At 32.6% G+C, this 72,089-nt stretch overlaps 1 protein-coding gene and 1 long non-coding RNA gene across 2 annotated transcripts; one reads left to right on the top strand and one right to left on the bottom strand.

The window, feature by feature from the left end:
• Positions 1 to 20,931: 20,931 nt before the first annotated feature.
• Positions 20,932 to 61,687, bottom strand: LOC146540986 (nephrin-like). Its single transcript, XM_085189351.1, has 22 exons — positions 61,524 to 61,687; positions 54,065 to 54,292; positions 41,657 to 41,789; positions 40,077 to 40,190; positions 39,618 to 39,703; positions 39,031 to 39,144; positions 37,077 to 37,198; positions 35,745 to 35,802; positions 32,708 to 32,859; positions 31,895 to 32,042; positions 31,578 to 31,708; positions 30,447 to 30,600; positions 28,516 to 28,607; positions 26,946 to 27,021; positions 26,307 to 26,420; positions 25,742 to 25,854; positions 25,212 to 25,389; positions 24,760 to 24,885; positions 24,437 to 24,526; positions 23,753 to 23,982; positions 23,343 to 23,499; positions 20,932 to 22,947 (listed from the first exon to the last, which is right to left on the bottom strand). Exons 2-22 carry the CDS (start codon positions 54,150 to 54,152, stop codon positions 22,874 to 22,876), a joined length of 2,550 nt encoding a protein of 849 aa, XP_085045477.1. The 5' UTR covers positions 54,153 to 54,292; positions 61,524 to 61,687; the 3' UTR covers positions 20,932 to 22,873.
• On the top strand, positions 50,601 to 52,002 carry LOC146540987 (uncharacterized). Its single transcript, XR_014878201.1, has 2 exons — positions 50,601 to 50,718; positions 51,630 to 52,002. It is a non-coding gene; the product is annotated as an uncharacterized LOC146540987 (long non-coding RNA).
• Positions 61,688 to 72,089: the final 10,402 nt, after the last annotated feature.

Raw genomic sequence — 72,089 nt, 5'->3', positions numbered from 1 at the left:
CTCCGCGACCGCAGATTTCAGTAATGATTGCTTTAAGAGCCAATAACGGGTACTATGATAGAGCTATAAATACATTGTAAATTGTTTGTGATTTATCATTTCTATTAATATATTGTTTCATATAATCTATATATATAAAAGGACTTGTCCTCACTGACTGAGGTAAGACGCACGCACAGACGTAACCGCTGTCCGTAGAAAGTAGTTAAATTTGGACAGATGTTTACTTTCGTAATCTGGACATCCACTAAGAAGGGATTTTGAAAAATTTTAACCCTAAAGGGGTAAAATAGGGGCTCAAAATTTGTATGGAAAAAAAATTAAATCGGCACCGATTCTTATAAAATTTGAAATTTAGATTTTTAAAAGTATTTAATTGAATACGTGTTTCATAGTTTTCTAGAATTCTGCCCCTAAGGGTGCAAATAAGGGGTTGAAAGTTTGTATGGAAAAATTCTTAAATCGCCATCGATTTTTATAAAATTTGATATTTAGACTCTTAAAAATATTTAATTGAAATGTGTTTCATGGTTTTCTAGAATTCACCCCCTAAGGATGCAAATAAGGGGTTGAAAGTTTGTATGGAAAAATCTTTAAATCGCAACCGATTATTATAAAATTTGAAATTTAGACTCTTAAAAATATTTAATCGAATACATGTTTCATGGGTTATTAGAATTCACCCCTAAATACGCAAGCAAAGCTGCGCGCGTCCGCTAGTATAGTATATACGAGTATACATACCTACTTGAGGCCGTCGCGTTGCTGGATCCAATGTGTCTATAAACGTGACGGTTGTGGGTTCCATTCCCACACTGGTAAATATTTATATTTTTTTTTTCTTCTGGTAATGAACAGAGGTAAGGCGCCACTCAACACACAATACATCCAGAACACAGTGGAAAATGGAAGTGTCTTAATGGTAACAGAGCGATTTAACACTAGGTTCCCAAATTTTCTCTGCCTACCTTACGATGTGCGAGATACAGCGTGTAGCTTCAAGAAAATATTTACGTCGTTAAACATACGGACTATGCTCTGTCTGCGTACCCTGCTGTATATGGTATACAGAGTGAAGCTGGGAAAATAAAAAAAAAATGTTTTACTTAATATAGGTGTTTTCATAAAAGAAATATTCAGTTTGTCACAATGATTACATACCGTGATATCATTATGTATATTTAATGTTGAATTAAAATATTTTCTTTACACGCAAACGCTTTTAAGCACAGGTCACGCGAGACTGTTATGTACTAGTACTTATTTGTTTGGATGATATTTCGATTCTTTGTATAAATTTGGAATTATATTAGAAGTTACAAATTAAATGAAATAACATGATAATGAAATCCTTGAATATTAGGCGGAAGGTGTATAACAGAGTGTAAATATGTAAGGCTAAAAAAAATTATAATAGAAATAAGCTACAGCGTATAGAACTCGTATGTAACAACTGTATTAGTAAGGTTAACTCTAAACGAGTAACTCTAAGTAGCGAAGTAGTTCAAACTCTTATGGCACATAAAATAACTTGTCCAAAACTAAATATAATCTCGAGAATTTATCTAATTTTAATAAAATATTAGACATTTGCGTTTTTATATATTTTTAAATGAAACTCTTAAAATACAGAGCAAAAATGTAACTTATTCTTGTATTATTTCTAAAAAATGTGTATCCCGCACACAGCAGCGTGGGCAGAGGGAACCTTGTTAAGAGACTCCGTTCCCCAACTCTCCACCGAATTCTGGAGGCTATGTCTCGGTACCAAAATAAATAACCGAATAAATGAAGATATTAATAAATAATAATTCAATTCCTCGAGTGGGGATCAAACCCAAAATCCCAAAGCTCACGTCTCGACGGCCTATCATACCACAAATATAATTCTACTTTGTTTACAACTTTACATTATAAAAAAACAAAAAATATAAAACTTGTGTAACTCTTTCTTACCATATTTCAAACAAATAAATAAACTTTACAATAGAACAGTGGTTATAAAAAATATAACAAGAAAATAAAGTTATTTATCAATCTAATATATTACTTTAGATTCATTTTGTACTGACCAACGGTCCATACTCCAGACCACCCACTCGCTAGCGCCACTTATTTAAATTATGGTGTCATAATGAACTCACGCAAATTTACTTATATAAAGTATAATCCATACCTATATTATAAATTCGAAAGTAACTCTGTCTGTCTGTCTGTCCTTTAGTCTGTCGCAATCAGGGCCAAACCGCTAATTTAATTGTGATAAAATACTCATATAGAGATATTTGAGGGTCTCGAGATGAACATAGGATACTTTTTTTTTCTCATATTTGTATATTCGATATATACCCATATATTAATATTTTCGATATATACCCATATATTACAATACTTATTGATTTGACATGCAATTTATTCCGCCATGTTAGTAACAACCGTCTCTATGCGACCGTTGCTAAGCAACGATTTGCAAAGTTTGCTGTTAGAAAACGTCACCCAAAATAAGCTTGCTTAACGCATCTCTTTATTGAAAACCGAAAATAATTTTATAAATACATTTAATAAATATTCGTATAGTTCAAGCGAGCGTAGCCGCGTTCGGGTCCACTAGTTTTAATTTAAATTTCAAAGTAAAAAAGATGAATATAGAAGTAGATCAGAGGCCAGTCGTAGTGGAGTGGCATAAACCCGTGGCTATAAACGCGATGGTTGTGAGTTCGATTATCACTTAAAGGAATTAAATATTTCATTTCAAAAATATTCAAACGAAAATAATTCATTTCCCCGAGTGAGAATCTATATAAAAGCAGCTACAACTAAAAACCATAAATCTTAAAATTGAATTGAATTGAATTTCTAAAAAAAACATTTAAAATTAAAAATTCAAAGAGTTTTTCATATAAAATGTACTATTGCTGTACATTTCGTCACCGACACGTGCCGTAGTCTCCTTACTGGCGTGTTCTAAAGGTATTGTTCATGTTAACGCGTGAATAACATAGCATCTAGCATTTCACTAGTCGTAGTTCTGGTTGTATATCATTTTTAAAGTTTATTTTTTCTCTTTTAACGGTTTTTTTTATATAACATTTTATGTTTTTGAATATGAGAAAGGAAATGGTACGCTTTTTGAATGTAAGCGTAGTATGGTAGTATGTTAGTGTAGTACAGGTATGTTTGTATGGGTTTTTTGTAGTGTTAAGACACTCCTTTCCCCATTCATCGCCCAGTTTTCGAGACATTGCCTGTAGCTTGGAGGAAGTTATCACTTATATGTTATAACCTTGTCTAGATCTTCTTTTTTTTATCTGCATTTTGATGGATACTATGGAGATTCTAATTAAAAATGAACCCGCTGCCCACTTTTTTTAAGCCAGTGCAATTATCATATTAAAAATACCAGTATTTTAATCGATATATCCCCCATAACGTAATAGAAATTTACTTAGAATTAAAATAAATAAAATTAAATTATTCAATTAACAAGCTTATTATTTTAAATCAAATCCAGAACAAAACGAAACTTTAAAAATTAAACTGATATAAATATAATTAAAGTTTCGTGTAATATCATCGATATTTCTACTCCAGAGCAAGTGCAGTTGACCTGTTGCCCTATTTTACAAATAACACCTTTGATTAAAGGGAACGAACGGCTCGCCTTCAATTACCATAGCTGAGAGGAAATTATCAACTGCTATACTCAATAGTGTCATAGATTCAAATACAGCATATGATTTTACTAGGCTTTTTTGTAGCAATTGGAAAACAAAATGTGTGTATTTTACAAAAAAAGAGATTCTGTTTGTTTAAGCGCACTAATCTCTAGAAATACTTGTCTGATTTGAAAAATATTTTTTGCATTAGACTGACCATATATAGAGGAAGGCAAGAGGAATTATATGGATAAGAATTTACAATATACCTACAAGTTGTTTTACTTCCATTTGGCAAAGGGGGTGAACGAATTTCAACCCAAAACTAGCATATGTTTAGATGAATAACAACTGCGCAATGACGTTCTCATAAATAAGTTATAACATACCTAGTTTCGTCTTCAACGTGTGTTCATAATTCATATTAAGATGTATGAACCTGAATTGAAACTTTAAAGGTTTATAACTTAAAGCTCAAAGAGAAACTTTCCTCATAGAAGACGTTAGGTAACGTACGGCTTACCCTTTAAGAAGGCTTTCCGTGGTAAATTTTAATTAGGCTTCGGTTTATTATAAGTGACATTTTTTTATCTTCACCTTTTGTCTCACATTTAGCAGGAGAGGCTGAGGTAAAGTAGTGTTAAAATACTTCGTTTTCCACGCATCACAGAATTTTGGTATAGCTCAAATGTTGGAATAACTGAAAGCTGTGCTGTATCTTGTTACCAGAGTGGAGAAATAAAAATAATTCATTCACTCGAGTGGGAATTGAACCCATAACCGTGTTTAAGTCCGACTGCCTCAAAATTATTTCTATTGGCTTTCTTTTACATACTAATACAACATGTACTAACATAACTACTCAATACAAATATGTAGATGAATAAAAAATATACCTTTTTATCAACACAAAATCGAACTGGCTATAATAATTCTCCAGTACAAAGAGCAACTTTACTCAAATGACTTTCTACAAGAAATGCGAGATTTATATTGAAATCTTGAAGTATGTAAGAAACCAATAAAAGGCTGAAGATTTTTGCAACACATTCGATAACGTTCCACCATTTCCCTCGTATTTATAGGCTTTTACAGCGTTAATAAAATGTACGATGAAACGGAAAAAACCTTTTAAACCTATTTTATCCTGATGTTATTTTTTTTCTACAGAATGATTTGAACATAAGAACAGGTATTTTTTTAAGTTTTACCTGGAGTGTGTACAAGAGCTCATAATATGGTAGGAAGACGGAACCTGGGAATCTAGTATTAAGAAACTCAATTTCATTTAAGACAAGATCCCCGACAGTACCAGGCGCGGCGCTAAGTCCCTACACAACACGCAATACCTCAAGAATTCGGCGGAAAAAGTGGAAAGGAACTCATAATAGGGAACGATGAATCTTAAAATTAGGTTCCCAGGTTCCCTCTGCATACCCTATTCCATGCGAGATACATTGAAAAGCTAACAAATCTATGTATATATATACAGCCTAGTAACCTACAGTTAATTTAATTGGGCCTCGTTTAATATGACACCAAAATTATTTATTTTAATAGAGACATCAAGCGGAAAGTGACAAATTGCTAACATTCTATAGAAGACAAAGCACCCGTACGTTTATATGAAAAGACGTTTACATATGAAAGGAATGAATGGAAAAGGTTCAATTCTTAACAATTAACACAAGTGTTTTCTTTTGTATGAGTTGAATGAATTTCTTTTAGGGTAAAGGCCATTTAATATCGAATAATTATTCGTAAATGACTTGTGAATCAAAACCTTGATTTAGTACCCCCGAAGAGAACCTAAAATCATTAGTAGTTAAAAAAACAGTTTCACGCTGTATTTCGTATACAGCAGAATAGACAGAGAGAACATTATATTAAGACACTCCGTTCCCAACTTCTCTTCTTTGAAAAAAAAAATAACTCATCTTCCTACATAAACATGTGTTCCTCGAATTACTTGATAGATAATTGCAATACATTGTTACTAGTATATAAATTTAAGCTGCCATATTAAAATGAGTATATGCTTTAAAGAAATAAACATATTACTCCCACAATACACAAACTAAGAAGAACATACAAAAATCACTGGTTTCTATAAATAACTATTAGTTTTGTGTTTATTGTTAGAGTTTCTTGTACTATTGCAAACGAAGTCGCTGCGCCTATTTTTATGACACTCGGGCCAAAGTTGGAACTCCATGGAGAAATATAAACCAAGTTTCATTTCAGAATGTAAGTGAACTAACGAATTTCATTTTATTTTTTTAGATATATATATATATATATATATATATATGTACATTTATTATGTTTCTCGCTACTGTACGAGATCGAATCTATAATAACCACATATACAGAGAGACATTTGAAAACTACGCTGTAATGGCATCTTTAACCAGGAAATTTACTGTTCAACTATAATATTTATAACTTATATAATATTTATAACTTTGTATATTATATCAATATACAAAGTAAGCCAAAATGTGAATTCGTTAATCAATTGTATGACTTTCTTTAGCTTTTTTCCACGATAACTGGCAGAATAGCGGAGCAAGTAGGTCGGAACGAGCAACGAAATGTATGGGAGATGAAAAGCTACTTGGATTTAATGTAACTTTATATATTCATGTTCATATTTTAGGTCAAGAAAGCTGAGAATAAAAAGAGGTTAGCGTGCAGCCCGCGCTGTAGTATGGCGGGGGCGTTTTGATTAAATTTTTCCATAAAAATAAATTTTATGTTTCCTTTTAATAGCGAGTATTTGAGGTTCCGGTGGTGGGTAGATTTTGGGCCAATATATTGTTTGGACAAAAATCCAAGGCTCTTAAGGCCGTTGGGGTGTAGTGGCAAATGAATTACTTCAAATTTTCATATCTTCGCTCTGGTGATAAGACAACATGTAATATCTCGATAATTCTGCAGAAAATAAGAGACGGAGTGTCTTACCACTAAGTTACCGTACAATATGCGGGATACAGAGTGAAGCTTAAAAAAAAATATATACAAATGATTTAGCGCATGGTCGCTATCAAACTGCGTTTGGTAAACGACACGTCAATCAGTGACAACACCTGGTATCGTCACGGTGTAGTTGGAAATGGATTAACATCGAATATTCTATATGAGATTTAGAAATGTCTCTATCTCATAAAGAATTTTATTTCTTATACATCATGATCAGGACAGGCTGATGATGATGATCATCATCATCAGCCTGTCCTCGTCCACTGCTGGACATAAGCCTCTCCAATGGCACGACACTGAGCTCGCTTATACATACATACATGCTATTATTAACAAGCATTGTCTTTGGCAAAACAGGTCATAGGTTCGACTCATACCTAAAGGAAAAATAACTGCTTTTATTATTAAAATTTCAAAAAACGACATTCATCTAACCGGGCCATACAAGCGAACTTATTTTGCATATAAACTTAATTTAACCAAATCGAACCCACATCCATCGTGTATTTAATCTGATACTCTCTACTGTGCCACACTGTACACATATATTTATAAATAATAGAATAACCAATAACTAAATGGTTCAGTGAGTGTTTAATAGAGCAATTAGTATTACTTCCATCTAAGTGTTAAGGTAAGCCGATTTGCTATACCACAATCAATTAGGCTCTAGCGATGTGTCTGGCTGTAAGCGCAATTATCACAGGTTCAAATTCGGTGTAAATCTAAACTATAATTCATATATACTATATATAATTCATATAATGTATATATACTCATTGTTTTTCTTTATTTTTATTTACTCGCAGGAATATCTCGGCCCTGCTGTACCTATGCGGGTTCATTTCGCTGTCGTAGCAAGGTAGGCAGAGGCTATCTGGGAACCTAGTTTACACACTGTTTTCCATTAAAACACTTCCTCGCTTGTCGCCGGTTTCTCAGTTATCAGAACGAGGGAATTAAAAATATTAAATATTTCATCCCTGCTAGTGAGAATCGAATCCACAACCATCACGTTAACAGTCACACGTTTGTGCCCCTGCACGACAACGGTCTTTTACTTTTCCACTTTTCCAAGGATAACAGACTATGAAAAGAGAGTTTAATTTTATGTTGTGTGGCGGATCTAAACACCGCACATAGACGTTTCAGAGCGTAGAAACGAAAATACATAATTAAAATTTTTCACAAACGAAATGAAACGATTGTAGCTTTACGTAGCGAACGTAAATTACTTTTTAATAGTGTCCCCATTACCGACATCGGCGTAATTGAAGCCCTCGTCGAGACAATGACAGACGCTTTGAATGTTTCGTGGATTGTTTTTGTTTCATTACATTCTGCTTTCGCTGTACTTAATGAGAAATGTTCATGTGACTGTAGACCTTAGAACACCTAAAGTCGTGAGGCAGGTGTAGATTCGATTCCCACTCGAGGAAATAAAATATTTTCATTTCTTCGCACTGGTAACAACGCGCGACTCTATCCGTTACTTATCTTGCAGATACTAGGTTCTCAGGTTCCCTATGCCTACTCTGCTACGCTACTAAAAATGTTTTTTTTTAACTTTAACTTATAATTCATATAAACAAATAAGAATTTAAATTATGTCGTGAGTATATAACACATATTTTAATAAAATTATGCCAAAAAAAATGTAATACCTAAGTAAATCCCTAAAACCTTGGAATTTGTAACCGTAACGTGTTTAATATGTGAATATGAATACTTTAGTATGCTAAAACGATCGTTTTATAAAATTTAATAAAGTAATAAAATGGAACAACAAGATACAGTATTTTATTTAAATACTTGCTTATTATAATAATATTTGGACTTTTTCTTATAATAATTATGTACATATTTGGTGCCAGTTTTGGCGCAGCGGCTGAAAAAGTGCTGAAAGTCGACTGGTTGTGGGTTCGATTCCCACTCAGATCACACAGCAATAGACCTTAGATTCCACTTTGACCAACTTTCTATTAATTTTAGGCCCAAAAGTAAAAATTCTTCCAAGTTTAAAGTTAATTAATAATATTACAATGATATAATTCATTGGAACAATTAGGAATTAAGCCCTCGTTTAATTGAACCTACGTATATCGATTTGTTATATATACATGCGTATAATGTCAGTAGTGACAAGATAAGTCCATTAGAGCTAACGGCTTTGTGTATTCTCACAAGTCACTCAGATCTTAAGCATTGAAACTTATAAAATAATAACACCATAATAATATACATATAACACTATGTACGTGGTTCCGTTGGTGGGTTCGATTCCCACAATTTGGAGGAATGAATTATGTTATTTCTCCATTTGCTCGCTCTGGTGTAAAGATAAAGCGCGGTGTTAAGTTCCGCCACTCAATATACAATGTTTCGAAAATTTGGTGGTATGTGAGGTAAGAAGTTTCATAACACTAAATTCTGGCTCCTATATGCCCGATAGACCATGAAGCAAAAGTAGATATAAGCATAATGACACAATAGGATAGTGTCTAATTATACACGTGGTGCTTGTGGGTTCGATCCCTACTTCTACGAGTTTACAAAATAAACAAGGAATAAATAGGTTAAGTCAATTAAATAAAAAAATTGGGTTAAACATGTGAATCTGTATTTATTAAATCTAATCTTTAAATTTTCAACAGCGAGGCGAATAGAGAGCGGCACGTTACTATCATCATTTACCAGACAGACAGCTAAGCTAAGAATTTCTCGGCAATATATATATAAATAAATATAATAAACAATTCTAGAAAGCACTAGACTCATAAAACTTGCCTCAAGCCAAATCGAATCTTCTACCTCTATCTAAAACATATTTCCGATTGAACCCCTTTCAAATATTTACCTTAAGATATCGAACACCATTGAAAACATCTCAATATCGAAGCATCTTTGAGTATAATTAATTACGAGATATCGTTATCGTTTGATTGCTTCTCTTGATTAACTAAAATAGAAAGATGAAGTAAAGGCTTCAATTTACATTGGTAGGTTGTTAAATTGTTAACTAGATAGACTACTTGGAGGTTGTGAATTCGATTTTTTGTAAAGGATAAATGATTTAACATTCGTCGGGGCGGTAGAGAGTCTAACTGTAAACAAGATGGATTGTGTCTAAATGTAAACAAGATGAATTTCTATTCATAATATTTTTTTTATATTGTTCCCATATTTTAGATTTTATCTAAAATTAATAAATTCCATTCTATCGTAGTTTTTACGTGATGACACACGTATATTTCGTGATATTGCGAAAATTGAGAATAATATAAAAAAATTTACATATTTATTTAAGACTTTTTCTACCAAGTAAAAGAAACTGAATATTCCATTACAACACTATTAATAAATATTCATTCCTTAGCATCGATTCTCGTCCACTCGACCGTATTTCTATTAAAGCATTCCATCTGTCCGTGGCATATCTTAATCAACTATTAAGAGAGTATGATATGAGGTTTTTGATATGACAGCTAGTATATGTAATTGTAATGTTGTATTTACGTTTGTTATTGTTCGTTTGAAAATAAGAGTTAAGCCTGTTAATAAAATATTTATAGTTGCTTTAGTGGTTTAGTTGATGTTTCAAAAGTAGAAAAAGAAATAAAGCAGGGTAGGCAGAGGGAACCTGGCAACCTAGTGTTAAGACATATCGTCTTTCGTCGACAGTTCTGGAGGGAGGCGTTACGTGTTGAGTTGTGGAACACAACACTGCGCTTTATAGAATGATACTTAGTAAACGTATAAAAATTTGATCGCAGCGGGATTTTAACCTGCACCACTTAGAAACAGATAAAAATTGTTTTTCATTTTCCCTATTAGGAAGTTCAGTATCTTAACACTAGGTTCCCTCTACTTACTCTACTAACCACAAAGCCTAAACTCTAAACTCACTCATAATATAAAAGAAAGAATGGAAGTGAAAACCATATTATTTCCTAAAATTTAATATATATTTTTTACAATTAATTAAAAAATAGTTATAAATCAAAATTGTTTTGAATGAATTAACATTTTAAGGATAATATTGTTCTAAATTCCGCCTCCCGCTGAGTGAACACTGACCTCGATTCCCGCTAATATTCTATCATTTATCATTTTAAAACCACTCGACTTTTCTAAATTTCTTCATAAAAGTAGAAACCATTGACTTGCGCCCACTGTGGGTTCGATTCCCACTCAAAGCAATGAATTAATATTTAAATGACGGATCTCATCGCTGCGTTTTGTCTTATTACCATGTAAAATAATGAATGATAGGTGAGGAGATACGTTGTATCGTATGTACATAACCGCGTCTATCTCCACCTGGAGATAGACGCGGTTATGTACATACGATACAACGCACCTGTAGTTCTCGACCCGAACGCTCGTTTGTCCTTTTTCCATTAAAAAAAAACATATAGCTAAAATTCCATTTGAATATAAATCAATATATATGTATATTTGAACACCGCGGTAGGTCTACTTAATAAAAAACATGAGATAAAACGTGACTTTATCTTAAAAATGAATGCACACGACCTTTTGTGGACCGTCCCTTATGAAGCGAGACGTTGCACGTAGGCGTGTTTGGGTAAGGATTTTTTGTATGAAAATAAAGTCATTGCCTTAGTTTTGTTTATATTTATAATATTTTGTACTAAAGGCAGCGTTTAATTCCGCTACTTAACAGGAAGTGGACCGAAATTTGACTGCCTATGCTGTGAACTTTAGAATACTGCTTTTGTTGGAGGAGAAATTTTTGTGTGAATTGAATTTGTTCTCTCTTTTTGATTACAGTTTATTTTTTAAATAGTTAACAAGTTATCTGTATTGGATTAGAATCTGTATTTTTTTTTAACTTCACGCTGTTTCCCACACATAGCAGGATAGGCTAGGTTCCCTCGAACCTAGTGTTAAGATATTCCATTACTCATTTTCCGCGCAATCCTGAAGCTCAACGCCGCGTTTTGCCTCGACACCAGAACGAGGAAATAAAAATGTTAAATAGTTCATGTCCTCAAGTGGGGATTGAACCCACAACGCATCAAGACTTGCCTTAACCACAAAACACTATCGTCCTGTAAAGTAAAAATATCTAGGTGACAACTGAAACACTATTACTTCTAAATAAATATATCATTTTAAAATAAAAACACTTTTGTTCCAAAATTGTAAAGAAATTACATACTCAAAGAATCTCTATCAAAAGTTCCCAGCTACTCAATTGAATCCGTATTACGAAATAAATCTTTTGTCCTGCTCTTTTATATGATGGGAAACTAAAGTGTGAGAAGGATAGCCGGTCGTCTAAAATGACAAGATCGTTAACGCGGCATTACGCTTTGTAACGAGATATTCTTGACGGATTTTAACTGAGATGTAATATTGATACAATGTAAAATAAATATTTAAAAGTATGTATTTTGTAATATTAGAGCTACGACCTTGATGGTGTTGGATTCAATCCCCACTTGGGGGAATAATTATTTCTAAATTATTTTCTTGCAAAGACAAAGCGAGGCTTTGGATTCTGCCTCATAACACTCAATACCACAAAGTAAAGAAAGTGGAGAACAATGTCTTTAACCCTCTTTTATGATCCATGAGTGAAGCTGATGTAATTTAGATTTATGGTATCTAGGTTCCCTAGGTGCGTGAATCTTATAAAAGGTTTTATCTATTGAGGGCGTCGTGGCGCAGAATCACAAGCGTGCTAGTGTAAACGCGACGGTTGTGAGTTCGATTCCCACTCAAGGGAATGAAACATTTAATATTTTCATTCCTTGCTCTGGTGAGGAGGCAAGACGCGCCATTCAACACTAAAGAATGCCTAAAGAACTCGAGGAAAGTGGAGAACGGAAGTATTTAAAAAGGAACGGAGTTTTTTTGACATTATGTGTTCAGGTTCCCTCTGATATGTGTGGGGGGATACAGCGTGAAGCTAAAAAAACCTATTAAAGCATTTTTTTTCATATAAGAAATATTTTAAGAGGCAAAAAGTCATTTGGTGACGACCGCGTCAAGTTTGCCAATCTGTGAAGGAATCGTTACGGCGCACTGTAATCCTCTAATCGACTGGAGAGGTGGGTTTTAGTAAAAAACATCAATTTCAACTTCCATTAACTTCACAAAGGTTCGTTTTTGTATGTATTTTAACCTCGTTTCCGCCCCATTTTCAAGACATTGCAGATATTGTTGAATGGCGAAATTCTACATCTCACTTGGTCCTGTTGAGTCCAGAGTGGGGCAATGCAAGAATTCATACCCTGACCGGGAATATAACCTGTGACCACCGCATCTACATACGCCACGGTGACCTCAATATCAGTTTTATACTTTTTCCAGCTTTACGCTGTATCCTGCATGTATAGGCAAAGGGTATAGGCAAAGGGTATAGGCAAAGGGAGCCTTGTTTTCAAACACCGAACTACTCACTTACCACCGAATTCTGGGGGCATTCCCTAATAAGTGAAACTCAACGCGGCGTTTTTGCCTCGACACTAGAACGAATAAATGAAAATATTAAATATTTCATTTCGAAATCGAACCCACAGCCTGTCGGGCTTACAATGACACGCTTATGGTTCAATATTGGTTTATCCGTAGATAAATGTCGACACAACGATCAAAACAAATTAGAGTTCATTAAAAGTTTACAAACTCAATTTATATCCTGAGACATGTTCAGAGATGTTTATAATAATTCCTAAGACGTAATAACTTTACAACCTTAATTATTAGTTCATTTGTTTAGTACTTTTTAAAATAGATAGATTGTTGCTTTTACACTTAAAGCCATCGTGGCGTAGTGGAATAGTGTGGGTTTGATTTTCATTCTAGGGTGTAATTTAAGATTCTTAAATTATTTTCATTTCCCTATTCTGGTAGATTAAGCGTGGAGAACAGAGTGTCTTACAGATTCCCTCTGTCTATACCCGCTTTGTACTGGTTACAGCCTAAAGCTAACAAAGATATATTTTTTTTAACTATTATAATGTTTTACAAGAAGCATGGTTTCAAATTGTACTTATTTAAATTTCAGACGTATAAAACATATAAAAAACGTATAAAATATGTTTTTCTAAGACAGTATATTTTCATCCTAAATGTGGGATTAAACTTAAAAATTGTTAAAAAACATAAAAAATATATCAAATTATATTGTATTTGTGGACAATATCAATGGCGAAAGATACTCGTATTACGTTTCTAAATAGCATTTAAAATCCCAAAGCCTTTTAGGCGGTGTCGGATACGGCGCGAGTTTTCTTGTCGACGACACTTTTATTATACGCAAGCTCACCCCTTGTAACATAATATTATTGAATTATTCATAGATAATGTGTATTTTTCTTTAGATTGTTTTATCAATTTTGTTTGAAGAAATCGAGGTCAGTCGTGGTGCAGTGGCCCAGCCTGTGACTTCAAGCGTGAGGGTTGTGAGTTCGATTCACGCTTCACGCAATGAATTATTTGCATTTCCACGGTCTGGGCACACTTAGGTTAAAAAAAATACCTAAGTCTTACACTGAATTGTTATTCAATAAATGGAATATTATGAAGTTTTATTTTTTATTTTCGGCTTTTACTAAGTGATCGTTGGCTTCTATAATAACTATCCCTTTTTACGCATAAAGTAGGCGGAGGCAACCTAGTGTCCAGACTCTCCGTTTTCCACGTGATCTCGAGACGGCTTGTTGAGTGGTGACACCGCTTCTTATGTCACCGGAGCTTGAGTCATTATCTATCATAATCATTCCCTCAATAAAAAAAATCAATACACATGTATTTTTTTAATAACTTATTAGATACTATATACTTAAAAAGCCATACATTTGTTTTATTATACGGTTAGAATCATTTACACTTAAAAGGCTGGAAAATTATTCTGTAAGTGATATCTTTTAATTAGTTTACGGTAATAGCAAAGTTGAAACGGGGCCCTATTGTTATGAAATTTCATTGTAGTTTTGATATAATTTATTATGTAATTAAAGGATTTAATTTAAATATTGACCATAGATATCAAAGAAAAAAAGCAGCTTTATTTATTCCCATATCGCAGGATAGGCAGAGGGAACCTGCAGTTCTGCTGTTCGCTCCGTTCCACACTTTCTGCCATATTTTTGAAACTCTATGTGTTGAGTGGTGGAACTCAACTTTGCGTTGACACCACAGCGAAGAAATGAAAATATAAAAGTAAATAAATATTTATTTTTCTCGAGTGGGGATCGAACAACTAGTCGCGTTTTCAGGCTCACTTTATGCGACTGCCTGCACCAGGACTGGCCTCAATATAAGAATTCCTTCATAATAAATAGATTTCTAAACCGCTTTGGAATCATTCAAGGGGGAAATGGAGAAATTACTCGAGTGCAATAAACGATTGTAATACTCGTCGTAAAACTCATTTTGTTTACGTAATAACGTCATTATGAGACAGTGGGTTCAAATGCTATTTAAATTAAAATGTTAATTTTAAATAAATATATAAATAAATAAATGATTACATAAAGCTTATACTGCATTATTAAAGTAATCTTTTGTTACTTTATATATTTAAACGAGTTTAAGAAACGTAAAAGAACCATAAAAACAAACTTTTATTCAAACAATAAATGTATTAAAATGAAATTAATAATTTAATAAAACAGTAAAAGCTTGTAGGACATATAAAATTAAATAAATTTCAAAAAAACTAAAATAACAAATGTTTTTAACGTTTTAAAAGTTTTATTTTATATTCCAATGTTAAACTAGCTACCCATGCCATAACTATAATTGTATTATTAAAAAAAGTTCATAATCACGGGTGGAATACTGTTATATATGTATACTATTATATTATTTACTAAGCAACAAAGACTGTTCATATCGTTTATAGTTTCAGAGTACGGACTATTAATATTAGCCTCCATCATAAGGCTTTTCTGTGCCCCAGTGTGTGAATAAAGCGGAACTTTAGTGGGAGTATAATATTCTTAGTGACAAGTCACTTCATCCAAAAAATACTGTAACAAAATGGATCTTTCCGTTTTTAAACTATTTAATCATTAAATTGGGTCAGCTGTATAGTTCGGAAACTATATGCACTTGGAAGAAACACGAATATATTGATATCACAGACAGACACTTCAATTATATTTATATGTGTATGGCGGGACATCGTGGCGCAGCGTGACAGCTGTTCATTGTAAACGCTATTTCCTTTCGAGGTAAATTATTATTTTTTGGATTTTCATTTATCCGCTCTGGTAGACGAAGCGCGGCGTTAAGTACCGACACTCGACTTACAATAACTATAAAATTTAGCAGAAAGTGGGAAACGCAGTATCTTAACACGAAAATACAAATTTTATTCTTATACATTGTGAGTAAGTTTGTGTGGTTTAATCTCAGGAACTAGTAACTCTTTTTGTGTTAGATAATTCATGAATTAAGGCCACGTTAGCTAAGTACATTAAATTTCCATGTCAGAAGTCACTGTAAATACAATGCAAAATTAATTATATTAGAACACAATCACAATTCTCTTTAGTAAATTAATAATTAGGTTGTTCAAGCGGGCGAAGCCGCTGCGTCTGCGAACATATAATGCTCGAGTTCATATAACTTTAGTGTGATAATACTCTCAATGACAAGTTGAACTGTTGGGGAAACGCTATACGAATGTGGCTTCAAACAATGTCATACAAAGTAGTTTTGTCAGGATAGAAACATTTAGCGTTTAGTTCAAATTACTTATTATATTAACTCAATTTTTTTATGTAAAATACAGAGAGAAAAGAAGATATATTTATATTTGAACTTATTCTAGTTTTTTTTATCTTTACGTTGTAACTCGCGCATAGGCAGGCTGATGATATTTCATTCCCCTGAATGGGAATCGCACCCATAGCCGTCGCGCTTACGTCGTCGCAGTACGCATATGCTTATTCGTTACCACGATATCCTTATATGAACATAATACTTTTTATCGCCGGAAATGGGAAACGTAGTGTATTATCACTAGTTTTTCTCCTTGAGGTGTCGTCAGACAATGCATGGTAATAAAGTCTCATTATATTGTATATTAAAACTCGCTGGCAAACTACCAGCCGCTTGAAAACACGTGATAAACTTAGTCCCATAGGATAAATTAGTGTAATTACATTTGTTAGGAAAAAACCTCGATTCTCCTTGTTTTACTTAGTAATTTGGCTTTGCTTTACAATTTTAACTCCATAGCAGGGTCGGTCTGGAAAAACGTAATGCCAAGACAAGTTTTCCATTTGATGCACGAATTCGAGACAATGCGTGTAGCGTGGTGGAGCTTAACGCCGCGTTTTGTACAGATTGGTATACGAGGAATTGAAAATAATTTAAATAAAATAATTTCCCCTAGTGGAAATCGAACTTATAACCAACGCTTCTTAATTGCACTATAATAAACTACTTTATAATTTTAATAACATTAAAATTTATTCTAGACATAATTGGAGCATTATGTAAGAATAGATTAAGCGACATATAAGCGACTAATAGAAATTATCATTAGCGACTTATAGAAATTATTTATACATATTTAAACTGACTTCTTTCACGTCGTAAAGACAAAATGGCCATAAAATCTTGTAAGCTTTTAAGCCAGTTACTTTACGTTAACGTAACAGGCTTATGTGATTTAAATTGGCGGAAAGAAAAAATATTTTTTTTCATAGTAATACCCGTATTGTAATATTTCTGTATCATTTATGTGGATTCCAATTTGTTTCATTTTCAGTTTTATCTCATATTTTGTATTGTAAAATGAGTGTAGTGATCCACCACTCCGTTTTCAAATGCCATTTATCTTTAATGTTTTTTATAAGTGATGTTTTTTTCGCTTGTCCCACTATGTCCTACCCGTTGCAGGGTAGGCAGAGGGAATCTGGCAACCTAGTGTTCAGACACTCCGTTCTTATTAAAACGTTTCTCTCGTTGAGTAGAGGAACTCAACGCCTAACTTTGCCTCGTTACCAGAGCGAGAAAACGAAAATATTTAATTTCCCAGAGTGAGAATCGAACCCACAACCCACGATTGGTCTCAAATAATATAATAAGTAGGCAAACATAATAAAATATGTACTGAATGTACAATAAAGTTAAGTTTTAATAATAAATCCCATTCACGCCCAGTTAATATAAAACAAAGAACCTTAAAAAGGCTCCTTTCTTTTTGCAGACAAAAAAGCTGATATTTTTCTAAATAAGCAAGTAGATAGGTACTTCCTCAGCATTACGTAACGACATCTCATTATCCCGTCTCTAGGGTAGTGTTACCTACTTGCTTTCCTGTACGTATTATATTTCTTTTTATAGACCTTTTTTTAGCTTTACATTGTAATCCACATGAAAATGGGAAGGCAGAGGGAACCTAATGGTAAGCCGATACGTGACATTGCTTGAGTGGCAGATCTTAACGCCGTGCTTTTTTTAAAAGGCGAAGAAAGGCTTTTCATTTTAAACTTTTTGTTAAATATCATAATTTTACCGAATGGAGGTCAAACCTTAAACTATCGCGCTTAGAGATGTTCCGGCCACACTTAAATTCATATACGAAGGAATATTTACAGTAACCATAGTTTTACATGCAAACAATGTCAGGGCTAAGTTGCTATATCGTCATAATTTAAAATAAAATAGTTAACTTCTAAGATTTTGTACAAGTTTTTAACAGAAAACATATTATTATGTTTAACAAGAAGAATACTTTTAACATAATATAGTCGACCGTATAACACAAGTTAGCGTTATCTCACAGTTACGCGGGCTGTACGGCTGTATGCACTTTGAATAATATGAGAAGTTGTACTCGCCTGTTCGAGACAATGCACGGCGCTAAGTTCTGATATATGTATGTATGCACGTACTGTATTAAAATATTGAAGAAACTGAAATGGTGCTTTTGTTTGTTATTAATAGCCTGTAGTATTTTTTTGCCATTTTTTTTCATAGTCCTGTCTCGTAATACAAAGTGTACCAAAGATTTTCTAGGATATTGCAAAATAGGGTATTTTAGCTAAATTTTTTCTTGTGACCATAGGCAGAGGAAATAAAAATAATTTATTTGCCTTACTAGAAATTGAAACTGTGAGGTCGTCGTAGAGCAGTGGCAGAATGTTTAACTGAAAATTTGTGGGTTCAATTCCCACTTCAGGAAATTTATTATTTTTATTTTCTCCCTCTGGTGTAAAACAAAGCGAGATTAGGTTCCGCTATGACTCGAACATTCGATGGAAAATAGGAAACGGAGTGTCTTAACACTATTTTTTTCTGTTTATAACGCTGTATGCGTTATATACCGTAATAGTTAGGGAGGCGAAGCAGCAAACTGTGGAGTCACTCGAGCGCCATGGAGACCTATTGGGTTGCGAAGCTTAGATGATAACAAGAAAAAAATGTCATATAAAAAATTTCGTTTCACCGGTGGGTTGAGGGGTTATAGATTTTCAAAAATGTAAAAAAAAACTGTTCCATGGACATACTCGAGCGCGTCAGATATTGATATCATCAATTGCCTACGTCTTCTTAAGCATGAAAATATGTTAATCTGACAGTTTCCGTGGTGGAGGTGGTCGTACGTAAGAGTTAAAAATGGCAAAAAAAAAATATTATCGAACGCGTCAGATTTTCTAAGGGGGTGTTAAGTGAACCTAAAAAAAAGCTCTTATGTAATAATTTGACGATTTGGATGTGACGCAAGCTCGTAATCGTTGTTTGAAAATGCAAAAAAAAATCGTCATCTTGAAATACTCGAGCGCGTCAGATTAAGATATATATGGTTCATCTTCATGCCCTAGACGTGATATCTCAAAATCAGACGATTATCTGAAGGGACTTGCTTAATCTGACAATTATTAATTTTTTTTTAAACCAATACAAGAAACAAGTCAGCTTTACGTTGTATCCCGCACACAGCAGGGTAGGCAGAGAGAACCTAAGGTTAAGACACTCTGTTCCCCACTTTCTGCCAAATTTTGAAGGCATTGAGTGTTGAGTAGCAGCACTTAACGTCACTGTTTTGCCTCGACACCAGAGCGAAGAAATGGAAATATAAATTTCAATAAATATTTCATCTCCTGGAATGGAGATTGAACCCACAACCAGTCTGTTTTACTGTCACACTTTGTGCCACTGCGCCACGACTGGCCTCAATTTTGAACGAATTCATTGAACGCAATCAATAGAAAAGCTCAAGAAATAGAATGTAACTAAAAGAATGTATGTTTGAAATAGAATACTTGTATTTATAAAAAGTAGAAAAAAAATTTTTTTTTTCAAGTACTTTTTTTTAATTTATCATCTTCATTGATGAGTTAGGGACCAATAAATAAAAAAAGAGTGCGATAGGAATAGAAATGCGGTGAGAGGAATATATGCAATTCTTAGGTATATTAAACTTTATCAATCAATTTCTATTACTTCGGTTTGTGGAATTTGTCAGATTATATGTTTTTCGTAATCCTTGAATGATTCCCTTCAAAATAAAAAAAAAATTAGCCGCGCTCGAGAATGTCCAGATAACGTTTTTTTTTTACAACTTTGGAGCCCTCTCCCTCCTTTGCGTCACTCTCAAATTGTCAGATTAGTGGAATATACACGATTTAGCATGTAACTAACTTACCCTACCTTAATCTGACGCGCTCGAGAATGTCCGATGATCAATTTTTTTTTACTAATCTGATCCTTTATCCTAGACGCGCGGGCATACACAGGAAGCTCATATTTGGTGGAAGTACGTAACCGAGTACAAGGAATCCCCAGTATCTTAATCTGATGCGCTCGAATGACTCCACAAAGTCCTCTCTTCGCCGCCCCTACTATAAAGTAAAATAAAAAAACCATTTCAATCGACCATGTATAACTCTAATTGATATTATCGACATGCAACATGAATCATTCGTTTTAACTGCAAACCCAGCTGCAATTTAATTGAAAACGATTATTTTAATTAGAGAATCTCGTTTCTATTTTCTTTTATCTGTTTTGAGCTGCAAGTATCTTCATGATTCACATTTAGGTTACGCCTCAGCCACTACGGTGATTCGTGATCACGTACTTAGTGGTAAAATACTCCGTTCCACGTTCATCGCCCAGACTTAAGAAATTCCGTTATTCAGCCGAGAAGTGGATAGCTTCCACTCAATACGCTTATTAATAGCAGAACAGAAAAATAAGAATAATTTAAAGATAAGTTAAAAATATATATACATATATATGGTATATGCAGGATACAGTGTGAGATTTTGTTTTTTGTAAATAAAAAAAAATCACATATATAAAGACATTTATTTTCATACATTTTTCAATTTCAAAACAATTTTAACATTAAACTTTTAACAATTAAATGATTTAACATTATTCAAATCAAATATTTAAGGAATTAAAGGCACAATTTTTATATAAGTAATTTAAGAAAAAATATATAGATAAAAATAATAAGCTAGTATAGGACGGTCGACGAGCCGTGACCACCCTGGAGTTAATTGTAGATGGTTGCGCAGATTTAATTTCGTCGACCGCACTGTAGTTTATAGGTTCAAATCTAACAGGATCTATCTATCCATCTCAGTACTAAATAACAGATTTTATTCTAAAAACATGGATATTAAAAAAACACAAAACTGAAAAGTGCACGTTTTCATTCAAACTAAATAAATTATTTTCAGTATTTTTTTTTACAATTAGCTGCTATTTTAATGGGAAAATTATAATTGTAATAGACACTGTAAACAAGATTGCTTAAGTTAAGCAGCACTCACTCAAATTAAAAGATGATGGGTGTTCAATTTTTTTAAATATCTATATGAATTTCCACAAGAAAATAAATATTTTTTTAAAATAGTATTGGTTACAATAAGCAATGTAAACAGAAAGGAGATTACCTTTTTACAATAAATTTTAAGAAATTTATATTTTTATTTAATATATTAATTGAGACTAATCCAAATTGAATAATAAAGCTAGCAACATTTTCTTCTATGTTCTATAATTATATATGTACATTATACATACATTAAATATATACAGTTTATTTTACAGTTTTTTTTTCATATCTCCATAATTTTATTACAAGTCTTAACAAACTGTAAAGATGATTGTGTTTACAATAAAAAATTTAATTGATTTTTAAAATACTAGTATTATAAATACAGTAGAAACTCGGATAAAGTGTTGTCGAATGCCTAACATTCAGATAATCGAAAATCCGGATAATCGAATGTATAAAGAAAAGTGGGTTTTGTGCATATATAATCATAATGTTATTTATGCGCTTATTTCTGTTAAACTTAACGGTTTTAACTGTTTGTGTTAACTTTTTCTAGTAAATTGTATGTGTTATGCAAATTGTATGTCTTAATAATTTTAATAAACATTGATTTACTACGAAATGATTAGGTTATTACATTTTCCAGCATGTAATGTAAATAGTACAATAATAGTCACGATAATCAAGAATCCGCAAACCGAGGGCCGGATAACCGAATTTCTACTGTAATATGTAGTTTTTTAAAAATTATAGGACCAAGTCTAAGACCCTTCACTACGTTCTTCGGTAAATAATATTTTATAAAAAAATTGTATAGTAGTGTTTAATTAAGACACTATCATCTTTCAAATAATAAATAAAAAGTTTAGTAAGTAATTCTAATTCTATACAACATTGTAATCAAAATATCAGTCTCAAGACTTAATAATAAGCATATAAAAGTGTATGCTCTTATAATAGAATTTGTATTAAATACTGACGAAATAATAAATGTAACTTATTTTCAAATAATATCAATATTTCGAAACAAGAAAATTAAAAAAGATCCAGAAAAAAAACTATAACTTCAAAATTATCGAAAACTTCAATCATTTAATTTAAAAAGAAACGCCAAATTTGTTGTTTCATTTAGCATTATTTTGTAGTAATATATTATCTTTTTTTTAAGTAAAAAGTATTTTAACTTTTTACTTATTATTTAAAAAAAAATCTAAATGTTGATATATATAGGTATATCCATAAAAAAAAAATTAAATAAGTCAATCACAAAACTAAAAAGAACATATAGATATTTTTGACCATGAAAAACTAAAAAAATCACTTCACAGTTTTTCACTATCTAGGTACATACATTTATTTAGTTTAACATCTATTATGCTTCATATGTATAAACGAATAAAGTTCCACGTCATTTCACTCACATTTTAGTTTCCAAACAATGCATATCTCATCTAAACGTAAAATCCGTTGGTATTTGTGTGGTTAATGGCTTCATTGGTTTTATTTCCAATTTGGAAGATACTGTTGACAAAAAAATATACCCTTTATGTATATTTTATATTTTAGATAATAGGAACAGAGAGTCATATTGACTACTTACTTTGGTGGTTAAAAGAGTCAATCCCGATTTTACAAGTTTTGAGATAAGGAACATTGTGAGTATAAAGTGAGACAATTAAAAAAATTAAAATATTTGAACAAAAAGTAAATCCAATCAAATTCTTACAAATTTATAATGGTTATTATAGTTTAAAATTGTACAAACAAAGAAGAAAAACTATTTGTATCATATGTTTCTGTTGGTCTTGAAAGTTCTAATATCTCATTACCACTAAACTGCTTAAGTATTCGTATAATTTAGATTCTACTACTTGTTTATAAAGAAATATTTAACTATTAAAACGTTTAATACTCACTTCCACTTTTCCTATGAGGTAATGTACTACAATTCCTCATATTGCTATAACACGCGGTGTACTCCCTCGTGTCCATACTGACCGGCGACATGCACCGTCTTGCCAACGTACCGCTATATAGAGGGTGTGCCTCTGGTGGTAGTGACGACATTTGATGCTAAAATATGTTTTTAAAAGTAAAGTTTGATTACATTTAAGAGTTAGCAATTAAATAAGAGTTCAGTTATTCATTCTTAGAACAGTATTCCAGTAATCTAGGAACTATAAGCTTATGTACTATAAAAATAAATATAACTTTACTTCTCATGGAAGTTAATTAATATAATAGCATAAAAAATAATTCCATATAATTTCAAACGAATATTTATTCCATAAACTAAGAACAAATAATACATAAACTAAATACTCACCACTCCACTATTCATCGGTATCGAATTATTATATTTCAACCAACTTTCATACATCTTGCCACTCGCCAAATTGCTAACTTGCATTGGCATATGCGTTTGAGCTCTTTGCCCATACATTGGCATTTTGTATTGATCATCCATTTTTCCTATTAATGGTTTCATACAATAATCTTTTTTTGCGAATTTCTCGTTTATTTTACTTTCTATTGGTATTATGTCGGGGTTTTTGTCTAAAAAATAATAATTTAAAGTAAAAATTTCAATATTGAACGTCGTACGTCAATTTGACGTAATTGATGATTGGGGCTTATAAAGAATAATAAAGTCTTATTCTCGATCAATATGTATTTTCATTAAATTCGTTCGAAGATAGATATAATCGCCGCCACTCATCACGCAATATCTCCAGAATTTGGCGGAAAGTGTTTTCTCACTAGGTTTCCTCTGCCTACCCTACCGTGTGCGGGATACAGACTGAACCTGATTTGATTTTAGTTACATAGAATAGAACAAACATACATACATTCTATAAGATTTTTTAAAATACATGTAATTTTATTTTAAATTGTACCTTTATTGTAGATACGCAAATTTAATTAATAAAATACATTATCATGTCTTTTGATAATTAAAATAATAAAAAAAAATCTTAAAAACTAAGAAGATAACCATAACTCAACTTACCCAAACTATCAATGCTCGAACACCTCTTACCGCTTGTGAGGGGTGTGTTTGATATTTCATCTTTTTTCCTTCTATCTTTCTCATCTTTAACTAAATATAATAAAAAATACATATAATAAACACAAACTATAGTAAATCAACAAAAGAACGTCTATAAATATATTAATTTCTAATATTTTAAAATCCACGCGTACAGTACGGTCGAGCCATGGCCGCCCTGAAGTTAGCTGTAAAGCGCTACAAGCTTCCGAATAAACAATTTGCAAAAGTCATAAAGCCTAATTTCAGGGAGGTCTTTAATAATACTCATAAAATTAACTTACCATTCCTCTTACAAAAACGCAAACAGAATACAATGCCGGAGAGTGTAGTGACTGTACCAATTCCGGCGATTATACATAACACTATTATTAGTACTGTCGTTAGTTCTACTTTTACTGGTATATTAGCTAAAAGATAAAAAAAAGTAAAATTACTTAAAAAAACGTTTAAACTGTATGTTTCGCAATGTATGGTATTTGTCGCTACGCAAATCGGAACGTTGTAGCTCCCAAACGAATGATTTTGACCTAATTTTCTTTCTTCCAAAGGTGTCGAATTCGAAAGTGTTTAGAACATTTTCAGGATGTCATGGTTCATAAAATATGTTCAGCCATTTGAAGATCATCAGTTCTACTTGGAACCAAAGATACTCTCACTATTATTTTATGTCGGGGATTTTTTATATTTGCTCTTAAAAATTCATTATAAATGTAAATTAACTTTAAAAACTTACCAGTTTGCTTTTGCGGGTGTTTCAACAAATTAGATGTAAGACTGAATGCATCACTTATACCCTTTTCGTTGTATGCACGTACAGACAAACCTACGGAACCTGATAAGCCCCATACTATAAAATTTGGATCTTCACTAGTTAAATTTCTTAGTAGAGAGCCTGTGGATACGTCGTACACCTAGTAAAGAATAGTGTTTTGTCACTAACTGGTAATATAACTATGAGAGAAATTAACTAGTTGAACCTGTGACGATTTTTGTTTAGCCTAACTCTGTATTTCTTTATAGCGGGATAGGCTCACGGAATCTCGTGCTAAGTATTCTTTTTAATATGGTTTCATAAAATCTAATAAATATAAAGCCAGTCGTATGACTGTAAAAGGGTCTGAGTTCGATCCCAACTCGAGGAGATGAAATATTTATTTTAAAAATATATATTTCCATTTCTTCGCTCTGGTGTCGCACTGGAACTGAAGCTCGTTTATTTTTTTTATTTAATAAATATAAATAACAATAAAATATAAAACTAACTTGCAACATAAACATCTGCTGTAATCCACCGTCGTGTCCAGCAGTACACTCCAGCCATAACGACTCGTGGGTCACATTTGTAACGGCACAGTGTTTTACTGATGATGGCTTTTCTATAGGAAATGGAAATTTACTATCGATAGTATCTTATACATGAATAAACCAATTTAATAAATGAATTAAATTTCAATTGATATAATTTAATATGATACATTCACGTTTAAGATTTTAAACACAGTAATATTCAAAGATATTTTTTTAGTTTCACGCCATAGTGCAGGGTAGGCAGATGGAATCTGGGAACGTAGCGTTAAGATTCTCCGTTCCCATTAACAAAATTCCGTTTCCCACTTTTTGTGTATAACTATAAAAAGGCCCTACATAATCCATCTCAAAAATCTAATTAGGCAAGTCCCCGCAATAAATTTCTTCCGAGAACGAAGAGAACTTTATCATTTTTTCTTAAACCAATGCTATCTATTTTCGCCAAATTTAAGTTAACAATACCATTTACTTAATATTAAAATTACGATATTCCTTTAAAGAGCATCCCATATAAACATACCTGCGGGTAGTATATGAAACAAGCACGGCGCGGGTTGCGTCCCCACGACGTTGGTAGCGGCGCACTGCACCCATCCGTAATGGGACGAACTGTTCACCACGTAGGAGTATCTACCTGAACGATCATGTTGTACTAAAGAACTATTTATTAAATGCCATGAGTCACACTAATACATAAAAATTTTACTATAACAACTACTCGTGTGCAAGTAATAATATATTTTGTTTCATCAAAATCGGTTCAGCATTTCCAAAGCTAGTGTTAAACATTTTCACCGCTTTTATAAATTTGCGTTCCTTCGCCCAGTCGCTTCGTGACATCACGTGGCTTCTGTTATATCCGATTACTGGTGATATGGAGTATTTTTTTAATCATTTAATTTAAATAAATCAGCTTCACGCTGCATCCCGCACACAACAGGGTAGACAGAGGGAACCTAGTGTTAAGACACTACGTTTCATACTTTCCGCCAAATTCCAGAGGCATTGCGCGACACGCTCGTTTCATTTATTTACAGTAAAAAATATTTGTATGTTTATTTGATAATAACACCAAAAATATGATCTAAAATTATTACATTTTAAAACATTATTAATTTGCTTATCATTTATATAAGGTTCTAATCAAATGTTAACTCACCGCGGTTGTTCTGCGACGGTAATTCTATCTTCGAATGTGACGTGTTGTTGAACCACCAGTTGTAAGTCATGTATTCCTATAGAATATAAAATAGGCTTATTTATTTAATTTCAATAAAATAGGCTTATTTATTTAATTTCAAGGTTGGTATTCTCGCAGAAGCTCTAGCGACTTTATAGCATCTCTCTGTTGGCACCCGTAAAAGAGTGACCAAGCCGAGCTGCGTAGTCACTCATTGCTCCAATACACAGTGATGCTTTGAAGACTTAAATAATCGGAAAGAGATTCTACGTAATTGCAATAAGTGATATGTATCACCCAATAACAATGCTTCACAAGTTTCCTTCCAATAAAAGCCATTGCCTACAAGCAACAGCCTCGATTGACTTTTTATTTTGAAAAAGCTATACTGCTGCTGACCTGGGATGGTGGAAAATGGAGAGCGGAGTGTCTAAACACCCACACAACGTGAAGCTAAATACATGTATAATTTTATGCTCTCAACTAACAAACAATTCAACATAAAAGTAGAAAGTCAGAATTGCCAGCAATCAGATTTAGCATTAACTAAAGGTAGCTCCACTAAAATACATCGAGAAACTAAACAGAGCGTGTACAAATACAAATAGAAACGGATGCTGACAGATCCTTTTGTTTGATATCCTCTTTAGTACTAGACTGGCTTCATCCTGACTTTGTCTGTAAATATGACCTATTTTGTAGAAATTTTTCAAGACGTTAGCCATTAATATAGTAGATGTTTTTTTATTTGCTTGAAATTTTCAAATTAAATATTAATTTCGACGCCAGCACGACGATTCGCGGTTCGATTAACACTCAGGACAATATGTTATATTCATCTTCGCATATGGGCAACGTTTAGTTCTATCATTTAACAGCCAGTGTCTGGACTATGTTTCTCTTATTACCGGAGTGAGGAACTGAAAATCATTTATTTTCCCCAGTAGGAATCAAAACCACAACTGTCGCGTTTACTGATGCTGTGCCGCTGCGCCACGTAATGGCGTTCTGCGCCACGTAATGGCGTTCTGCGCCATTACGACTAACACTGCTTTTTACATAAGTTTTACGTAAAGCGATATATCAGAATTGAAATTTTAATATAATTCGTATTTAATTTCGTTCCAGAGGATTCATAAGAACTTTATATATATTAAATATTGATTCGACAACATCTGGCCACGAAAAATATGAACGTTCCACCACTCTCATATATTGATGGAATGGACTTTGGAATGGAAAAATTTCAATATTTTTGAGCAAAACTAAGTAGTTTTATGTAATTTGTTTTTGATTTATTGAGATTTTGGTGATATTTCTTTATTTATTGAAATATCTAATTGGCATCTGGCGTTAAATAAAAAAAAGCTAATTAAAGTTTTTTCCCGCTTCCTATTCATAATAGGGTGGTAAGCAGAGGGAGTTTTAAGGCTAAAGATGAGATTACCTACATTTAGTTATCAATAATAGAAAGTAAAATAGTTTTATTTACTATATAGGAAAAATAATAATTTATTTGCATGTAAAATAATTTTTATAAGTGACTTACCGTAGGATTGGAATCGACTTTGCAATCTATTTGAAGTGTCTCTCCACGCGCCGCGTACAGCGACACCGTCGTCGTAGCGCATGTAGGGCTGTCTATAATTAAACTTATGTAATATAAATCTCGTTATAAATATATATTTTTTGACCTAAAAATGAGAACCCTAGCTCATTGAATTTCTGAGAGTTGATTCGTTACAATGTTAAGAAAATAAATTGCACTAGTCTCGTGTAAAAAATATATTATAAAAATATTTAATAAAAAAATGTTTCACAGAATATTATTTTTTCTGCTTCTTGTCTCGCATTTAAATTACAATCTTAATCAATATAAATATTTTAAAAGTATTACTTATTTGAAGTCATCGTTGAGGTACAAGCTTTATTTAATATTTCAATTACGAACACATACACAGACAAACCGCGGCGTTAGGTTCCGCCTCTCAACGCACAATGCCTTCAAAGTTTAGCGGTGAACGGAGTGTCTTAGCAAAAAGTTCTTCCGCCTACCCTGCTATATGCGGAATATAGCGAATGGAACTAAAAAATATATATTTGGATTTGAACCCACAACCAGTTTAAAGTATAAAATAGTACACCTCTTATACATAATCACAGTACGGTAAAAGCGTAAACAGCAATTCCATACTAATTTCACATTCATAAGCCTCCTAACGTCAATCGCACTAGATTTGGTTACGTAGACAATCTATTTGCTAATCTTAGGATATAGTTCGAAACTAATATCGACTATCGAAATTAAAGCTAGTAGCACTTAAAATTTCGATATTGGTTTGTTTTGCGTAAGAAATTATTGGAAAATGGTTAGAAATTAACACAAGATAAAATTTACTTATTTTTTTACTCTTATCAGGGCAGGGAGAAGCGAGTGTCATGTGATGTTCTCCATTTCTTATTCATTTCAAAGAATGTGCTTACCAGAGAGAAGGAAAAATATATTTAAATGTGGATTATTCTCCCATATTGGATCGAACACACAAATATCGCCTGTACACTTAAATACTGCCTCATACTTCACTAGTCACCACGACTTTAAATAAACTATATTAATAATTTACTGATTAAATTACCATTATTGGTAATAATAATAAAAAAATTATCTCGCTACGAAGAAATAACGTGGATAATAAAAAAAATATACAAAAAAAAAATCACTAATTGCTTTAAAAATTATAGTAATTAACTATAACCAATAACGCATTAGTATTATTACACCTAAATAAAAAAACGAAGCAAAATTTACTAAGGAACGAAATATGTGTAGAGGTAAAAAGGTAATAAATATTTTTATTTGCCTTTGTTGATTTTTTAAAAAAAAATGCTTAAGTATTTTTCGTAAAATTTATATGAGACCCTATAGGGTATGCCAGATTCAATAAAAATACATATCAAAATTGAACTATTGAATGAAAAGTTTTGCAAACATAAACAAAAAATATATGCATCGTATATAGAAATTGGTTCGCTTTTTTCGTAGGTTAATAAAAACTAAAGGACCCTTTGATATGTAAAATACGAGTTGCCATAGCAACGTGTATGTCACTTCATACAAAAGTGTATATGGTAATAAATTTATATAAGTAATATTCCTAATGCAATATTTAAAAATATATTAAAATTCTGTACTCCCTTACCATAAAAAGTTAAAGTTTGCCAAATTTCATACTAGGTCGGTAATTCAATATTTGTTAAAAGGGGTCCAAAGTTTTTTAAAGCTTCTACTACTATATGCAGCAAATAGTCGAGTAGGCAGAAGGAACTTGGGAATCTAATGTTAAGTCACTCTAGTGAGTAGCAGAACTCAACGCCGTGCTTTGCCTTGACACCAGAGGGAAGAATATATGAAATATTTCATCTCCTCGAGTATGACTGGCTTCGGAAGTTTTTCCTTAATGTATTAACATAGATACTTACATTTAACATTTAAATCCAATGGTTCACTAAATCCTTCGCCGAGGGTATTTCTTGCAACACATATGTAAGATCCCGCGGCGTTTCTTGAAACATGTTGAAGTACTAGACTTTGATTGGCTACTACTATACCTGAAGTGCTGCGTACTCGAGAGCCCTAGGTGCAAAAATTATATTTTATATATTTTTTAAGTTTTTGTAAGTATGTAAGTTCAATTATTGATATCTGAATAAATATTTATATATTACATTTTCTTTTAAAATTATTAATTAAAGTATTTTTTAATAATTAAATAACAATGTCCCATAAAATGTATTTATTTTTGGTTAGGGATTATATGCAGCTTATAAGAAGATTTAAGAAGCTACATATGCACATGCTTGGGTGGCGAAACTTAACGCCGCGTGTTGCCTACCAGAGCGGGGAAATGAAAACAATTAAATATAAACATTCAGCCGAGTGGGGATCGTAATCACAACCAACACGTTTACAGACAATGCCAATGACAAAAATTATACATTTTATTACGATTTATTCAAATAAATAATACTAGTCGCGAGATTTTGAAATCCAGACGGACCAAATTGTATAGGAGAACAATACCAATACTTTTTCGTTCACTCAACCGACTTTCAAAAAAACGAAGTATCATATTGCACAATAGCATAAGTGTCATTGCAATTTTTACTGTTTCGCATACAAACAATGGATATTCATACAATATTGATATTAAAAATGGAATAAGAAATATTCTCATACTGTCGAGTGGTACGCGAAAAGTCAAAAAGTTTCGGCATATTGAAAAAAAACGACTAGCAGATAATTTCTTGTTTTTTATACGACTGAAAAGGATTGAAAATACTAACAAAGATAGGTTTTATTAATTATTTAAAAAATTTTTTGTAAGTATAAGCTTCAATATAATTATATAAGCTTCACGCTTTATCCTGAAATATAGGGAGGATAGAGGGAACCTAGAGATCAAACACCCCCCACTTTCCATCAAATTTTCAAAATAATAATACAACAAAAAGTATTACATCGTTGTCTGTCGGTGGAAACCATTTCACCTTAATATTCTTAAATTTAAATCAAAATACGAAACAAAAATCCAAGTAATAAAAAATACTCACATTATGTGTAAAATACACATGAGTGTGCCAAGGGTTGGCTCGCACCATACAGTCCAAGTACACGTCAGACCCTTCCACTACTTTATCCGCGTTTAAATTAGCACCTAACTCTAGTTTGAGTACTGGTAAATCTGAAAGAAATGTTCTATTAAGTTTTTTTTTAGCTTTACGCTACATACCGCATATACCCTTCTATAGGTAGAGGGAACCTAGTGTTAAGAGACTCCGTTCCCCAATTTCCGAGTGGGAATTGAATGCCCCGGACCACGACAGCCTCAATAAAAATTAATTAAAATAGTTATAAGAACAAAACTTACGTTGTATTTCCAATTTGAAACCATCTTCCTGTATAGAACGTGGAAAAGCCGGCTGATCGGCCTTACATGATAGCACCCTACCGGCGTCTTCGATAGTGGGCACGAAACTTAAAGTACTTTGTGTTAAGTTACCACCTAGTGAAGTTTGCTGAAATAAACTTAATTTTATGCATACAATAATGTAAAATTATGTAAGATACAGTGCGGTCGACGAGTCGTGGCCGCCCTGAAGTTAGGAATTCTAAAATTTTGTTTATTTTTTTATCAAAAGTAAGAGAAAAATCTTAAAGTCAAATTTAACTATCTACACCTAACTTCTGGGCGGGTTGTATGTAAAAATTATGTATATCTATACTTATATAATAAAGCGGAAGAGTTTGATTGTTTGTTTGTTTGAATGCTAAGATCTCTGGATCTACTGGTCCGATTTACTATGTTTTTGTTTTGTATGAAAGCTGCATTCTTCAAAAGTGCTATAGGCTATATAACATTACATTACACATATATACTAATATATTAAAATACTTTCTAATTTGACATGCAATTTATTCTGCCATGTTAATAACAACCGTCGTTGCTAAGCACCGGTTTGCAAAGTTTCTTTGTTGTTTTAAGAAAACGTCACCCAAAATGAACTTATATTTTGATATTCATCGTTATAAAAATAAATATATTATATAATATTTAAGAAATATTCTTATAGTTCAAGCAGGCGTAGCCGCGTCCGGGTCCGCTAGTATTATTATAAATATTGAAAAATGGCTCTAAAAAATATTATCATAAATTTTCGAAACATTTTTAACGTATACTTACAACATTCTTAACACTATTCAGTTTAGCCCCACTCTTCCACCACGATATTGTAGGCGTTGGTCTTCCTCCTACTGAAGTGCAGACCAGCTCGGTGGATCGATCCGCTACTAGCACTCGCGGGCCTCCTTGCAATTGAACGTATAGTGGAGGTACTGGGGACAACATGGACTTAATTTAATTATCATTTTTAGGGTTAAATAGTGATTTTTGGGTAGTGATATATCACTATCGCTTGTTAATGATCTTAATGTTGATTGTACAGTGCTGGCGTCAGTTTTTTTAAAAAAATAATGAGTCATCTTCTTGGGTGCCACTATTTATAAGCAGTATCTAATACTAGATTGAAAATATTTAAATATTTAATGACAGTAAGAAAAATTAAAACACATCTTTCAAATCTCCAAATAGGACTAAACTCGTTGCTATAACGAAAACTTCACTTCTAAATCTTACCAATAGAACCATTTATACCTTACTAGCGGCCCGCTCGCGGTTACACCCACGTGAATTATGTTATTATTAATTTCTGTCTCCATGACTACGTCCTAGTGACGTCTATGCAAAATTTGAGACTCCTAGCATTTGTAGTAACGAAGTTTCATACAAACTTTCGACCCCAAAAACAACCCCTTAGAAATCGAATATTGCAAATTTCGGTCTTAGCGAGCACCTACGTCCTGTAAGTAACTGCTATGCAAAATTTGAGATTCCTAGCACTTGTAGTTTTTGAGATTTCGTGATGAGTGAGTGACCTTTCGATTTTATATATATAGATAAAGGCCCACCTATTATCCCACACAAAACATACATAAGTGCGTATATATACGTACATCGTCCTTGACACTTTATCATTCCCTCGCCTCGATCCCGAATGTTCGTCATTCCCCAGCTCTAATTAAGTTTCATTGCAATTTCATTTACACTCAGCGTGTTGAGATGACTCTATTGAATTTCCAATTAACTTCGCCGTTTCAATTTGATTGATGTTATGTTAATGAGTGGGTTTTTTTATGCTTAGTAACTGTGGGGACCTAATCAGTTACTCTTTTTGTTATATTAAATCTTGTTAGCAAGCTTTTTTTGTTAGTTTTCGTATTGTGTCCCTAGCAACCGTTTGTCTATGTTAAAAGTGATTTATCTATACTTAACATAATAAAGCGGAAGAGTTTGTTTGTTTGTTTGTTTGAACGCTAAGATCTCTGGATCTACTGGTTTCATTTACTTTGTTTTTGTTTTGTATGAAAGGTGCATTCTTCAGAAGTACTATAGGCTATATAACATTACATTACACATATATGCTAATATATTAAAATACTTTCTAATTTGACAAGCAATTTATTCTGCCATGTTAATAACAACCGTCGTCGCTACGCAACCGTTACCGCGACATTTTGATATTCATCCTTATGAAAATAAAAATATAATAGGAGATGTCGCTGATTCGAAATGATCTACTGACTGATGACGCGAAAATATTCTTATAGTTTAAGCAGGCGTAGCCGCGTCCGGGTCCACTAGTTCTATATAAAAATACTAAGTCAATTAGATTGCTATAATTATTTTGATTTTCTATAATTATTTCCTTTCGTGGCGATCATGAAATCCTTTATTAAGGACATGTTTATTGGAAGACTCAAATGTTTGAATGCCAATGCTGTTCGAATTTGTTTTTACTTATAATTCATCTAAATGAATGAAAATACAAAAACAAAAGCATATTTTTGCAAATTACGCTGTTACAATAACATTTCGTACCGCATACGAAAAAAAAATATTTATATTTAATTATAGCAATTCCTCCCCACTTTACTCTCATCAAGTGTTTCAGGAAGCTGTCTTTTAAACCATCATTAAAAGACCCTTTGTAACTGGTACTGGTACACGTAACTGTCAAGGATGGAAGTTGGAAGTAATTATGAAATAACTTATACGTATATTTTGTTTTATGCTATATGGAACGGAGCCATTGAAACTTTTTGATTAAAATATTGTATACACCAGGAAGCACAAAAATACTGAGTCGGTGAAAAATCATATAAAATATATGTCTTTTCGAGCATTTTATTGCATATATATATATTATTTATATTTTTTTAATAAATTATATTGTAATATTTATGTAATTAAATCTTTAAAAACGATACAATGTCGGACCAGACTCCTCTATCCTGTATAATTTAAATATATTGAAAAGAACATTAATATTTGTGACACATTTAGATTCAAAACATGAACAAGATGTAGGTTACATTTGACTAAATCAAAATATGCGTGAATCTAAATTTCGAGGGTAATTTTTCACAGAGAGGGTGACAGCGTAAGATTTCTTGAGAATAATATAAATTTGATCTTGGTAATGGCAATGGATTGGAATGAGAAACTTTCTTTTACCCAAAGAAAGAAAAAAAAGCACATATTGGAATTAAAATGGCGACCGTGACATAATATTTTAAATTTTTTTAGTGTTATGCCTTACTTAAAAAAAATCTCAAAAGGAAAACTTGAACAACAAAAAAAAATTTACATTACATACAGTCTATTTATAATATCTACATAGGTACATTTATTTTCATTTACAACTTACGCTTTAATAGTAAGCCTACTAATGGATTTATCTTGTCAATGCCGATGAGGTTCTAATGAATCGATCTAGCCATCAATATGTCTTGCTTATTTATGTTGTTAGGATTATGTAATAAATATTCTATATATTTATTGTTTTATGTTGTTTTCATACAAATCAAAGTGAAATAATATTGTTTAAAATAAGAAGTTACAAAAAAAGGAAGTTAGTTAGTAAATAATTTACTACCAGTTCAATAAAAGTAATGCCTCAGACCTAAGAAGAAACGGTGCAAGTAATTCAGTGACGTTTTTTTGGTAATAAGCTCAATTGTGTGCTATTGATATAAATGTATAAGTAGTGTACTCATACGAGTACATTCATATCAATACCAATATGGAATAACATAAATATTCCAAGAATTATTTATATTACTTTATAATAGTATTTATTGAAACGAAAAGAATAGCTTACGGTTAACGTCGATTGAGAGGGTCTTCGATAGCGGTGTTATTGAAGGATCCGTCACAGCCTGTTAAACAAAAAACAAGCAAAATTATTTATAATAATCTATTTTTAAATACATATATGTTTCTATAGCCTAGTTTGCTGTCTTGCTTTGTATAAAACAGAGGGAACCTGGGAACCTAGTATTAAGACAATTAAAACACCCTTCCCTCGAATTCGTTTTGCCTCGTTACCAGAGCGAGACAATGAAAATCAGTCCTAGGTTTTACTAAAAGAACTGATTTTCATGATTTTTTTTCATCGAATTTTACTTTATTTTTTTTATAAACAGCATTTCATTTTATTTTTCATTGAAATAATGATGTGAATTTTCAGTGTAATTATTCGAATAATAATTTAATGAGACGTGATATGATTCTAATTGCAGGAATAGGATTGTATTTTTAGTCTGTTTTTTTTTGTGATATTTTTTTTCTATTATCTACAAGCATAATTAAAAGAAACGAGCGGTAATTAATAATTGTTTTTTTATCTATTTTTACCGTATTTGTTTTTTTTTACTACACAAATTATAAAAACTAGGTATACTAAAATTAAGTACGACGTCGAAAACAGTTTTTTTTAATATCTACATTTATAGAAGCAATCAACGGCAATTTCAAGTTCGAATCCCCCATACGTACTCTAGGAATGGAAGGCTAAGTACAAAAAACTTTTCGTGAAACGAAGAGCAAGGTGATACTTTAGTAGGTTATCTCTTCAAAGTAAACAGCATAAACTAAAAGGAATTAAGAAAAGTAGAAAGGTAAATCTGTATTCGATTGTAGGTACTTTTTACCGATTCCATTAAATTTTCGATTCGTCCGAATGTTTATTTTTGCAATAATAGTCTATCACTGTTTTGTTTACGTAGAATCATTCACTAAACGTGATTTGTTTGAGGTACAAACGAGTCCATTGTTATTCTTCCATTGTATATGCCGTATATAACGCCTATACTACTAAAAATGTATATTTTTTTTTTAAAAAACAATGTTATTTCACATTGAAGAGTGAAATTCTTCCACTTTCGAGTGAAATTATTATATTTACTAATGTCCATTTCCACCCTGGTAGACAAAGAGCAGCGTTAAGTTCCGCCACTGACAAGTAACAACTCCAGCGAGATCCCCCATTAAGTTAGTTAGCTACAGACGGTTGCCCAGATTTGATTTTTAGGATTTTTCTTACTTTTGATTATTTTCTTTCCGAGTGTAAAATACGCAAAAGTTTTGAAAGCCTGACTTCAAGGCGGCCTCAACTCGTCGACCGTACTGTATTAACCTATGGCATACCAACCTGACAAGTAACAATTCCAGCGAGATCCGTCCTTTGCAGCATCAAGGAGACAGTAGCTCTCGATTCAGAATTCGCCAGTAACGCGTGTGCTTTCCACCACGATATTCTGGCTGGCGGTCGACCTGGTTGACAAATGGTATAGAAATTAAGGTTAATTTTAAAGATATTGCATATTATTTTGTATATAAGTAGATTCATTGTTGAACCTTACGTTTTTAATAAATTGAGGCAGTTTGTAAATGTTTTAATTTAAAAATTATGTTTAGCAAAGACAATTAATTATATCTTTTTTTTATAGCATAAACTAAGGAATTTCTAATACAATGCATATGTGAAGAAGAAGAATGTTACCAAACTTACTCTAAATTAGCATTATTTTAAATTTGACAAAAAAATATATGTTATATTTTTTTAATGTAAGGTTTGTCATTATGGAGGCGTGACCTGAATAAAGCCATATATTAGTTTCACACCATTTGGGAACATAATATTAAGTCACTCCGTTTCCAACCATACGAACATAGCATATACAATTTTACTCTAATAAAAGCAACATTTGATATCCGCCTAACCAGCCAGCACTTACTGTAACAGTCTTCTATACGCATAGTCGAGTTTTACACCTCATTAACTCTCCACCCTTCATGTGCAGAAACAATAGAAAACGACTTGTATATACAACTATAAGAAAATAGCGATTTTGACCCCATCTACAGTACGGTCGACGAGTCGTCGTGTCCTGAATTTACTTATAGACGACTGGAGATTTGACTAGGATTTTAATTACTTTTAATTATTTTTCTTCTGAGTGAACCCCTAACTATAAGGGGGCCAGGACTCGTTGACCGCATTGTATATTAAAGTTTATGTTCTAACGTTTAGCCTTAAATCCTCTGGGGCTTCGGAGGGTTAAAATTATTTATTGTTCCCTAGAAATCTAATAAAATGGCCAAATTATGTATGAATTATGTTTCATAATTTAATTAAATAGCAAAATGAATTGTTGTTTCCTATTAGGTAATTAGTGTGGGGTTTTTATGGGGCTTCGTGTGAATGTGGATATTTATTACGTATTTTTAGGGGTGATTGTTTGAATATAATTTTAATAGATGACGAAGTAAGAAGAAAAATTAGTGACACGTCACTACATTACCCATATTTATTACCTACAGATATACGCTTTATTCTAAATAGAAAGATAAGGAAAGAAAACCTAATATGACAAGACATTTGCGTATCTCTACGCTGCGCTTTGTCGTCTATAGAGGGCTATGAAAATATTTCAAGCCCCCTAGTTTAAGCCCCTTCAACAAGGATAGCTGGTAAAAACAAATTCCTGAAAGCTTAAAATGTTAAGTAAAATGTTCAAAAATATACTAGTAATATTTCTTCTAGCAAGTTAAGTGATCTCACATCAATCTAAACTATTTCGGACATTTCAATTTGCTGTATTGAAAACTGCTTTCAACTAGTGACAAATGCAAGTCTATTTTTCATATAAAACAACATAAACTCAGTAAATATATAGTTAATAATAGCAAATAATTTTCTAGTTTAGTTTAATTTTCTTTTGTTTGTAGTTAGTTAGTGTAACTAAAGGGTAGAACGAGATCCTTTTACAAAGACTTACAATTAGGTATATTTTTAGCTTTACGTCGTATTCGGTATATAGCAAGGTAAGCAAAAGGAACCTAATATTGAGACACTCCGTTCCTCGGTTTCCATTAAATTTTCCAGTCATTGCGCGTATTGAGTGGCGGAACTCAATGCCGTACTTTGTCTCTATTACCAGAGCAAGGATATGGATATAATGGATATAATTAGTGTCCCTGAGTCGGAATAGAATCCACAACCACCGTGTTTACAGACGCGACGTCCTCAATACGTAAAATATCATAAATATCATAAAACCTTAAAAGTTAGTGTAAAAATAGTGATTTATCACTAAACTTACCTCCAACAGCTATACAAGTTAGGTTAACTTGGGTACCCTCGTTGTAAGGTCCAAGTACGTTGCCCTCAATCTCGGTTCCCGTTTGATCTATTATCATTAGCCGTTCTGGCGGTACTATGGAAAAAAAATTACATAAAAAATATATAAATAACAAGTATTTCATATTTTTACATGTTTCTTAGCTTATCGTTCCTAATTAGATTAGTAGGTCACTATGCTTTTTTTTATTCGCGCACATTTGCTACAGTCCAGTATTAATATACTTTTTTTAGCGTCACACTGGCAGGCAGAGAGAATCTGCAAACCTAGTATAAAGACACTCTGTTCCCGTTAAGACACTTTCGTTCCTCACTTTCTGCCAAATTCTCGAAGCATTGCGTGTTGAGTGGCGGAGCTCAACGCCGCGGTTTACTACGTTACCAGAGCGAGGAAATGAAAATATTAAATATTTAATTTCTTCGAGAGGGAATCGAACTCAGATTCTTTCTTTTATATAATTAATATGTATAGATTTTATAGGGTGACATATCATCCCTTTCTTCTCATAAAATAAAGAAAAAGATAACTTCAGAAATATAAATACTTACTTAATATAGTTAGATTTAGTCTTGTATTCTTAGTGGGTGATTTAATAAAGTCTACTCTACACCTGTACTGGCCGCTATCTTCATGTCTAAATAAATAAAAATTGTTTTATATTTATGTAATTTATATTTATTTATATGTATTTGTGTTGAGAATTGTATATTAAAGTTGTTTAAAATAAATAATGCCAATGAAATTTACTTTATAAGCCTCGAGAGTACAATGAAATGTAAATAATATATCCAAATAGTATAATGTTTAATGGTTCTTTAGTTAAATCCTTATTCTGAACGATAAAAGATTTGTTAAAATTTTTAAAATGGCCGTAGATCACTTAAACGAAAAGAAACAGCATTTTAATGACAAATTTTTAAGTAATTTTAATAATAACATCTTTATTTAACAAAAAACAGAAAAACATTCGATTTATTTTATAATTTCTCCATAATTTTAAAATCTACCTTAATTTCGTAATAAGTAGTACAGCCGGACTCGTATTAGAACGAAAGGTCGCTCTAGTCGCCAAAGTCGAAGGGTCAGACCAGTGTGACGTCACGCCGTCCCTTATGTCAAATCTGTTGACAAAATCAATAAGTGTCTTAGACATTTGTTTGTTAAAGTACTTGTAGGTAATATATTTATATATATTGTTGTATGTTGTCTGTAAAAGATAATTTACATATTTTCATATATATTTTGCTTTTTCACATATAATTTCTAAATAAACATATTTACAAACTCTAACACTACAAAAAAAGCTTCAGAGGGATGTCTCAAGAATTCGGCGGAAAGTGGGGAAAGGAAGTGGTTTAATCGGAGTGAAATACCAGGTTCCCAGGTTCCCTTAACAAAGCAGTATGTGCTGCGGATACGGCGTGAAGCTTTCTGACTGCATGCGAGAGGGAGAATGTGTAATACTAAAAAATCTAGTATATAGTTAACTTTCGAATCTAAAGGTTTGAGTTTAGTTCCTTATTTTCTTATAAGTATTGATAATACAAGATATTACGTAACTATTACCGAGTGTAAACTAAGCTCCTATTCAAGTACACTGTGGTACAGTCTACATTTCCTAATTAACCACAAACGTAAGATATAAAGATATTAATAGATGAGAAAAAGATAAAACGAGCTAATAATATCATATTTTATATAAGAAGTAAGTAACAAGAGGTTAAGCCGAAAGAAAGAACCTCGTATTAATACGCCCATTCTCCTCTTTCGATATCCGAAATTTGATATAAAAAGGATATTGTTACTTTCAAAATAGTTAAGAAATTTCATCGAAAAAATCTATATCCTACTGTTAAATGCAGTTAAGGTGTAATGATGACCATACATAAAGTTTCTACAAAGTAATTTTACTTGAAAAGTTTAAAGTTATCCACTTCTCCCCCACTTCCTCTCATACACTTTATAGGTGCAACACTGGTGTTACTTTACTGCGCACTTCCCTCGTCACTAACGCTCTAATTGACATTAAGAGATCGTAAACTCGTTCTTTTTCATGATAATATTTTAGTTTTCTGAATAACATTGTAATATAAGGTAATAAGTATGCTTTGTGTATTCCACCTTAGATTTTTATAGGAAGGTAAAAGCGGAGGGAATTTTCTCTCTCCGGGCGTTGAGTTAAGCAGGCAATGCCATTTAATTCAGCGGAAAGTGGAGAATGGAAATTTTAATAAGAACTGGAGCGTTTTTACATAAGGTACACTGATTCCCTCTGCCTATTTAGCTATGTGCGAGATATAGCGTGAATTAAAAAATAAATATACATATTGGAGACATTGTGAGTGCAACCCAAAATTGGAGACAGTGAATTCTTTTCACACCCCCGCTTTGGCGATATAAAACGCGGCGTTGAGTTTCGCCAGGGGAACGTCTCGACACCACCTCCATCCTAACTCTCTTTCTACTCTCCGTATATAACGGGATACAGAACGAAACCTAAAAAAATATACTTATAAAACTTTTTAATGAAATTACAGTCAATTATTTATTCTATTTTATTAAAGCAATAAATAAAAAAAAAACTCACGTGTATATAGGCGTGTCGTGGCCCTGTTTGTACCATATAACGAGTCCCACGCTGTCGCCGCGAATTGCGGGTGTGACGTCACAAGGCAGCTCCACTGCACTGTCCGTCGCCGCTTGAAACGATTCTACGTTTGCTGGAATAAAATTAAATATTTTAACTTATTTATATTTAAAATTTTTTAAAATTTTTAAAATTAAAAAAAAAAAAAAAAAAAAAATTGTCGGTAGGGGTCTCATCCAACCCCTCTAGTATAAGCTCTAGATATAAGTACAGTTTAAATTGTCCCAAAATTAAGTACGCCACATTAAAAAAAAACTTTCTTAAAATAAAAAAAGGCACGGGCAACTATGAGCCCGTGGATGTAGTTTTTTAAAATAAAAAAAAAAAAAAAAAACTTATTTATATTAGCTTATGTAAGTTTCTCAGCCAGCCAGTTGTTGGTTCGATTCCCACTCATATTTTCATTTCTTTGCTCTTGTGTCGAGGCAATATACGTAATGCCTCCAGAATTTCGCGCAAAAGTGGGGGGGGAGTGGAATGTCTTAACAGTAAGTTAAAAAAAAGTTACTTTATACCACTTATAAAGCTGTAGCTATACTGTAAAGAGTTTGCTTAGTTGAACGTGCAAATCTTAGGAGCTACGTTTTTGAATTGGATTTTATTTTGTCTCGAATAGTCCATTTATCGATAAAGGCCATCTAGGTACACCATGTGTACCTAGATCGATAATCGTTTTATATATTTTTATTAATATTTGTAATAATGAGAGATATTATTAAAATTAAATTAAAATATATATTTTTTTACTTCCCTTCCTTATACCTTTTTATACCAGTACAAGGTATATTTGACTTAAAACATCAATGTTTTATCCGTTTTTGGTGTACATTAGGTACAAAGTGACTTTAGGACACAAATTGCAAAGTTAACTTTCTACTTTGTTGATTCGAGGTAGTCGAACTGCAGTTTTGGGATTAACCTCTGGACAACATTTATGTCCATTAGTAGTTTTCAAAGTTAGTATTTGTATTTTAAGCATCATTATTCATGTATTAAGTATTTCTATTAAATATATATGATAGAGGCCAGTCATGGCGCAGAGGCACAAGAGTGCGAATGCAACGCGACAAGTTGTAGGTTCGATTTCCCCTCAAGGAAATTAAATATTTATTATCTTCATTTTATCGCTCTGGTAACAAAACAAAACACGGCGTTGAATTCCACTACTCAATGCCTCCAGAAATCAGTTGAAGATGAACGAAGTGTCTATACAAGGTTCCCTGTAGGTAACTAGGTGCGGGATACAGTATGAAGCTAAAAAAACATGTGTACGAGTTGTCTCATCATTAAAGTACAAACAAGTATGTACTATCTAGTTAGCGGTCAAATTACACCATGTATGAAAAAGTTATTAGAAAATATAGATATGGCAGATAAAATTGCATCTTTCCTTTAAATTATTCATTTATAAAATATCTTTCGAAAACTTTAAGCCTGGGGCGTCTTAATTCAGTGAAAAATTTTAAAATTATCCTTTTGTATTCAAAACATATTTCTTTTGAAACAGTTATGACAATTATTCCATTTTCTTGTTAAATTGGTTTCCTGGAGCCGGCTGAGAGTCATATTTATTGGTACGACATGCAACACGCACATTCATATTCGTCATTTTTTTTATTCCTCAAATCCAAATGAAAAAATACAATTTTGATGCTATCGTGGAATAGCGATGCGTTTTCAGTATGTATACTACGCGAGATAGCCATAAATATAATAATACTAGCGGACGCGCGCAGCTTCGCTTGCGTAATTAGGGGTGAATTATAATAAACCACGAAACATGTGTTCAATGAAATATTTTTAAGAGTCTAAATTTCAAATTTTATAAAAATCGGTGGCGATTTAAAGATTTTTCCGTACAAACTTTCAATCCCTTATTTGCACCCTTAGGGGGAGAATTCTAGAAAACGATGAAACACGTGTTCAATTAAATACTTTTAAAAATCTAAATTTCAAGTTTTATAAAAATCGGTGCCGATTTAATTTTTTTTTCCATACAAACTTTCAACCCCTATCTCATCCCTTTAGGGTTAAAATTTTTCAAAATCCCTTCTTAGTGGATGTCCAGATTACAAAAGTAAACATCTGACCAAATTTTACGTTTCTACCATCAGCGGTTAAGGCTGTGCGTGCGTCTTACCTCAGTCAGTGAGAATAAGTCCTTTTATATAGATAATACATCATTAATTTCGATACTGGTTACTCTGGTGTTTCTCGTGGTGAATATCGAATTATATGGAGAATTCGTAATAAGCCAACTAGTATTCGCCACTTATTGGAAACCAATTTCTTTCCGAATAACCTTAAATTGGTTATTTAAAAAGACTGTTTAATATCGTTATTTTATTTTCAGTATCAAAATTTTTTTAGAGTAATTTCCACGTGAAGTATTTTCATTTATAAATGCAATAGAAATTTTATAATTTAGGCATAAAAAAAGGCTAGAACTTATTTGCCAAAGCCTTGATTGCTTTTTTATTTTTTTTTTAATGTAATTTTTGCAATTGTGTCAAATTAATGTTCTAAGAGGTGATAAGAAAACAATATACAATATTTAGAGCGGGTATTTCGACACGTCATAATTAAAAAACTGAACTGAACTTATGAACGAATTAATCGAACTTACAATCACAGCGCACACAGATCCTGTCTGAACTGATTGTACCACTGCGCCATGGTGGCAAAAAAATTGTAAAAAATAAAATTAAAGATAAATAACAAAGAATTCGATATTTACTTAATGGAGGTAGGTACCTATCTTCCCGCGGGATCTTTCTGTCGTCCATTAAATTCTAAACAATAATTAATTTGTTCAATAATGTTTTGTTATTTTTTTAACGCTTGCTCAAAAGATTCCCATGAGACGTATTGCATAAATAACCGTTAATATAAATAAAGTTTGTTTCACTTTGTTGAGGTAACTTTTTTTTAGCTTCACGCTGTTTCTCGCAAAGAGAGAGTTAAAGCACTCCGTTCTCCGTACTTCGCACAATTTCCACAGTGCGCGATATATGGCGAAAACTGACACGTAAGTACTAGAGTTATGGAACAAATAACTTAATATTTTCATATCTTCGCTTTGTTGTCGAGGCAAAGTGTGGTCAGCGCTCAGTTCCGCTCTTAACGCAACGCAATGTCCTCAAGAATCCGTTTCCCTTTTGTCTCGGCGGCATGTAGGAGTGTCTTAGCTGTAAACACTAGATTCCCAGGTTCCCTCTGACTATCATGCTATAAATGTAATACAGTGACGCAAAAAAACCATTATTCTTTATCACCACATCGAAGAATTAAAAAAAAATATATTAAATGACTTAATCAAATGGGTATCAAACCTACAACCGTCTAGTTTAATCGACTACCTCCCACACACCAGGACGACCTCAATTCTTTTATAGAATACCAAAAATAAATAACTCGCTATAAATAACAAGAAAACTTAAACCAATTTCAGAATTCATCTCAATTTTAACCATTCTCCGAAATAACAAACATAAATCAACTGTACAATAGCTAGTAGTTTCCTTTCACAGCATCCGCGTCAAAGGCATCTATCTCGTTATTATATCGAGATAATGATGTATTCGATGCTTCTTAATATAATAACTGATAGTATTAGGTAGATCTTTGTGCATTTTGAAGAGCACTTTCGTAATATTTGTATACTAGTCGTCGCCCGTAACTTTGTGTGGAATTTAAAACGTTCAATGGTATATATTGTATATATAAAATCGAAAGGTCACTCACTCATCACGAAATCTCAGAAACTACATGTGCTAGGAATCTCAAATTTTACATAGGAGTTATTGATAAGACGTAGGTGCTCGCTAAGACGGGAATTTGCAATATTCGGCTCCTAAGGGGTTGTTTTTGGGCTGGAAAGTTTGTATGAAACTTCGTTACTACAAATGCTAGGAGTCTCAAATTTTGCATGGACGTCACTTATAGGACGTAGTAGTACGTACGTAGTACTCATGGAGACAGAAATTAATAATAACGTAGTTTACGCAGGCGAAGCCGCGGGCGGGCCGCTAGTATTGTATATTCCTGTTGATGTAGGAATTTTGAGAAATCCTCACTTAGTGCTCACCTAGAGGTCAGTAGGTAGTGCCGCAGTGGCACAAGTGCGACTGTAAACGCGCTAGGTGGCAGCTTCGATTACCACTCGGGGAAATGAAATATTTATTATTTTAATTTCCTCGCTCTGGTAACGAGGCAAAAGCGCAGCATTGATGTCTTTCACTCAACGCGTAATGCCTGTAAAATTCGGCGGAAAGTAGGGAAGTGTCTTAATGGCAGCGGAAGGCTTTAATATTGGGTTCCTATATTCCCTTTGCCAGTATGTGAAGGTCCGGCGTGAAATTCTCTTTAAACTTTCTAAATAAACTACTTTCGTTTGTGCCTTGTCTGGCAGTCTCCTCAGTGACGGAAGTATTTTTGTATATCATACAGGTCCATAAAAAAAAGTGACAGATAACTCATGGCGGGCAAAAATGTTTAAAATATAAACATTACTTGGAATAGAATTTGAATTCATAACATTATACGTTTTCGATACGCTAACTACTGCAGTTACTATAGTGAGTATCGAGAGTAGTTTTAGAAATCAACAGAATTATACCGAAAGAACTGACCGAGAGGTCCTTTCACGTCGTTTCGGGATCACATTGAAAACACCTGGCGCGGGACGTTTTTTGTTCATAGTGATGTGAGAGGGATACGATTCATATTAATTCTTATTCGTAAGTCATTTCGTCATTCATAAGTCTTATTGTAAGGGTTAATTGAGGCCAGGCCTGGCGCAGATGCACAAAGAGTGATTGCAAGCGCGACTGATTATGGGTTCGATCCCCACTCGAGGAACATAAATATTTATTTAAATTTCTATTTCCATTTCTTCGCTCTCCAGAATTCAGCGGAAAGTGGGGTATGAATTATTTATTTTAATTTCTCTAATCCAGTTTCCCAGAAAATGCGCCGTGCATTTTCTGTTAGACTACACCAGTCACAAATTAAAAGGGATCGAAAAGGGGCACACAGTGACTTAATCCTATATTTGCAACAATTAAATTGATTTGAGAAAAAATCTTATAAGCATAATTTTATATACTTCGATTTTATCATACAATGATTCCGAAAAAAAAAGTATATTGTTAGACATGATATTAAAATAGATATTCATATTTTGTACAATTTAATAACATAGCATTTTCTCATATCTAGTAATAAGCAGGGATTGCTTTGCCTACAATAAAAGCATTTTATGGAATTAGGACGACAATGTAGTGTTCTAGAGAAGTACCTGATCTATACATACAGCAAATTAGCTTATAATTAATTATATTTTTAAAATAATATACTATAGTAGTTTATTTACTCTATTAAAAAAAAACATGGTGTTAAATTGCAGCACTAAGCCATAACAACTGTTTAAAACGCAATATATTTTGAGCTAAAGAAAAGGGGAATGGGAAAAGAGGAGAGTGGGACTGATTTCTCAATAGATTCTATTTACCCACACAATACAAAAATCGAATATGAATAAATAAGAAGCAATGAAAAGAAATATAAAAATATCGATGTCGATATCGAACAACACTAAAGCAATCAACTTTAACGAACCGACAGCCATTCTTCAGGCAACGTTTAATTTTTATGAAAGTGCACATTTCGAAGATCTACAGTGGTTAATAATATGGAATTTGCGTTTCATATTTTCACCTTACGGACGTAGGGGGTTGTTTCAAATATGAAGACATGCTTGGATTTTTCATTTTTTATCAACAATTTTTTATACGTACAGTATAATATGTAAGTTTAACTACTTAAAATAAGATTATATATAAGCGTTGGACCTGTTACCTGGATGAAAAGTCATGAGGTCCCAAGTTAGATTCCTACGCATTTTCTATAAAGTCATTACTGTGAAGGTTTTACATACAGATCACCACATATCGTTTTCGCTATAATTGCCACTCTACTAATATTTATATTTTAAGCATCTTGTCTAGCCTGATATCTATACTAATATAATAAAGCGAAAGAGTTTGTTTGTTTGTTTGTTTGTTTGTTTGTTTGTTTGTTTGTTTGTTTGTTTGAACGCTAAGATCTCTGGATCTACTGGATCGATTTACTTTGTTTTGTTTTGTATGAAAGTTGCATTCTTCATAAGTGCTATAGGCTATATAACATTAAATTACACATATATACTAATAAATTAAAATACTTTCTAATTTGACATGCAATTTATTCTGCCATGTTAATAACAACCGTCGTCGCTATGCGAACGCGTTCGTTATCGCGTCATTTTGATATGCATCCTTATGAAAATAAATATAATAGTCACTTTTAGCATTTCATCTAGATTGAAATTATATTTCTATAGAAATTATATTCTTATATTTCAAGCAGGCGTAGCCGCGTCGGGGTCCGCTAGTTGTTTATAAAACTTGGTTCAACACCGCGCTTTATATTGCCGTGAGCGAGAAATAAAACTCTCCCGAGTGGAAATCGAACCCGTGATAATAATTTCAATAATATATACAAGGACTTTTTTTAGCACTACCATTCACAAATTTACTTTATGCGACTTGGCTCAGTTGGCTATGGAAATGCCATTAATAGTATGAAATGTCGTATTCAACGGGCTTCTATTGTGTATAGGAATTGATTTAACTGCCGCCAAACCGAAGCATTGTAATTTGGAATTATGCACGACTCGCGTGTTGAGGCACTGGGTAACGTTGTATAACCTATATTTGATAATTTTTCATATTAAATCTAATTTGTTTAAAATTATAATAATTGTTATTCTGCTTTATTATAGCTGAAGATGTTTATTTAACATAATATGAGAAATTATACGACATTAAATTGAAGCCAGTCATGGCCCAGGGGCACAAGCATGTAAACGCGACAGGTTGTGGATTTGATTCCCGCTCAACGAAATGAAATGTTGTGCACTTGTACTAGCATGCACTTTTATCTCCTAATAAATTGCAAGTAAATGACAATTTTATCGAGTATTTTTTAAAAATATTTTGTTTGAGTTATGCCCTTTTGTACTAAAGCTTTAAGTCGTTCTAAGCATTCACGATATTATCGGCTTTGAATTACAAATTTTCGAAAAATCTTGATTTTACTCTTTCAAATTATACAGTAGAACTTTATGACCGGGTCTTGAATTTGATTAGTCATAAAAATTATAAGAACTAGGCTGAAAGAGCTAATTTTTATAATAGAAGTAGTTATAGGTCTAGCGGTCAGTCGTGGCATATGGGCAATGTAAACGCGACGGGTTTTGGGTTCGATTCCTGCTCGAAGAAAAGAAAAATTTAATATTTTCATCTGGTCGCTCCAGCATCAAGGCAGTGAGCGCCGAGCGCGGCGTTAAGTTCCGACACTCAAAAGAGAATATCAAGAATCTCGCAGAAAGTGGGGAACGTAAATGTCTTAATAAGAACAGAGTGTCCTAAAACTAGGTTCCCTCTGCCTATGAGATCTGCCTGCTATTGAGATTAAGCTGTAAAAAACAGAAGTCGTCTCCACTATTATATTGTTAGGGAAATGAAAAAATATGTTTAATTGTCATGTCATGCAGTTGAAATTGGATTTTTAATTAACTTGAGATATACTGTATATTGTAATGCTATTGTGGCATAGTAGGACAATGTGTGACACATGATAGTCGAGGTTGATCTATTAAATTTACTAAAGAAAACACAATTAAAATTATTATTTGCTTTTCTTGACGCGATCCAACACTATCTTGAAATTGACGGGAGGTGGGGAATGTAGTGTCTTAACAATACATTTTCTCTGCCTTCACTTTATTACATTTATAAGAGAAACGTGTAAAAATTTATACAAAAAAAATACTTTTGAAGTTCACGCTGTATACCGTACAGAGTAGGCAAAGGGAACTTGGGAATCAAGTGTTACACTACGTTCCTCAGCCTGTTGAATTGTTTGGTACAAGAGAGGTTAAATGAATTGAATTGATTGAACATTCCTTCGAGTGAGAACTGCGAAGAAGAAATGCGAAAATCTAAAACACGTATTAATTTTAAATTAATTTATAGGTAATGTTTATTAGAGCTAAATTAACAAACACTTTAACTCGTATGAAAGAGCTAATAAGTGCATTAATACAGTCGACGTAAAATGCAGAATACATTTCTAACTAGCTTTCATTAAGATTATTGTGCAATTCTATTAACATAAACGTTTATTTAATTCAAACAGTGTGTCCGTTGTGGCGCAGTTAAGAAGAATTTTGTGATTGTACACACGACGGTCGCTAGTTCGATGCCTACTTAGGAGAATATGTACATTACTTTTCAGTATCACGCTGTATTCCTTGTATAGAAGGGATGCAGGGAGAACTTAGCGTTACTCTATGTGGACAGTGGAAAAGTCCGTTCTCCACTTTCCGCCCAATTTTCGAGACATTACAGGTTGTGTGGCGGAACTCAACGCCGTGGATTGTCTAGTTGCCGGAGCAAGGATTAATTAATTAATATAATTTCCTCGAGTCGGATCGAAGCCGTCTTGTTTACTATCAGAGGCTATGCTGCTGCGTCGTGACGGCTTCATCTTAAAAATAATTTAATTTCGACTAATCTTGTTCGACAAATCGCGGCGTTAGATTCATCAAGTTGATTGAAATACAGAAATTAACGCCATTCTTCATTTTGTCTTGCTACCAAAAAATAATTCATTCCACCGAGAAGAAATCGAACCCGCAACAGTCACATTTAAAGCCAAACACTGCCGCTGCGCTACGATGGCGTAACAAAGAAATCTATAAAAAAAATACTATAATTAAGATAATACCTTAAAAAGATAAAGTTCAAGTATCGAAGACATACGTAGAAATCGTTCACACGGCACATATTCCACTCAACCGTTTTGAGCACGACACTAGCCAATACTTGCCTATATAATATAGTGCTCTTATCAGTATTGTCATAATATTGCGAGTGAATCAACTGTTAACACGCGTTGTGAGTATTGATAACGTTCTTTCCTTATCTGTTTTGTTTACTATATCTTTTGTGTTGGGATTTCTTTTAGATGAGATTAGTTTTAGCACGCGGTTTTGTTTTGGCTTGTGTTTAAGGTATTTTGGATACAATATTAATAAACATTGAAATGCTTGTGTGCAGTAGTGGGTTCGATAGACCCTCGGCTATACAATTTCTTCAGCTTCACTCTGTATCCCGTACATAGTAGGGTAGACAGAGAAAATCTAGCAACCTAGTGTTGAGACACTCCGTTGACCACTCAGACATTTCCGTTCCCACTTTCCGCCGAATTCTTTAGTTCATCTGCTCTAAGATGATTAGAATTGTTTGTGTCAATTCTTTTAGAAAACGGAGAAAAGCTGAACATCGATCTTATTTTTTCTCCAAACATACAAAAAATATTGGTTATTTTTTTTATATCTATTATATTTTAAAGAAGTGAAGTGAAGTGTAATAAAAGTATGACTTCATAAGCGTAACGCGTTCAGTGTTGTGTGAAATAACATCTCACGTCTTCAAATATTATGAAAAATACTCACAATATTGTGTTTGGAGAACTTTTAAAAATTTCATATAAGTATTTGTCTCCTCGAGATTTAAAAGTTTAAGATATTTATTTGCCGACAAATTTGATTTTCGAATTTAACAACTTGAGTTGAGAGGCAGAATTCAACGCCGTGCTCCGTCTCGGCACCAGAGCTAAGAAACGAAAAAATAAATTTAAATAAATATTTCATTTCCCCAAGTGGAGATCGAATTCACAACTAGTCGATTTTGCAGCACACTTTGTGTCTCTGCGCCACGGCTGGTCTGACTACTGAACTGACTACTGGTCTGTATACTAGTACAAAGTATTTCTATATAGTAAAACTAGGTTTTTATGGTTGCAGAAACAACAAAATTCTAACAAAATGTCAAACATCAGTGACAACGTTCCAACTGACACCAAAGACAACCAATGCAAAAAATGCAAATGCACAACCAATAAAGGTGATAAGGATGGATGTTACTGCATTGAAACCCATGGTCAACCATGTGTCTGCGTTTGTATGGACAAGAAAGGCAATATAATACGTTGCAAGGATTGCGAGTGTGTAGATTCTTGCAAGTGCAAGAAAGATGGTTGCGTCTGCATTCCTACGGAGGGTGCTAGGTGCATTTGCGTATGTCGTGATGGTAAAGGTGGATTTAAGAAATGCACTGATTGTAAATGTTAAAAAAAAATACTGTTGAATTGATACATACATCCTTTTCTTATAGAAGTCGGTAAAAAAATATGTTTTGAGGTATCGTCTATTAAATTTAAAATTTGCAACTAGTAGAATTGATTTGATACATTTATATTTTAATATTCTAAGCCATTTAAAACCGTTATCAATTATTTAATTGTATTTTTTTTTATTTTGTTTAATTGCAAGTAATAAAAATTCAAAATAAACAATATTTTTTTATTAATTTTATTTACCTCTTCAGCTTTGTTCTTCTTATATTTACCTCGAAAATCATTAATATATATTTTTTTATTTCAAACAGCTCATTCGATTATAATAAGCTCTAAATACGCTAATAAAATGCAAAATTAATGTAAAAAAAAATACCAACCCCGCCATTTTAAATTTAAAACATTAGCAAAGGGTTTTGTAAACGAATGGGTCTTATTAGAAGTGATTACACAAAATGGTGGGTTTTCATCGCAAACATAACGCCATAATGAATATTGCAACTGAAACCGTCACGGCTGTAAAGTGGACGTGTTATTTGTTTTAATTATTTTAATTAATGTGGGGGCGAAAGGTTTATACTGGGGCCGAAATTTAAATTGCTAATTATCAAATGTCACAACTAAATGTTGTTGAAGTTGAATTTTTTTTATTTGTATAAGAAGCTAATCTATATACATAAAACCGAAAGGTCACTCACTCATCACGGAACCTCAGAAACTACATGTGCTAGGAAGCTGAAATTTTGCATAGAAGTTACTTATAGGACGTAGGTGCTCGCTAAGACGGGAATTTGCAATATTCGATTTATAAGGGGTTGTTTTTGGGGTCGAAAGTTTATATGAGACTTCGTTACGACAATTGCTAATAGTCTCAAATTTTGCATAGACGTCACTAGGACGTAGCCATGGAGACAGAAATTAATAATAACACAGTTCACGCGGGTGAAGCCACGGGCGGGCCGCTGGTATTCTATATATGATACATAATTTTAAATAATTCATTCCTCCGACTGGAAATCGAACTCAAAACCTTTGCGCATGTAATCAAGCACTGTGCCGTTGCACCACAATAACCTCAAATACACAAAATACAAATAAAATATTTCAAGAAAATGTTTAATTTCCTCGAGTGGAAATAGAACCCACGACGCAAAACGACTGGCTAGAATGTAAATTTCAAACATAATTCAAAACAAACTCCGCTACAAACAATTGTTCGAAGTAAAGTAAAACTAAGCATGACACTCACTTCCTGTTATTAATGGAAGCGCTAATTCAATTAATGATATGAACTTCGAAATACCCTCGAGATTTAATTAAAATGTTTCTGTTATTATTAATCATAATCTAATTTTGGTAATTTATTGTAGAATTTTATAGAATTACTAGCGGCCCGCTCGCGGTTACACCCGCGTGAACTATGTTATTATTAATTTCTGTCTCCATGACTACGTCCTAGTGACGTCTATGCAAAATTTGAGACTCCTAGCATTTGTAATAACGAAGTTTCATACAAACTTTCGACCCCAAAAACAACTCCTTAGAAGTCGAATATTGCAAATTCCCGTCTTAGCGAGCACCTACGTCCTATAATTAACTCCTATGCAAAATTTGAGATTTCTAGCACTTGTAGTTTCTGAGATTTCGTGATGAGTGAGTGACCTTTCGATTTTATATATATAAGATATATTCATTAATAGTAAATATTTTTTTAGGTTACACAATTTTCTTATAATAACTTATACTAGAATCCTAATATGCGAGTAAAAACATGAAGATGCAATCAAGATTTGGTGGTAAGTATGTCAATATTTAATGTGTTTTTTATTTATTTTTTTATTTTTGCTCCGCAAGGACACAGTATTAAGTCTATATTTAACAGGCTAAGACCGTCTCCAAATTTACGCCAAAATTTTGAGACATTGCACTAGTAAGAAAACAAATTGTGACGTTAATCTCCGCCACATGCACATTTTAACATAACAAACCAAACTAATGGCATTTCTCAGTGAAAATTGAACTCTCACCCATCGAAAGCCCTGATATCTCAACTCTATCAAAACGACTTTTATAAACGAAAAAAAAAACTAACTAAATACTTACATGATTCTTCAATAAGTACTTCCTGCTGACATCTTACACAGTGCACTATACTCATTAGAACTATTAACAAATGTAATGTTAACAACATTGTCACACGTATATTAATTGATTGTTTCTATAAAATCACATTTCAGTACACTGCACTAATACGAATTATATTAATATATCTATACATATATATAAAGAATTATTTGTTATAGATAAAACACTTGGGTTCAATGTCAGCACCTGTAACAAAAAAAAGAGCTATTTTAAGCATAATAATATATAATAGGTAATTAAACTAAATCAGCTTCACAAACAAACTAGGTTCAAACTAGGTTCCCTCTGCCTACCCTGCTGTGTGCGAGATATAGGGTGAAGCTGAAATAGAATGAAGTCTATTGATTCAGGTGGAATTCAACGCACATTACGTGATGAAACTAGTAAATGGTTCCATAAATTAAGAACTGAACTGAACTGAGACTAGTAAAGAAACGAAAATATTTACAATATCTCATGTGTATAATCTATAAAAAAAATATAATGAAGAGTTTGTTTGTTTAAATGCGCTAATCTCATAAACTACTAGATCGAATCGAGAAAATATTTTTATGTTGGATGGCCAATGTATCACACTAAGTTATTCGATGCCGTGTAATCCACTGTACCCACTTGCTGTCATAGCAGCCCAGGCACTTAGTGTGTCATGTGTCATATATAACTTTTAATTATATTAGTTGTAATTTGACATCCACTTAATAATTTATTCCTGATCCAATTGCAAAATAGCTGCGGTCTTTTATTTCTACTCGATAGCGTTGTTGCATTACTGATAGGTACCTATAATTATACCTGATAATTGAAATTTTCCAATTTGTTCACTCCATTTTGCAGAATAATTAAATGTGGGGGGAAAGGTTTCGAATTAAAAATTTATATAGGCCGCTTGACGTTGAAGCGGGATGGGTAACCTGATTAATAGTGTGTGACAATCGGTTCGGTTATAAATCCTATACAAATTTAAAAAAAGGTTCCCGCAAACTTCATCGTCCATAAGTGAAAAAACTGACACGTGCAGAATAAATATTTATCCCTAGGGGGTATATGTAAAGTTTGAAACTCATTGAAAACAACGTCGATTGTTTACATTTTTTTATTATTTCTATTTCATTGCTTTTATCACTCAGTATTTACTATTTACTTCGATAGTTTTTTTTTTAAGAATTTAGAATATTTTTTCTAGAAAATAACGAAAAAATAGCATGAAAATATACTTAATCCGTGTTTTTAGGGATCATCCATATACGCGTCTATTTGACCTAAGAGCTCCATATTTCACATTTTGTAAAAAGTTTTTCAATTTACTTGACAAAATACAGCAAGTTTAATTAGTTTGGAGGAACATGAGGCTTACTTTTTAAAAAGTTTTCCTTTATGCCCTTCAATTATGATTGAACAGTCTTAATTTACAAAATTGGGACGGATATATTTTATACCATATTTTTTTAATATATTTTATATGATAAAATTATATTTACCTAAGTAGACAAAATTACAAATTTTTGGCCTATAATTATATTGGCTTTTGTTTGGAAAGAAAATAAATAATCTATAGATTTAACAAACGAAAATACAAGTTGTCATTAAGCATTTTTTATTTCCTTATTTATGGGGGTTACAATAATTGTAGGTTAGTGTTTACATGATATTTACCCAACGTCCAAATTTTTTTTTTAATTATTTTCTTATATAATAAATGCAAAAAAGATCTATTGCCAACAAAGAGCTGTGGACTTAAAGTAATAACTATCATACAAGCGTTGTAAGGTTATGAATTAAAGAAATTTATAGCATTTTGAAAATTTTACCTGTATATTTAATAATTCCCTCAAATGGGAATCGAACCTACTATCGTTGTATCAGAAGCTGTGCCAACACTGCGGTCTTAATCGATCGAGTTACTATATATAACAAAAGAACCTACATCCCAGCCAGGAATAGCTTCATTGTAGTGCTAGATGAATGAGCAGCAAAATTGAGCTTTTGAAGGCGCGTGTGAATACAGAGCAAATAAAGTGTGCAGGCCATTAATAAAATAAACATTTACTCAGGGAGACGTCCTGATTTATTGTTACAGAAGTTTCGCTATGCTGTTGGTACTTATGTACTGTAGTGTAAGCTTTTCTGTATATTGGCTATGTAAAGTGCTTGCAGCTTAAAGTACTGAATGCTAGATAAAACCGGCAAAGTGCGAGTCGAACCTATTAAAATTCCAGGCCATCGTGGCACAAGGGCACAAGGGTGTCACTGTAACGACGGCTGTAGGTTCGATCCCCACTCGGGGGAATGAATTATTATTTCATAATATTTTCGTTTTTTCGCCCTGGCACGGAGACAAAAAGCCGTCAGTGAGTTCCGCCACTCAACACACAGAGCCTTTAAGAATTTGGCGGAAAGTGGGAAACGGAGTGTCTTAACACTGGGTTCCCCAAAATTAATTAGGTATATTTACATAGCTAAAATTTTATAACTAATCTTAACTCTATTATACCTCAAGCTACTTAAATCATAATTTTTTAGTTAAGTACATATAATTTAAAAACCAGCCATCATTTATTTATTTCTTTTAATAATGGAAAAGAGTGTTTCAATCATAGATGTAAACTACGATCCAATTTTTTTATTCGTTTCGCATTTCTTTGAAAAAATTAAAGTAAATTGTATATATACGATTATACAGTAAATTTCTACGAAAAAAAGTACATATTTTTACAAAACTCCGAAACAAAATGTAAGTATTATATGAATATATCGACTTAACCTTTAGCTCTCGCATCGTTAACATATTTAATAATATACGTCACATAATATAAAAGGTTTTTAGGGCACGTAACCGACGGTCCCCGGAGGGCCTGTGCAAACTTATTTAGGCCGCTCCCCTACCAGGGCGATATTTAATTTTGTTACATAGATAATAATGTGTGATTTACAACAATTTGTGACCTTTTCATGATTAAATTAACTTTTTTTTGAAAATCCTGAAAATCCTCCATGTAGTAGGGTAGGTATTGAACCTAGTGTTAAGACACTCCGTCCCATATTTTCCGCCGAATTCTGGAAGCATTGCGTGTTGCGTGCAAACAAAGGCAAACCTCTACACCAGACATCGAAGAAATTAAAATATTATGCTATTGCATATTAAATATTTAATTTCCATCAGTGGGAATGGAATCCACAACATGTCACGTTTAGAATGCACCAAAGGCTAGATTTTTTAGATGGCATTTCAGTCAAGGGGAAAGAAATATTTCATTTCCTTGCTCTTTTAACAAGGCAAAGCAGCGCACAGCAGCAGCACAGCGTGTAGTTCCTCTACTCAACTTCGGCAGGAAGTGGTGAGTGGAAAGTGTCTTAATGGGAACGGAGTGTATTAACACTAGGTTCCCTCCGCCTTCCATATCATATATGAGAAACAGTGTGAAGTGAACAAAAACTAATAATACACTAATAATAATAAGTATATTTTTATATTACAATATGAACCAATTTTTTTCAAGAAAACGCGGCCAAGTAAGTTCTGCAGAGTGCGACCGAGTTGCGGTACAAGTGTTCACAGTCTTACTGTCGAGATATCCTTATTCTAACAATGCCTAGTTGGCCTACTGGGAAAGTTAAACAATGGAAATATCCGACCTTTAAAACTCGAGCTAAATTATAAAATTAAGTAGGTTATATAGTCCTTTTTTAAATAGGTACATTAAACAAAAAACTCCGTTTCTCATTTGCCGCCGAGTTTTCGAGACATTGCGTGTTGAGTGGCGGAACTTAACACCCCGCTTTGCCTCGTCAACAGAGCGAGGATATCCCCGAGTGGGTATCGTGCCCACAATCGTCGTGTTTACAGTCAGATATTCTACTGCGCCATGGAGCCTCTTCAGCTTTGACTACTGAATTTGTACATTTTTAAATAGCTATTCCACTCTTAAGATATTTCTAAGCATTTATCTTTGGGTATTGGAAATTTGTAAAAATTTCCCTGGAGAGATGGTTACAACATAAATAAGTAACTAGTGTACGAGTACAAGAACTTCGACGTAGCTTGATACAAAACGTACGGCTTAGAGGTCCGAGCGCTTGGACGGTTTCCAAGGGACGGGGGTTCAAATACCACTATCCTAAAATTTAATACGTTTTCTAAATAAATACCTATAAGAATAGATTTTAGTTACACCGCTTTACTATGCCCTTTGCTTCATTCAGTCACCCTATAAATTCTCAGTTCAATTCATACCATATGTACAATGTAGCTATAGCATATTCGAGATGGCCATTTCCACGGCTAGTAAGCAATTAATTTGGACTGAGTTGCTGTTATGACGATGTGTGAATAGCTAACGACGGTTTCAATGCAATTCGTATGCATGCGTATAGTATATAGCGCATTGTCCATGACCAGCTTTCATAGGCTAAAGATATTTTACAAGATCTGGACTTTTGTTTTAAATAGATTTGTTCGTCAAAACGTCTGTAATGGGCACAAAACTACTCCGGGATGGGCACGGACCTTCCGGGCCTCTATATTCCTATCCCTATGCTAGCTTTTGCCTACTACTTCAGATTTTGAGTGCTGGAAGTAATTCTAATCGCAAGTACAGTGGGTTGTATCAAAATGATTAATATGATTTAATATAACCCACAGCCACCCTCGGTAAAAGGTATTTAATACAATGAGTTTTTCGATTTGACCTACTAGTTTCTGAGATTAACCTATTGCTATCAATTATTTGTGCTTATATTTAACACTATCATACTAGTACTTGTAAAATTAAATTCTCTTTGCTTACTTTAATATCTATATTTTTTATTGTTAATAAAATTCAATTTATGCTCTCAATAAGCTTTATTCTTTATTTAGCTTCTAAAGCGAGCGAAACAGGGCTATTAAAAAATACTAAACTACTACATACTAGTGAACGGAAAAGCTAGTCGGGCGGAAAGGACCGAGTGAGTAGAAAGAGTTGAAATTAACTCGCGCAGTTTTACAGAGCGAAGTAAATACAAGATACAAAACTCTGGTGGTGGAAATATAAACTTATTTATTTAAAAAGAGTCCTTTCCATCTAAGGGCTTCAGGAATTTTCATCTAGATTACCTAGTTCACTACTTTGCTTTGCTTCGTAGTTAATAAAAATCCTAAAACATCAGCTTTTTCGCTCCCGTATAAATGTCGGAATATATTACAATCCCATAGGAAACTGCATTTTTTTACTTTTCTACAACTAGTTGCTCTGTGCGTTGCCTGGTACTCATTCGTTGAAATAGAAACATTCTTATTTCTAACTATTGATTGAAATCTATATGTATATATGTATTTACATTTAGTCTACCTATATGTAACGTTGCGAAATTATTATAATATGGGGTATATATCATAGAGCATGCATATTCCAAGGAATGGTTATATTTAAATTATTTGCCTAGCTTTGTTTAGTAGTAAAGCGTGGCCTTGACTTTAGGAATTCAACTCGAAATGTCTTGGAAAATTGGGCAGCAAATGAAGAACGGCATATTTTAATACTAGGTTTCCTCTGCCTACTCTAATATGGAGAAAAATGGATGGAAAATATTGCGGCGGATTACGTAACAAAAGTCATAAAATGCGTAAAAAAGATTAATTTTAATATATTTCTGCCTAGTATAGTAAATATTACAAAATATTAGGTTCAAAAATAAAGTTTTTCGTTCAATTCAATATATTTAATCAATTTATATGGAATTAAAACGGTCGTCGCGTGACTCGCATTCATATCGCGATCTAATTCTGTCATTTCGAATATTTAAATACCATATCTAGAATTACGGATATTGATCTTATAGTCCAGTTGTGTATATAACATAAAATAAATAAATAAATAAATCAACTTCACGCTCTATCCCGATCCGAATCTGTAGGCGAGATACGATGCCACAGACAGACATACACCGACATATCAAATTTACACTAACACCAATTTAAAAACAAATATTAGTTCGATAGATGGATTTCTGCTTCCGTTAGAAACAAGGTGTTGTTTGTTCCGCATATACCTACCTAAAGAACATAAATGTATAGCGAAGCACCTGCAAACCTTATCTTAGCCTTAGGGGATTCTATTCAGATTCATTGTGGGAATAACTGATTGTGTTCTAAGATTTATTACTATGTTTAGTATAGAGCATATTAGAATTGGGTGGCTTTTAACACTGTGGTTCTAGGCCGCCCACTGAGGCTCCCGTACCAATTTCAGGATTTTAGGTCAACGGGAAGTACAATTTATAATATTTTGACAAAGTTAAGTTTAGGCGTATGCACTCATTTTGTATGAAATTAATTACAAAACTGACTGTAAATGCGGGACGAGTTGTGGGTTCGATTCCCAGTTGAAAATTTATTTGTCCTGATCGGGACAGGGATTTTTGACGAATTATTCCACGTACTATGAAAGTATATATTTTAATTACTTTAAGCTTTTAATGAATACAAACCAGTATATTCGTAACTTATGTTTAGGTTACTGCCTTTTAGGGTAAACGAAAACAATACTTATCTTCTTCATCTTTTAACCATAAAATATTTTTAACCATATCATTTAATTGCATATATAGTGACATTGTGCCATAATTTTTCTCATATTGATCACCATAGGATAAACATTACAAACGGGACAAGAATAAAAGACATGTTTTTTATTATAATCCCGGTTTTGACGAAAGAATCCCCCTTTTTTTACTTAAAATGTTTGAAAATCTCGTTTTAAGGTGAAGTAATTTAATAGTGTATGTTGCTGCGAAGTGGTTAAGAAATCCGGCTGCGTAATAAACGCAGGTATAATGTAACAAATCATTTTAATACACGCAACCTTAATAGGTAGGTAGTCGAATAAAATTTTATTTGTCTTTTACAATCAAGCCTACAAAAATATACAAGATTGACAAAAATTATTTATATAAAAAATATAAAAGAAATCATACTCAATGAAATAATTGCAAACAAAAGTTAAAAGAAAAACAGCCGCCATATTGAAAGACAGATAATATAATTAGGTATATAGGATAAGTAACGACGAAGATCTCAATAATTGTGTATTGACATTAATTTGTAAAACGTCGCAGACAGAAATTTTCATATAAAAGTAATATAAATAATAAATATATATATATTTCTTTATCATTTATTATTATTATTTAAAAAAAATCATAATTAAATATCATTTATATTTCCTTTAAGTAAAAAGTACACAAAAAATATACACATCCCGTGTCATAAAATGTATTTTTTTTTTTATTAACTGCCTTACTAAACCATTAGGTATATTGTACTTTTTTTAGCACATTTTTCTCAACTACCAATCTTTATTAATTAATATTTATATCACATAGGTTAGAAAATAAATCTAAAATTAAAATCCCTAGTATAAAACATGATAAAATTACGAACCTTTACGAAAATAACAATCCCAGTCACAATCACTATTCAATTAGAACGTCACATAATACATATTGAATATAAAAACACTATATTTTATATTGCAAATATCGTAAAATACAGATTTTTATGGGTCAAACGATTATCTCCTTAAATGACATCTACTCGCGACGGACGCCGACGCGCAACTGCTGTTGGTTGCGGTCGAAAATTCAAATTTCAAAATTGGAATGATAGCATTAAAAACAGACTTAAAATTAAACGTTTTGTGTTATAAAATCTATCGTGATGTTAAAAAGCGTGATTTCCAATTTAATATTAATATATTCATAAAAAATTAGAAATGTGTATTTATAATGGCTATTAGATGTTACTTATTATATACGAAGACACAGATTGTATTACAATTAATTTATTAAAGTGAAGTATTCCCGACTGCTAAAGCACACGACTGCGAAAAACATAACCCATGTTTTTCGGGCGTATCTTGTTTGTATGTATTAATGTATTTTTTTAAAATTAAGTCCGCAATAATGTTTGCCTTCGTCTTACTGTGGCGTTAAATGGCACTACTTATAGATTAAAAAGTTCATAAATTTGGTTACAACAAAAGAAATGTCACATACAAAAGTAATATTACTCAAATTATTATAATTTCTAAGCTGTTCCTTAAATTCTATAATACGTGGAAAACTCATTAAAATACATAAAACTCATTAAAATTGTTAGCTAAAACAAAGCGGTTTCTTTAATAGAAGTAATACGAGTAAAATTTACCTTTTTGTGTGATATTTTATCTACAAAACGATCTATGGCTGGCTATACAAATATTTATTGCTGCTGTTGAATATGTATTTTAGAAAAGTTAAATTTAAAAGGCACATTTTTTTATACATACTAGAATAAATTGCAATTTATTTACAATAATAAATTCACACAGTATTTTATAAAAGTAAATGGCAACACTTTTTTACAGTGCCAATGTTTTATCTTCACGTTTGTATTTCTCGTTTAGAGGGTATACCTATATGCTCTATACCCCACTTTTCGTCCCAAAAAAAAAAATGTGCCTGTCCTCCAAGACGACCTCTCTCAATGACTACTTATAATAAGGTTCTTATAAAAGATAAAAACAACTAATTAAGAAAAAGACAATCTGCAATTGAAACAATAGAGTGAAAAATAAAACCCGAGAAAAACTGTATTTCAATACATGTTTTTATAAAAGAAAATTATATAAAAGACCAAATGAATTTGCAATTGTACGGGGCATTGTCTGAAGTCATTTAATTATGTTCAAATAGTGCTGCGGTTTTTTGGAATTCGATTTTGACTCGCGTGAATATATTTCGCATGTTTTCCTTTTTTGTTTCAATATTCAGTTTCGTAGTAAAAACTAATTCAATTTACAATCTGTGTGATTCAATGGTAGCAGTGTTTTATATTATTAAACTAGCAACCCCTCCGCGGTTTCGCCCGCCTATTATTATATTATAAGCAAATTATACACTTCCGTTTCCGTGTTGAGTGGTGGTACTTGATGCTGTGCTTTGTAAGTGTCTTAATGGGAACAGATTGTCTTAACACTTGGCTCCCAGGTTCTCTCTGCCTACCCTCCTACGTGTGGCACCAGAGCGAAGAACCAGAGCGAATAAATTTAAATAAATATTTAATGTTCTCTGATTTATTTATAATATATATATGATATACAAAACAGATATTAAATTCTTGAAGGTTCTATACTTACATATAACAGTATATGAAGAACTTAAATTTGACCAAGTTAGTTCCCAAATAACTTGAAGCGCTTTACGAACTATGGAAGTTAGAACATTTGAATAGAACTAAGCTAGCAACGGTTATGATTTGAGTAGTCTGTATAATAGTTTAATTAATGCAAGTTGCGTATTTCCTGTGGTCTAGATCTAGAATATTCCGTTGTTCTGTAACACTTCGGGTCTGGATTTGGAAATTATACATCACCTAAAATGTAGGTATTTAAAGGTCATAAGACTGTTTTTTTTGTGATGCTTTAGTAGATTCTAAAAGAAGATTGTCAAATCAAATCAGCCTATTTAGGTCCACTGCTGGACATAGGCTCTCTCCCAGGGTGCGCCAAAGCTCCCGATCCTCCGCCTTCCGCATCCAGTCGAAGCCAGCAACCTTCTTCAGAAGATTATAATTATAATATATTCAATACTAGCGGCCAGCTCGCAGTTTCGCCTTCTTGATCTACATAATTATTTATTTATTAGTATTTTTTGTATACATTTTTTTATATATGAACCGATTGACATAAAACATACAACAAACAATATGTTAAGGGCAGCTTACCAAAACGCTATAGCGATAACTGCATTTAATAAGTTGAGCCGTTTCTGCGTTTAGCGCGCACAAACAAACAAAATTATTCGGGGTTCTATTACATGACTAAATGGGATTTTAGATTTGCCTTCCTTACAATTTTAAAGAAAGAAATTAAAAATATAATTCCTTTTCAGAATACTCATTTATAGTTATCTTATTAGATAATTACTATTAAGATTTAATTGATATCTATAAGATTCAAAAAAATATGATATAACGACTCCTCCTCCTTTTACCTCCTGTTACGTTCCATGTCATCCGATATCATTGTCATACTGTAATCTATAGATTTACCAGAGCGCCATAACTTCGGGCGAACAAACGTTTATGACAGGTTGTTGACATAGGCATGGTTCTGGTTCCCATAACCTTTGCTGTTGTGTATGATAAAACCACGGGGATTCGACCTTGTCAAGTTTGGATATGTCAGATACAGTGAGTTATTAAGTCGTTTTGCTTGTGGAATGGTGAATTGATTTAAGTTTAGTAATAAGTTGATTCCATATTAGCGATTGTGGACTGAAATCTCGATTTTTTTAGCTTTGAAGAGTTCCTGTGGTTCACCATCTTGCTTCCACTGCGCTTTACCATCTTGTTCAGGATTCATTTATGATATAGTGATTTATGATATATTGATTAGGTTCTAAAAAATTGCGTAATGTAATGTATATTCTAAGAGGTAATAAAATAATAAGAAACATTTCGTGTTGAATGGCGAAACTCAACGCCGCAAAAACTACGTTTTGACTCACCAAACCTGAGGAAGTTTTTTTTGTCTGTACTTTGAAAATGCAGTAAAATATGTTCTTTGAGGAAATATAAATTCCAAGCTACCGAAAGATAACGTCAATTAGACCCGACATTTTCTCAGCGTTGCAATCTGACATAATTCATATGAATACGAATGCAAAATGCTGTAGAATGTCACTTAATAATGTATGAGGAAATTTTGATATTGCGGGAAAATTTTGTTGTATTTCTTAACCAGCAACCCGCTCGCGGTTTCGCCCGCTTGGAGTTATTTTGCAATTTTGTCAAATATAATACAATTGAAGCCCTCGTGGCACAGGTGCACTGAGTTCGATCCCCACTCGGGGCATTGAATTATAATTTATTGATATTTTTCATTTCTTCGTACCTTCACCACGGCGTTGTGTTCCGCCTTTCAACAGGCGATGCATTGAAAAATTTCGATTGTGATACACTGGTATATGCGGGATTCAGACAAAATTAAAAAAATATACCTATCTAAATAATAATATTATCCTTGAAATAAAAAAACAAATATGATAGCAAACTATTCAATAATTAGAACAAAATTAAATTAAAAACATACCCTTAAATTAGGATATACCCAGTTCATTTTGCTTATTTTACAATTTAAATATAATTTAAATATACCCGGTATTTTACGCTTCAATTTGTGTAAAAGGTTGATGTGGTCGCGCGCAATGAAGCTTTACAGTTTGTGCCGACCACTCGTTTGTGACCTGTATAATTTACTACTGAAAAGTTATATTGCAGGGAATATTAGGATAATAGTGATATTTTCTAAATATTTTAAAGAGAAAATGGAGATTTATACCCTAGTGTTAAAATCCTCCTTTTCCCACTTTCCATTTCCTCGATCAGGTAATAAAATAAAGCGTACATTTATTATATTTAAATGTTAAGAGTGAATATGTCACGATTTGCTGATCATAATGTGGATCTGGAGCCTAAACAAATATATTTAGGGATTTTGTTCTGTTATTCAATTTAACTTTTAGACTTGTGGGATTACCTTAGCTAGATTTATATGTCTATTCATAAATTCAAATAAATATTTAATTGAAATAAATAATTAAAGAGCAACAAAGGCATGATATCGACGCCATTTATAAAAAAAAATCACACAATGTTCCCAATGCAATTTAGAAAAAGAATTCCTAAGCTTTATCGATTTTATCTTAATTAGTTATTTTTGTGTAAAGTGTTCTTTTAAAGTTTTTCAGCCTTAATTATTATACCAGTTTGATTCACTCACTCCTGAATAGTCCACTCCACTAATTGTGGACTATTCAGGAATGGGCATGGATACCACCAGTAAAAAGAAAAGTAAAAGTAAAAAGAAAATTGTAGCAAGCTAACAGTACGTCATAGTCTTGACGTAAAAGCCCGAAGTGGCTTATTTCCCTCACCCGAGCCAAGGTGCAAATTTAATTTACTCGCCGTAGCCAGAAAATATTGAACTTATAAATAATTCATGCTACATTTAATACAAAGTCGACCTCATCTATTCATTCTTTTACGGTGACTTGTATTTCTGTATTTTTATATTAGAATGTTTTAATTAAGGCTTTAAATAATAAAAAACGCACATGCCCGTAGCAAGATAGACAGAGAGAATCTAATGTTAAAACATTCCATTCTCTATTTTTTGCGGATCTTCGTACTTTGTGCTATATTTTGCAAGGAGACTGTTTCACCGATTTTCAAGTCGAGCATCTAATATATAAAAGAAAATTTAAAAATCTAATAAAAAATATGATTTTAAATATAAGAAAGTATCATCCAATCCTCTTTATAATCAAAATACAATACAAACAATATTTTACTTATCTCATTCAATATAAAGTTTTCAAAGATACTGGCACAGAGATAAAACTTTTATCCGCCTTAAGCTTTAGCTAACAACAAAAGTATAAAACCTATAGACAGATAGTCAATGGAACGATACTTCTAATATTGGAATACAATTTGCATATTTATAAGTTCTATTATACATCTTTATTGAAAAAATTAAATATTCATAATACTGTATAAAATCTTGTTTATTGGTTCAGTTCTCCGCGTATAATAGAATAGGCAGAGGAAACACAGAAACACAACACTCCGTTCTCTGCTTTCTCCCGAATTCGAGCCATTGCTAGTGAAAAGTAACAATTTTACTTTCTTTCTTTAACTTTCTCACTGAATTTAGATCAGCACCTATTATATATTATTATATATATTTTTTAAATATATATAATGGCAATTTGAACCTAAAACCATAAAGGCAGTACTAGTTTTACTTTTATACTTCGCTACTACTATAATGGTGCCATTTAACGTTATATTTAAGTAATTACATTTCATAGAATAGATTGGTCTATTATAGATAATGAAGAAACAAATTATGTCGATAGACCAAATAATGGTATAATAATAAATGCTAAAATTATATTATTTCCATTAGGAATATTGTGAAGGTGTTCCCAATGGCTTAAAAGTTAAAGGTAATCTAAGTATTATAAAGGTTGCAGGTTTGATTTATAAATTTTAAATGTAAATTTATTTAATTTACGCTATTTTATTGAGGCCACCGTGATAGCATCTGACTGGAAACTCGAGTTCTATTCGGTTCGATTCCTATTCGGCGAAATTAAATATTGAAGATTTCTTCGCTTTGGTGTCGAGGCAAAGCTGGGTATTGAGCCTTTAGAATTGGCGGAAAGAGCAGAGTATCTTAACACTAGGCTCTCTCTGCCTATCCTGCAACATGCGGGATACAGCGTGAACGTTCTCTCAGCCTTTTTTCTATTTAAAAGATACTACTATAACTTCAGAGAGCGACCTAAATACTAAATATACTCTTACACCATTTTATTTCTCGCCTTCACTGTGTATATAACAGTTAAACTTTAAGATTATGAGGTACTTACGTATTAAATTTCATTATGCGGTTATATTCTTACAAACAACATTTATTTTGATACTAAGTTAATTATTTTTAATGTTTTTCAACTAGATTTGTGCTGTATACCGCAAATTAGTAGGGTAGACAGAGGGAACCTAGCGCTAAAACACTCTGTTCCTATTTTTGAATAATTGCACGGAGTTCAACGTCGCGCTTTGTCTTTTTACCAAAGCGAGGAAATTACAATAATATATTTAAAAGATTACTAAATAAAAAAATATTAAAAGATATACCTAATTAAAATTATGTAATTTCAATATGAGTTCTGGTCTCGTTCACTATGAAATAATTTACAATAATATAATATTAATAACACTAATTAAGGGGAACGAATGTGTTAATTCATTGTAATTGAACAATGATTATATTATATAGTAATTTTATCATTTTGAGGCCGTCACGGCACAGTGGGTTGTGTGTAGGAGTGGCTGACCGTAACACGTTCGATTCCTACTTGGACTAATGATTATATTTATTCTAATTACTTCGTTTCAGTATACGAATCGCAGAACTAACTTCCACCACAAGACATGCAATGTCTCGAAATCAGGTTCCCTCCACATATGCGAAAAAATATATATTAATAACGAGTAGACTAAAAAAATAAGAAAATCATATCAAATAAGAAATAACTATTTCTAAACTACTGCACATTCTGGACAGCCAAAATTCATTTTTCTAATGCACCAAATGTCATACATGTTTGGCTGGTGGCCACTGGACTGTGGCGTTGGAAACGTCATCGACATGTCCCAATACTGGGGAGATTCCAAAGAGTTTATACTACGATGTCAGTCTATTTTGTCGCTCTGTCAAGTTATAAGTAACGAAGTTGTTTATATAGGGAATGCAGCTTTAAGCCTAGAGCTGTATTTTATAATGCATATAGCATGATATATTGGCAGAACTTAATGCTAAGATTCTGCTTTCTCGAACTTGAGACAGAGCGTGTTGAGAGAGCGAGAGTATGAAAATAGCCCTGATCCCAATTAAAAAAATAATAATATTAAAGACAAATTTTCTAGTCAAATTTATTCATTTATATATGTAAATAAAACTACCACAAAATAATAAAATATAATCTCTAAATTCCTTTACTACTGCGGTCAATATTTGTATTCAAGCTAGCGTAGCCCCACTCGGACTCGTATGTCAACAATCGGTGCCGTGACAGCGCTCGCAAATTGAACTTCACTAGTCATTTCACTCCAAAGCCGTAAAAATCCATTTCGTATTCAAAAGGTTATATAGCAATTAAAATGGGATTTGATATCGTTTTAGACAGATATGTTGGTAATATGCATTTTTTTTTGTTTTAATTAATTTTGGAATTTAAAATAAAGTTAAATAATGATATTTGAGAATTTGCGTTTTTTGCTTCTTCTACTTCTAGCTTACAGGCCGAAAACGTACCTTTAGCATCTCTGAGGGGGTAACATGGGGTCGTGGCCGCCGCCCACGATGGTAATCAGTTACCATCATATGACCCCTACGATCTTCAAGGCAAACGTATTGTCTTTTCCACAAAAAAAATACCTCGTAGACAATAGGTGTTTAAAGAGAAATAAGTTTCTAAATTCAACAACTTAATTCTGGTCAGTTCGTTTATGCCTTCAAAGTACTCGTTTACTTCCCACGAAACTATAACTTTTATCAGTACCTATTACACGTTCTTTGCTTCTAGAAGAACATAATTCTTATATTATATTATTTCTTCTTATTCTTCTTAGAATTATATACTTTAATTATACACAAAGCTTAATACGAAATATCACAACTAGACATTAACTGTGGATATAGTATAGATAGGTCACCATATAAACGTGTCAAGTGGCATACCCCAACATAAAATATGATCTTTATCGCAAACTTCACTGGCGCAATAAACCCCAGGCGTATCTTATTATATTCTGTTTCCATTGTACGATTCAAGTCATTTAAATGAAAATTGAGATTTTCTTATTAATGGTTGTTTAGTATTGTGATGAGTACGGGTTCAAAACCATTTTTATTATAAACCAGTATAGGTACATACAGTAGCGTTTTTTTCTTTGTTCTGACAGCCATCTAGAAATATAACGTAAAGCTAAATATAAAATTTCATAATCAAAACAGAGGAAACTTAATGTTAAGATACTCTGTTACCCGCCGCCTAATTTTCGACATATTGCGAGTTAAGTGGCGGAACTTAACGCCGCGTTTTGTCTTGTAAGCTACTACTACACGTATTTTATAGATATTCAACTGTTATCAGTTGATGTCACCAAATATTAAACTCATAACTTACAAATCCTTCATTAATAGCATTACATTTAGAAGTTAGGGGTCACCCGGAATTCATTAATTTTATAAAGACGGTACCGCAATAACGGATAACGGATAACGACTAACGACGATCCGTTATACCCCAATATGAAACACGACTGTCCGATCAATTATACGGTGTTCTATTAAGATTGATTTATATGATTGGACTTGTTGAGTTGATAAATAAATTATTATTTACACAATATTTGGAAACAAGGCTTATTTTAGAAATAAATGTTTTCCCTAATATTGCGCCGGGCGTAAATATGATTTTTGGAATATTAATAATTTTGTACTTAGTCATTAGCGCGGCGGTTCGTGTGTTTAAACTGTAATCACGACAGTAGTGGGTTCGATTTTCTGGTGATAATACAAAATATGGCGTTGAGTTTCGCCATTGTACTCGCATTATGTGGAAAACAATAGTTCAAACATTATTACGGTATTGGTTACAAAAGAACATGCAATGCTACGTAAATGTAGAACGGAGTGTCTTGACACTAGATCCTTTCTACCCACACTGCTAAATGCAGAATGTGCATATAATTTTAGGTAGCAACAAGTAAAGGAAAAATTACTTGCTACAATGTCGATGAAGCCTTATCTAATATTTAAGATTAACCCAGACAAATCTTAAGCAGACAAGTAACAAATTGGAAAATAGGTCAAACAACTAAATTAATAAGACCTCTAGAAAGTTTACTTTATATATAAGAAATATGCACTCGTTTACAGGTGTCCCGTAAGCTCGTTTGCCTTGTCTTTTTAAGAATTCGGCAAAAAGTGGAGAGAAAGCTAAAAATGAATGATATAAAAAATATTCGCCATAAATATCCTAAATATATTTATGTCTAGCCTTCTCTAGTATCAAGATTAACCCAGACAAGCCTTAATAAGACGAGAAACAATTTGGAAAACGGGTCAAACAACAAGGCTCCCTTTCAATAATAGACTTGTAGAAGGTTTCGTTCTAAATTATTTACTTTATAAAACTTAATTTGTACTCAATACAAGTACTAAAAAATAAAAAAGAAATATAGGTTTTTCACTCCAAATATATATTTTTACGTATCGAATTACTTTTACGTTTTTTACTTACATGTAAAAATGTGAATTTGAATTTGAGATTTCAAATTGACAATAATGAATTTGGAGAGAGAAACCTATACAATTTACTTTCCATAAATACGAATGTTTTTAACATTAGGTTGTCTTTGTTGTGGCCGTCTTGGCGCAGCGGAGGAAGTGAGTTCTATTCCCACATTATTTTAATTTCTTTACTTACTCTCTCGGATAACAAGACAAAGCGCAGAATTAAGTAATAGTATAATTCAATACGCAAAATCTGGAAATTTAAGCAGTGCTTAAAAATTGGGAGACGGAGTGTATTGACACTAAGTTCTCTCTCTGCCTACCCAGTTATACGCAGGATACAGCATGAAGCTAACAAAAAAAGAAATCTGTATTTAAATTAAGCTTTTAACTATACGTTTACTCGTTTGACTTGTTTCGATTATATCTTTTTTACGCCGATCATCGATTGGACGTCAAAAAAAAGTTAAAATGAACAGTCCCTTTATTAAATGTGGATTCTGGTTTAGATTAGGGACACCTGGCGCGGTATGCTTTTAGAAATAGTGATGTGAACTTCTGACGATAGTGTTGCATTCTTTATTTTTAAATATTGATTTATTTATAAGTGAATATCAATATACAATTTACCAAAATAATGATACCAAAATTATACATTCCTTAACTTTCCTATACAAATTAGAATGTGACTGTGACTTATATATACATCGGTCAAACCTAGTGATAAAACACTCCGTCCTCCATTTTCTGTCGAATTTTTAAGACATTAAAAAGGACAAGGAAATTAAAATATCCATTATTCCACAATCTCCTTAAATCGAACCCACTACTTAAACGTAATAAACATTTCGTAAGAACAAATATCGATAAAACAAAACATCTCTACAAACAGGATCGGATCATAAAGGCTAATAGAAGAACTCCTTTAGTTTCGTGAATCGGGCAGTTTCAAAGTTAAATTTAACAGCAAAGGGATCTATAGAATGACTTTATAATGCTCGGATGCAGGATATTTTTATATATTTATGTATGTATACTATAGAATATTCTTTTTTATATAAATGAAGTTTGAGTTTTGAAGAGCAGATTTTGAT

The sequence above is a fragment of the Heliconius melpomene genome, chromosome 1, assembly GCF_056956725.1.
Source record: "Heliconius melpomene rosina isolate 202511_hmr_F chromosome 1, ASM5695672v1, whole genome shotgun sequence".
NCBI classification, from domain to species: domain Eukaryota; kingdom Metazoa; phylum Arthropoda; class Insecta; order Lepidoptera; family Nymphalidae; genus Heliconius; species Heliconius melpomene.
Note: the sequence above shows the minus strand (reverse complement) of the source record. Positions and strands in the feature narration are given on the sequence as shown.

Excerpts from the sequence above, each read along its gene's own strand:
- LOC146540986 (XM_085189351.1), bottom strand. The coding sequence starts at position 54,152 with ATGTTGTTAACATTACATTTGTTAATAGTTCTAATGAGTATAGTGCAC. Across the intron at positions 35,803-37,076 it reads CTGGAATTGTTACTTGTCAG|GCTGTGACGGATCCTTCAAT; the intron begins GTTGGTATGCCA and ends TTTGTTTAACAG. Across the intron at positions 23,500-23,752 it reads TACCGATGAATAGTGGAGTG|CATCAAATGTCGTCACTACC; the intron begins GTGAGTATTTAG and ends AACATATTTTAG.